Raw genomic sequence first — 63,280 nt, 5'->3', positions numbered from 1 at the left:
ATTTAAGAGGTGCTCGAGGCAACCTGGTATCCTAAGTTAATTTACTGTAATTTTTATATCATTACGATATAAGATCATGCTGTTTTTTTGGTATAAACTTTATAGTATTATAATATAAAATCAGACTATTTTGGAGTAATTTTTGTAATGTAAACAAAAAATAAATCACATGAAAGCACCGGAACCACATGCATTTTAGGTTGTTAAACGTATGGTGAATAATTCAAATATTTAATAACGTCTTTACAAGAGCTTTCACATTCTTGAAATGTATCAGATTGGTCACTGGTGCTGGATCCATAAAGTGAATGCTCTCTGTTGTTGGATTAATAGCGGCCAAGATCCAATGTTTTCTACATTTTTTTTTGTAGTTAGAAGCAAATAAATAAAAATTAATAATGTTATATCTATGTTTGTATAAATTTATATATATAACAAATGTAACTTACGAAACATTATAAGGCACAAAAAGTAGGCAGTCTTTGTGATCAACATGTTGCAGCAAACACTTAGTCAAGGATGAACTAGAGTTATCTACCGAGTGAAACACAATATGAGGCGATACAAAAGAGAACTTCACCCAAGTCCCTTCAAATAAGGGAAATCATATCTAGAACTTGGTTGTCAACTCAGGAAATTTGTTAAGTATTCATACTATACCTTATATAAAAGGTGAATGTGGAGGTGCTTAACCATTGGGCATCGAGAACCTCCATAACATTGTCCTTATAATTAAAATGTTTAATCCACGGATCCAGTAAAGTCTCATGTCAACTTGTATATTAGTAACACGAGCGAACTGAATTGCAAGACGAACAAACTCCAAAACTCCATCATGACCAATATCATCTTATGAGAGGATAACCAAGTTGTCTCGAAGATACGTAACCAATTAACTGGCTTGTTTTCTCATTCTCTTTAATTGCATGCTTGCTTTTTATCTTTATCCTCAAGTTTCTTTTGTCTCATAGCATGTTTAGCTTTTTCCAGGACATATAAAAAAATCATATAATTAAGGAACTAATAACTAACGTAGAAGTCAGATGAATATATAAGACATATAACAATCAATATAGATAATGTATTCAACCTGAGATTTCTTGGAAATTAGTTTACGTGGCCATGCAAGAAAATATCCAGGTGCTCTTCTCCAACAAGGTTGGCCTCGTCATAAAGTCTGGGTAGCTGTGTATTGTACTCGAACTTTTTTGCCACCTCGATCAAACTGAATCCTAACATATCCTTCTTCAAGTGGAATATCATGAAGGATTCTATTATTACTTAAGGTCATTGTGCAAGATTCATTATCCAACATATCTACGATCAGGATCCACAGACAAATAGCAAATATTTTTTTCCAATATTTTGAAAAATTACGACAACAATTAATTAAACTAAATTTTAAGTAATAATTTTCTCATGATTCACTTTCCCCTTATATGGAAAGACATACCAGGATGGCTAGAATAATTTACAAATAAATGTCTTAAAGATAAATGAATACCTGAGGAAGGTCTTCACCTAAAACAAGATTATCATCATCATCATGTTGACAAGCAACTTCATTATCCATGTGGCTAGAACCTTCTGGTTGCGCCACCGGATTACAACCCTTCCTTCTCATCTCATTAATTTCATTCAAGTAAGAAACATAATTTTTCAATTTTAATAGCTCACTCGCAGTTGATGTTATTTTTAGTAATGTTTTAGACACACCACATCCTAAACCTCTCACTCATCCCGCATATTCCAATGGTATTGCACGAGAAGGCAAGTCATCGGTTCCAATGTTATATATAGTAAGCTCATGTTCAGGCAAATTCTGTGATATGGCAACCGAATAAAAAATGACATGATTTTAAACATTGTTCTAATGTATATAGTACTGCAAGTCATTGATGAATTTATAAAACATTTAATTTCAAAAAAATATTAAATAAATGTAAATTTTTTAGAAAATAACTCTTTAAGCTAAAACATCCAAGTATTAGCGTTAGAATCACTAGAGTTAAATCTTGGGGAAATATAGTACTGCTGTTGTCTGTGAAAGATGGCCCCAGATCTCATAAAATCCGGAAGTAATGCCCAGAATATGAGGGTTGGAAAAAATGGCCCCAAATACCAGTCATTAACGCATGATAATCTAGTGTTTTCAGTTTGAGGAAGAAAACGTTTGACCGTGTAGTGTTTTGTTGTTTTAACCCCAGCAAAACGTTACACGATGTAGCATTCGATATGGTTAACCTAGACGCTAAGGTGAGGTTAACGCTAACAGAATGCTGGACAATGTAGCGTTTCTGGTAAATATCCAAAACTCTACATGATGTAACGTACTAACTGATATTTGAGGGCCATTTTTTCGATATATTTAGGATATTTGGGACATTAATGATGGAAATAGTGATAGTGAGGGCTAACATAGTGTTGGTAAAGTTGGTTAATTGCCTACTAAAATTTTGTTGAATTCCGACAAAATTTAGCAAGCTCCAGGAACAAACACCACGCACACTAGAGATTGTAGAATCCTAGAACGACGCACATGCATGGGAACACATGATTTGTTGTGAAATTATAAAACACAGATTTATATATTTGAAAGAAGACACGAGGGAGCACAATTGCATCAACCTACAAGAGAATCTATAGATAAATAAAGTGATGAAAAATTGAATATGATTCCAACTTAATCATGTTGCAATAAAATACGTAGTGAATATGGAACTGGAAGCTGAAAAATGGCTTCGAAACACCCAGATTGCTTTAAATTTTTGCCGTTGATTCTGTAAAATCGATATCAAACCAGAATATCTACAGTGATAAAGAAACTTAGACCGGAGGAACAAAGATCATCCTAACATATTTCAAACTAAAATTATCTTTGACGAATGAGGCATTAAACTTAATTTCTTTTAGTATGAATGCAAATAATGGGTTTTCTCCCATTAATTAGTAATTTAATTACTCAAATACTAGACAAACCACAAATTTTATAATATCTTAGAAGAAAAAGCTACAATTTCTGGCAATGAGAAAAAGATCTGGTAATTGCCAAACAGCTGAATACTATGGATTTCAAGAATTATAGCATAGACAATGCATTTTAGTTAATAACATGTTAAATTGCTGAGCCTGTCTGTACAGGTTCAAAGTTCTTGCCAAAAAATTGTCATTCTATTCAACCCAGAAAAGAATGAAAGTTTTCTACAATTAACAAGACCATGCACTTGAGAATGATGGTTTATTCGTTATGATCTTTGTGTTACTAGGAGGCCTATCATTTTATAAATGACATCATCAGCAGAAGTATGTAGTATTTGTCCCGGAGTTGTACTCTGTAAATTGCAGCTGGCTTGCCTTGATAATGTCATTGGACAATCATTCTTTTGAACTATGCAAAGGGAAGGCTACTTTTTATATGCAATAATTCATGGAAGTATCACCTTCGAGCATCCACAATACCTATTTGCACTAGAAGAAAAGCGGCTATTTTTTATCGTCAAATTCTGGTTGAAAATAGCTATTTTCGACCGGTCGAATTTAAAAACACGGTCGAAAATACTTATTTTGTTGTACACGTGTGATATACAAAAACAAGAAATGAAAAAATAATTTTATGCTACTTTTTGAGAGATAGGCTTCTATCATCTAGAAATCAACATTAAAGTGTTATCTGGGGTGGAATTAAGTTGTACAAAAGATGAATATAAAGATGGATAACCGGTTGCTAGTATTTGCAATCATGTGAATATTAATCAATAATTTCCAATAGATACACCTTTAGGCCTTGTCATAATAATTTCAGATTGTAATTAGAAATAATTGGATTTGTGTTTATAGAGAGAGGCCAGGAATAATTCACTTAGACAACCATTTCCTCATTATAGAGAGAGGCCAGGAATAATGCAGCTGTTTAATTCAGCTAATTTGACACAAAAACTATTGGAGATTATATGACCACAATAGTTTTTGTGTTCTCGCCAGTTATACAGATTTAGGAGCTGTATAGTCCTGCGTATTTACATGGGCTCTGAAGACATATCAAGTCAATAAATAGACTTGTCCGCCTGTCTCTGTCTGTAAACCAAGACGAAGCTAACCTCTTCCAATATCATGATAATAATGTTATACAATCTGTGCAAAAAACCAATATACGTGTTTGTGTGTGCGAACCAGAAGAAGAATGAAGGAGACAGATTAAACAGAAGATATGAAGAAAATCCGAGTCCAGTGCGAAACTGTCTCCTTAAAGCGTATTCGCCCTCTCACCGTATGTGCGGAACGAAAGCTTCCCAGGATAAAACGGATTGCGATGTCGTTAACAAGAACGGCACCTTCGGCGAGCTTGAATCGAGCAAAAGAACTATCACCGGAAAGATTTAGGTTGTGGTATTGAGAGAGAGAAGGAGGATGTGTTTGATGATTCGAAACCCTTCAACCTATATGGGTATTTATAGGTGAAGAAAGACTTGTGCACTACTCTTTTCCATAATTAATCGTCATTAATTACAGAATCGGTGTAAAACTTGCACGCCACACTATTCCATAAATAATATGAAACAGAATCAAATAAATATTTGCAAGTTATTATATCCCATATATAATCTGAAACTGAATCAGATTAAATATAACAAGATATACACCATATCAATTAATCTGAAACAAAATCAAATTAATTTATGCCATAATATTTGAGCCAAATTCCACTTGGAAAAAATAATTTCCATTATCAAAAAGATATCATCATATCTCACACATAATGCTCAAAATATTATTTACCAATATGGGACTTATACCCATATTTTCCAACAATCCCCCACATGGGTGAGATTGGTGATCTTAGTAGTAGCACACACCAGACAGATAGACAGATAGACAGACACAAGGTTTGACTTGGTGATAGTTTTCTTCGATCAGATATAGCATACGACAGGTAGAGAATGCTCTTTGAACCTTCGCTTGAGTAAGTATACCGACTTTACTGGTAGACAGTAGACGTGCTTGTCCTTGAACTGTTCGACCGTTTGTGTAAACGATGATATACTTATCACTATATCCTTTCTGACTCGTTCAGCTCTCATGAGTATGTCCATTTTGGCCATGGAACATCGTCCTGGTTCTGTGGGAGTTTCTAAAGAATTGTGCCTCGCAATTCTCCTTTGAAGCGGCCCCACTTCTCTCCTACATAGGTGATCTTTATCTTATAGAGTAACCCGCATTTACTCAACTGAATTCCATGCGTGTACCACTCCATGTATTCACCAAAGATCATTAAAAGCTCAAGGCTTAACCTCGTACCTTACGGGTCTCACTGTTTCTTCATCATAGGAACAGGCCTGGGGTTACCCCCACAGTGATTTGGTCATCATGATTTAGTTGTCCCATTGAACCAAGTTCTTGGGATCTCCAGTCAACAATGGTTGGGTGTCCACCATGATGCCGTTAAGCGATAGGCTTAAGACCCATTCCTCTCGATGATATCTCAACCACTTCTCTTGGTAACCCTTTGGTTAGCGGATCCGCAATATTATCCTTTGACGGTATATAGTCAATAGTGATAATTCCGGTTGAGATTAATTGTCTAATGGAACTATGTCGTCGTCGTATATGACGGGACTTCCCATTATACATTGTGCTCTGTGCTCTGCCAATAGCGGATTGACTATCACAGTGTATCCCTATTGCAGTCACAGGCCTCGGCCATCTTGGAATATCCTCCAGAAATTGGCGTAGATATTCAGCCTCTTCAGCGCATTTATCTAGAGCCACAAACTCAGCTTCCATTGTGGAATGAGTTATTACCGTTTGTTTGGAGGATTTCCATGATATTGCTGCTCCAGCTAGTGTAAACACGTAGCCACTCGTAGACTGTAGTGCCTTCTTGCTGAATATCCAGTTTGCGTCAGTATATCCTTCTAATACTGTTGGGTATCTGCCATAGTGCAGTCCATAGTCTCGAGTTCCCCTTAGGTACCTTAGTACCCTTATGATCGCTTTCCAGTGATCATCTCCAGGATTACTCGTGAACCTACTCAACTTGCTAATTGAGTACGCAATGTCTGGTCTTGTACAACTCATTAAGTACATCAGACTTCCAATTATCCTAGAGTACTCCAACTGAGAGACCCCCTCACATTTATTCTTGGATAGATGTAAAGTCATATCCACAGGTGTCCTAGCTTTCTCAGTATCATCCTTAAGAAATCTCTCAAGGATCTTGTCAATGTAATGAGGTTGACTTAGTGCGAGACCCTCTGATGTTCTAGAAATTTGGATTCCTAGAATTACATTTGCCAGTCCCATGCCTTAATGTCAAATCTTGATTTTAACATGTCCTTTGTGGATTTGATCACTTTATCATTGCTTCCGGCAATAAGTAGATCATCCACATACAATGTCATCATGACATAACCGTTCTCGTTATCCTAGGATTCATACAAAATCCATACCAGCATGATTCTAATCAAATTAGAAATCCATCAAGCGATCGTCTCAAGATTCAAGTCATTATCGTCTGACTTGTGTCCTCGAAGACTCAATAAAGTTTTTAAGATTTTAATCATAAAAATTAAACTCAAGTCTCATTAAAATTGCTCAAGATGATCCTTTCTTCATTACTTTTAGTAATAATCAGATCACTCGCGCGCAATTACATACGACTACCATTTCTTTCGTAAATGGTGTAAACTCATATGTCAATCTATTGATTATTTATCAATTTAACATCTCAACATTGGCATATTTCATATTTTGGTAATCATTTTACCAATTATCAGAGGCTTCAATTCGTTATATTGATATTACCAATTTTTAGCGTCCCAAAAATTAGCAATTTCAATTTGCCTTATTACCAAGTTTAAGCGTCCCCAAACTGGTAATACAAATCATCTATTTACCAAATTTGAGCGTCCTCAAAGTGGAAAATTAAGTCATTTAATTTGAAGCCATTGCTTATCATAGCAATATCAAATTCCGCATGCCACTATTTGGGTGTCTATTTTGATTTCACAAAATATTTCACCTGGTCATAGTCTTTCTACACTTGCCTTAGCAACAAACCCTCAGGTTGTCTCACGTAGATTTATTTTAAATATCTATTTAGAAAGACTATCTCAATGTTCATTTGATTTACTTCTCAAATTTCGCAAAGCGACAATTTTTAAGTATCATCTTAATGAACCTTATTCTCATAAATCAAGAATATTTCTTAAAAAATATCAGGTCTTCACTTTGACTGTAAACCAAATTATCAGTCTGACCTTGTATTTTCCTTTAACCCGCACGTCTATTTTTAATTTAAAAAATTTTGGGTCCTGATAGCATCTTCACAAGAAGATCCACATAATTTTAAATATGATTCTACAAAGTAGAATCACTCTCTCTATTCTTTAACACCCTTTTCCCCCATAGAGGATATAGAGAGTTTAAATTATCCGTATACCACCACAGTCTATTTTCTAGCATGCATGTCAGATTTTTTTTTTTGACTCATTGACTTCTTAACTTTAGTCAATTCTCCCCTTAATGTATTCTTTCATCAAAGAATTACTAGAGGAACACATAGCTTGCTACAAGCTTTGTGGTTCTCCGTTGAGCAAATTTTCAGACATTCGAGGCTACCATATGTATATCTCAAGTCTGTTACTCAATCTCATTTTTATCAGAGAGCTTACAAACTCACTTGGATTAATTATGGATCTACAAAATTGCAGAATTCTTGTCAAAGTATCCTCAGACTCCGAAATATCCACTTTCGTGAATCTCAAATTTAGATTCACATGCAGGATGTAATCAGACACAACCATTGTCTATATCAATCCAAAATATCTCAATTATTTTGGATCTTCTTTTACCTTTACAGGTAATGGTATCAAGACATCTTCTAGATACCCCCACATTTTAATAATATTTAAGAATGTTTTCCACATTCTAAAACTCGCAGAAAATTTTACAATTTTCTCGTCAAGATACCCCCACAACTTCATCATTCTTAAGAATGTTTCATACATTCTAGAACTTAATAGGAAATCTAGTTATTTCCTTTCAGGATATCTTGTTTAATATGATTAGTGTCCAAACAACTAATATCTTCATATTCAGTGACATTCTGAATTGATCAAAATCGCTTTCTTTCGCTAATTAAAGCACGATGCAAGCTTGCAACTACTTCACTAAAATAAAGCGAGTAATTTGCAGTTGCCGAATACACTCACAGTGTGAACAACAGTTCACCCAGTGATTATTCAACTCCATAATCATTCTTAACCATCTTAATAATTTAGAAAATGGCCACTAATCCACTTCTTGGCACCGGCATCTTCGGTTTTATACTTACGGTCAAGTGATTCCCATAAGTCCTTAGATGTTATCTTCGAGCTGTACATATCATACAGCGGGCCAGCCAAACCATTTAGCACATAGTTCCGACAGATATAGTCGGAGTGATTCCATGCATCAACAGCAAACACCGCCTGCGTATCGCTCTCAGCAGTGAGCATAGGTGTCTCTTCTCTCAGATAGCGAGACAAATTCAGTGTGGTCAGGTAGAACAACATCTTCTGCTGCCACTGTTTAAAGTTCGTTCCGTTGAACTTTTCCGGCCTTTCAGCGTGAGCAGTAGACACGTGAGGCATAACTGGCGCAAAGGGCGCAACTGGCACAACAGGCGCTGTATGCACAGCAGTCACAACTGGAGGAGTAACATGTCCTGCCGGATCGAGTGGAACACTGAACTGACCAAAGGTCATCTGTCCCGCAGAACCATAGCCCGCAGGCATAGGCCCATAGCCGTAGCCCGGAGGCGTAGGCCCAGAACCGTAGCCCGCAGGCGTAGGCCCAGAATCGTAGCCCGCAGGCGTAGGCCCAGAAACGTGTGGCACACCCCTATCTGGATTAACCAGTGCGTTGGGGTTAGCCTGCAACTGCTGTGTCTGACCCCCATCTGGATTAACCAGTGCGTTGGGATCAGCAGGCGTACTGCTCGTAGGTATTGCTCCATTACTATTCTCCATCAAATCGGTTTCGTAGAATCAAAACACAAACAGATCGGATTAGTCACATATGTAAAATAAACTACGCTTTAAGATTGTTATACAATCTGTGCAAAAAACCAATATATGTGTTTGTGTGTGCGAACCAGAAGAAGAATGAAGGAGACAGATTAAACAGAAGATATGAAGAAAATCCGAGTCCAGTGCGAAACTGTCTCCTTAAAGCGTATTCGCCCTCTCACCGTATGTGCGGAACGAAAGCTTCCCAGGATAAAACGGATTGCGATGTCGTTAACAAGAACGGCACCTTCGGCGAGCTTGAATCGAGCAAAAGAACTATCACCGGAAAGATTTAGGTTGTGGTATTGAGAGAGAGAAGGAGGATGTGTTTGATGATTCGAAACCCTTCAACCTATATGGGTATTTATAGGTGAAGAAAGACTTGTGCACTACTCTTTTCCATAATTAATCGTCATTAATTACAGAATCGGTGTAAAACTTGCACGCCACACTATTCCATAAATAATATGAAACAGAATCAAATAAATATTTGCAAGTTATTATATCCCATATATAATCTGAAACTGAATCAGATTAAATATAACAAGATATACACCATATCAATTAATCTGAAACAAAATCAAATTAATTTATGCCATAATATTTGAGCCAAATTCCACTTGGAAAAAATAATTTCCATTATCAAAAAGATATCATCATATCTCACACATAATGCTCAAAATATTATTTACCAATATGGGACTTATACCCATATTTTCCAACAAATAATTGATAACCAGCTAAAAGAGCCAAAAACAAAAACTAAAAATAGCTAAAAATACTTCAAGTCCAGCAATCTTCTCCTCATTGGTTATAGGACATACAAACAAATAAATATACACAAAGGCGAATCCGGTCTCTAAAATGAACAGCTTGTCCCAACGAGACCAAGTTTATTACATCAGCACAATTTTTTTTTGTGCTCACAAGTTCTCTTCAGCATTGAGACTATTCTGCATCTCGGCATCACTGTTCTGCCATAAGAGGCTGTATATCAACATTGAGACTGTGGAACACGGTGGAATTCATGGAAGATGAGGTAACATCAGACTCCCAAGGCCCATATAGTTCACTTTTTATATATTCAACCTCTTCATAGTTTTGTTGAGCAGAAGGTGATCCATTTGTATAGCTAAGGCTCTCTAGCTCAGCTACAACTTGTTTCATTGTTGGTCTTTTCCTCCCGTTCAGGTTCAAGCATCTATACGCGATGTTAGCAAATGCTATCTTCTCTTCCTTCTCATCCTCGTTGGTAATCCGTGAATCAAGAATGTCTAATACACGATTTTCTTCCATTGCCAATAGAAAAAGTGTTGCTAAGCTTCGTGCTTCATCGTCGAGTCTAGCTGCTGAGATTGGTTTTTGTCCTGTCAAAAGCTCTACAAGAACTACCCCAAAGCTATAAACATCGCTTTTTTCAGTAAATTGGCTTGACTGGAAGTATTCAGGATCCAAGTAACCGAATGTACCTTGGACTTTTGTAGTCAAGTGAGTTTGATCAATAGAAATTGATCTTGAAGTTCCAAAGTCTGCCACTTTTGCTGTGTATTTGTCGTCGAGAAGGATATTTGAGGACTTGATATCTCGATGATATATTGGAATCGATGCAGCAGAGTGTAAATAGTAGAGAGCTCTAGCAACTTCTGTGGCCACACGCTTGCGGACATCCCATGTAAGGGGAAAATATTCATTATGCTCATGGATATACTGCATCAGTGTTCCGTTAGGGATGAACTCGTAAACGAGTAGAGGGACCTGTGTTTCCAAGCAGCATCCATATAGCTTTACTATATTTCTGTGGTTTATTTGTGACAAAATTACGACCTCATTAATGAAGTCTTCAATTTTGCTTTCATCATCAATCTTGGATTTTTTCACTGCTACAATTCTTCCATCTGTCAACATCCCTTTATAGACAGTACCTTGTCCTCCTTGTCCGATTATTCGATCAACATTATACTGGTCAGTTGCCTTATCCAACTCCCTTGAGGTAAACAATTTTGTTGTCTCGACGTTACCTTCGCTTGAAGATACTTTTTGATGTAATAGCAGACCTCCATTTCTCCTGAAGAACTTCTCCTTGAGCTTACGTATTCTTCTTTGTCTAATTACTTTGTACAACCACAATATAGTAGCCACCAGCAGGCCTAGACCAGAACATGAGGCTGCAGTACCAGTCATGATTAAAGAAGTCAGATTATATTGGCAAGAGTATTGATCACACAATGATGTGCGAAACATTGTGTGACCAATACCATAATTTGTGTTATATATAGAATAAAAATACAGAATCAAAGATAAAGAGACTATAACTGTCCCTCCATCAAAAAGCGAAAAATGAGAGAAATAGAAAAAAGAAGGTACTTTAGGTGCTAAACATCTTCTCTGTTTTAACACAGTGACATGTTCTCTCTGTATCCAAAATATTCATCCCAATTGAGAAAACATTATCATTACATTCTCCCATCATGCCAATTCCAATTTTCATCAAAGTGAACACAATCTTAGGTTGTGTTCACTTGGATTGAATGGAACGGAGGGAGAATGGAATGGAGTGAGAATAAAATGAATTTTGTTCTCTGAAATGGTGTTGATCAAAGAAAATGTATACAGTTTTCATTCCTTCAATCATTGCATTCCTACTATTTCAAGTTGAAATTTTCAACTATAATTCTAACCCACATGTTTTGGAAAGAATGCTCATTCCATATATACATCATGTTTTCTTATCTTTCTCAAAAGAAATCTAAATACATTCACATTTAGTCACTATTATCTCAAACTTTCTTTTTTATCCTTATAATTTCTATATAATTTTTCATTCCATTTTCCCCTCATTCCATTACATCCAAGTGAACTCACAACCTTAGAGTTCGTTCTTATGCTTAATTAGATCTATAAGCCTGTCGTAGACAAACTCAGCTGCAAATGAACAAGCAACAGAATAGCTTAACATTCTTCTTCAAGCACTGTTAAAGTTATGCAATGTGTAATCACACCCGGTATTTCTACCACACAGTCATAACTCATAAACAATTCCGTCAAAATAATTAGAGGGTAAAGTACCTATTACTATGACTGCAACTTCCTTGCCACTGCGCTGAACCTCTATCTTTTCACAGGTAAAATTCCCAATTAGGACCCACCCATCTGCGCATGAGCAACTGTAGCTTCCTGGTATATTGAAACAAATTTGCGTGCACCAATTTGAAGTTGAATTTCTACACTCATTGATATCTGACATAAAAAAACTCTTATCAAACATAAACAATTAAATGTGTTGTTTTGGTCATGATCAACATTATAGCGTTGCCTGCATGATTGTAGTCCATCACTTGTATACGATTCGGAAAGTGATAAAATTTACTGCAAAATCGCTAACCTTGACATCCATCCTGCAAATAAGGATTTCCTTCGTATCCTTTTATACATGAACACAAGCTTTTGTTTGTACAGAAAGCATTTTTTCCGCACAAGGTGGCATTGGAGGCAGTGTAATAAGAATATGTTTCTAAACCAAAGTTTCTACAGTTGGCATCGTCTGATCCCCAATTTAGCACAACAGGAACCTTTTCCAATTTTTTCACACTGTTGATATCTTTCAACCCCCCGAACCACTGCTGATCAACAATGAAAGCATACCTGCATTAAGTGGCGCAGAGGAAAGATTTTAGCCACTAAAATATACTCCATCGGCTTGTTTTGGATTTATTTTTGTTCTTTATAAAAATGTAAATCATGTACTTTTATAAAAACAAAATTAAAAAATCTTACTTACAAAAGCTTTTGGTTTACCAATAATTTGCAATAACTGCTTCTCCAATTAGGGTTGTAAATCGATACGAATTATCCGGTGTCTCGGCTCATATCCGGCTCGAAAATATGATACATGCCTCATATTTGTTTTGAAAACGATTCAAATCTGACAGAAAAAATAAGCCCATATGATATATGATCCCGGATGGCGGAGCCACATTGGATCAGGACCTGCCTCCCCCCGAAATTTCTATAAATACATGTTATATCATTTAGAATCACATGTTTTATGTAGATCAAGTGGCATGTAGATCAAGTGGTAGAAGATGGGGTGCAGCACTCCAGAGGTGCTCAGATTCCGTCTCATATACATATTATATTTTATCACCATCATATTTGCAAGTAAATAGTCATCATTTTATAAATTTGTAATAACTTATTTAAGTTTATATCTTCATTAAATATGATTTATTTAATGTGATCATGCTTATTATCTTCATATATATTTAATAAATGATATATACCAACATATAACTATAAGTTTTAATTTAAAGTTATTATACTTTATAATATTACTAGCCTTTAACCCGTGCAAAGCACGGATATATAATTCATAATTTGTTAATTATAATTTAAATCTTAACACCATTTTATTAGTATTTTAGTATTAATGAATTGAATTTTAATTAAATTATATTAACCAGCTGATTATATCTACTAACGGAAATTTAGCTTTCACAATTTATTATCTATCTATAAATATTTTTCTGATATTAATATGTGACAGTTTATTATTCAATTAATAATCAAAATTTTCATATTTCACATATCTTCATATGTTACGTAATGGTTCGTCTTTGTAATGAAATAGAATACATTAGAGTTAAATTTCGAGTAAAATACGTTATAATTAAAAAATAGCATCTCCAATTATTTATATGTATTTTAGACAAAAGATATTCAAAATTGTATATTTATAATTAGTTATACATTTATCTATAACTATTTTTTAATATTAATATATGTTATTAACAGTAGTTTCCCTTTTTTCAACTAATTATAAATTATATTTATAAAGATATTAATATACATAAGGAGTGTTTTTAGTATATGAAACTCTTTAATAGATATCTACATGTACGACTTTTAGTTTTGGAGGAGACTACCAAGAGAGAATACCAAACTAAAATTTTGTATAACTACAAATTATACCCATGTTGGTTTTTTATAGTATAGTATAGATAGTATAGATGTTTACTTAAACTAAATGATAATTATTTGAACAATTGAAATAATAATGATATTTGATGTTAGTGTATCATATCCGCCTCATATTCGTTCGATCATAAACTACCCGATTAAAAAATAAAAAATACGATACCGGATCATATCCGGTTCATATTTGAATCTCAAATATCCGAGATCAGTTTATATCCGAATAAAATAATTTCAGAGCAAAGGGGTACCGAGGTGGATCACCCGGATCATCTTATAACCTTATCTCCAATGTTATACACCTGTTAAGTATAATATGTTATACCTGATATCTAAACAATAGAGCATCGGATGTTCCTGTTATTTATAATTTTATCTAGCTAAAAAATGGTACTCCTCCCGTCTTCATCTAAACCAATCCACCTATCTTCAACTTAAAATATCTCCTCCGTGATCTAACCCAAAACTTTTTTTAATTTTTATTTTTATTTAAAACATATAATATAATATCTTAAATCATTTTTTAAAAATTTAATTTAAAAAATTGAAGGCACTCTTTAAATGCATAATATTATAATATTATTAAGGATATAAATGTTAATTTATTGTTAAATAAATTTTTGAAAATTTTCAAATAGTAAAATATGTTTTAATCATGATCACTGTTTATTTCTAATTTAAAATATTAACATAAATATAAAATTGTTATAATATTATTATTAAATATTTTTTTATTAAATAGAATAATATTACTTTTACTAATATATAATAAATTTTGTCAAAAAATTTAATTGTATATTTAAAATTAATAACAAATATAACTATATTTTAAATATTTTAAATATAACTAATTGTTATAACTAATACCAACGGAGGATCAATAGTTATTTAATTTTAAGTTTCAAAAAAAATTATTTAAATTTAATTTGAAATATTTACTTAAAAATATTATCATAAATATAAAAATGTTATTATATTATTATCAAATATATCATTTTATTTTCACCAATATAGAACAAAATTAGTTAAATTTATAATTGAGTATATATTTAATTAAAATTAATTAAAAATAATATTTTAAATATAGATAATGATTATAGATTTTTAGCTAATTATGTTCTTGAATCCTTAGGAGGTTCAATAAATTTTTAGGTAACCATATTCTAGATAAGAGTTTTAGCTTCTACACTGGAGATGTTTTGAGTAAGTCAGTTGAAATTCCTCGGAAAAAATCAAGGACTACACTAATAACTTCGTTGGAAATTTTAAAACCAAGTTTGAATTAATTCATAATACAAATATTTATATACATTTGAAATAATATATGATACAGATAATTTATAAATAAAAAATATGACACAAAATATTAAGTAAGATTAAATTAAAATTAATAAATATATATGAATAATTATATACAATTTTTTTTATATATATTAGGGTTGGATTCTACGTAGAACCTCTTAGTCTTAGAACCTTAGAACTTTAATTAAATGACAACATTTTTTTTCATTAACTTGAATATAATACAGTCGGCACAAACCCTCAACTGTCAAAACAAATAATATACTAAAAACAATATTATTTAATAATTATACTGATATTGTTGCAGCACATTGGAAATACTGCTGCAGAACATTAGAAAGATAATAACAAGTAATATGATTTGAATGTAATATTAAATTTTAATACATATAATTAATGCATTCATTAATTACCTACAATTAGGTAAAAAAAAATATTAAATAACTAATATTAAATGCGGTATTTGATCATGACCATTGATTTAACAATAATCTAATGATTTTATATGAGTTCTAAGTTCTAACTTAATATGAATTCTAATTTGAACCTCGCTCTATTATAATAATATGAATATAGAAAGCGTGAAAATAAAAATTTAAATAAAAAGTATCAAAACCCTAACCCACTAAAAAGACATAGATTATGGTAATTCACCGTAAATTAGAATGCGTGGGAAGTGTAAGTTACATAATTTGAAATAAAAGTTATAAAATCAAATAGAAAGATAGAAAGTGTATCAATATTATAGTGTTGAATTACTTCCAGTTAAACAAGGTCAAAGTTACTAGGTGCAAAAAATCACAAGGGCAAGCCACGAGCGACCGCTAAGTGAAAAATTGATGAATGATTATATCTGAATGATCTGAGTGAATTATTTATCTCAAAGTTGAATGAATAATTTCATTTGAAAAAAAACATTTGAATGATATTAATTTTTATTTTTGATTTGTAATAAAATTGTTATTTAATATAATATTATTAAATAAAAAAACTGTTTTAACTAGCTATAATATATCTTTCAAAAAAAAAAAAAATAGCTATAATATAAATTAATCAATAAATATAACATTACATGAAAATCTATACGGGTGTAATAATAAAATCAAAACTAATTTAATATACTTAAAAGGTAAGAGTAAAAGAGATATAAGTACAAGCATATGTTCCAGAATTGTGTATGTTTCTACCGATAGTAAAACAAGATGAAAGTCCTAAAAACAGTGTAATTATAAAAATATGTTGTCTGAGCTCCGGCCTTCAAATCCTACGTTACCAAGTTAGCAACTATTCAGAATCATTCTCTCGTACCAGCTAATATTCAAGAAATATGACAAACAGTATCACTCCATTCATATTTATTCATCCCCATTAATATGTAAACAAATGATCCCTTGGTCGCTAAATTTGATCAACAATGACTGATTTCGGCGATGGCAGATAAGTGTGTCGCTAATACCCTATGTGGAGTATCAAAGCAAGTTGCAGGGACCACACTAAAGTAGCAGCATAGCAGCAACATGCATAGCCTCATATAAAATGTGACAGTCTGGCATATCATAATAGAATTCTGTTGTACATGATGCACTCTATATTCCTCTCAGTTTTATATAAGTCATAGCTACCTTCTATGTAAATACAAGTTTAGTTTTCATAATAGAATGATAGTCTTCTTTGTCATCTCTCTCTCTCTCAATCTCACTCTCTCTGCTAGTTTACAGCATTCAATCATAAAACTGTCATGGTATCAGAGCGAGGTAAGTATTGAATCTAGCTCACCACATCCAAATAATCATTATCTTCTTTGTTCATGTACTCATATGCAGCAGTACTAGCTAGCTCCGCTTCAAATACAGCTTCCATGGCGACTGCACCGGTTATTGATATTAATCATCCTCACTACTTAAGTTCTTCAAATCATCCTGGCATTTTTCTTGTAAATGAAGTGCTCACAGATCAAAACTACAGTACCTGGAGTCGATGTATTAAGATCGCTCCCTCCTCTAAACTCAAGTTAGGGTTTATTGATGGTTCTCAAGTGAAACCAGCAGCTAATGCTCAGATGATAGCTTTGTGGATTTTATCGAAGGATCATAAAAATGCCTAAAACTCCATACATAGTTCGAACTGTATAAGAACAATAATCTATTTTAGCTCGAATGGTTTGAAGGGGAACCCTGCCCTCTCTGATCCATTCGACACGCGTAATTTCTTTTCCGTCGATACGTCCTGAAATTGGTACTTGAATTCCTTTTGTATCTACTTGTTCAGTTAATTCAATAGCTTTTTTTTTGTTTTTTCTTAGTTTATCCAATTTATCATGAAAGGTAATAAAGCTCCCAAGCGGCGAATTTTTTTGAAACGAGTCCCCAGTAACGCGACATAAAGACTCCTTATTCTTATTTATATTGAATTCTTATTGATGAAATTTCATTTTACAAAATAAACCTAAACTAAAACTGAACTAAATAATAATGAAGCAAAGTTTACGGAAGTAGTGTACTTGTACCCTAAATACTGTAAAGAATAATTAGATGGTTCTAAAACCGCTTCATGGCTTCTCGACTCTATTTCTTCAGAAACTAGGAAAAGTGTGGTTTACATGACCACAGCCAAACAGATCTGGGATGATTTAGCAGCTCGCTACATACAGTCTAATGTTCCTCGTCTATTTCATCTTCGAAAAGAGCTAAAATCACTGTCTCAAGGTAACAGATTTATAACTGCCCATTTCAATACGTTCAGAGGTCTTATTGATGAACTTGATAATGTTTCTCGTATTCCTCGATGTAACTGTGATACTTTTGTGAAACCTGATCATTATGAACATATCACAAAACTGAGCCAATTCCTCATGAGATTAAATGATCAGTTCACCACTACAAGAGGCCAAATTCTCCTAATGAATCCTCTACCTGATCTTGCCAATGCTTATGCAATTTTGCTTCAAGAAGAAAATCAGCGAGACTGTGCTAACCAGGTGTCTCCACTAGTGCCTGAAAATGTTGCTATGAATGTTAAGTTGCAGCAATACAATTCTGGTAAAACAAAGACTTATAAGAAGGCTCCAGATGTCTCTATGACTTGTGAATATTGTAAGTTGTCTGGAAACTCTAAAGACAAGTGTTTCTGTCTCCATGGCTACCCTGAGTGGCACAGGCTTCATGGACAGCCAAAGCCTAAGCCACGCAATCTTAACAACAAGAAACCTTCAACTACCAATGTCCAGTCCACTACAGCCCACTACAGCAGGTGCTATGCCTAATTTCACTGATCAGCAGTGTGATCATCTCCTCAACATGCTTCAGGCACGTATGCAGGCCTCAAATACTGGTACTACCACAGAGCAATCTCAGGTCAATGCTCCTCGGATTCAGGCAAATACTGCAGCACAAATAAATGCCACTCCAGCAAACACACATATGGCAGGTATCAGTATGTCTCCTGCTTTTACTTCACATTCAGCTGTTATGATTAATTCTACAGAAACTACTCCTGTTAGCACCACTTGGATCATTGATTCAAGTGCCACACATCATATCACAACACATATGTCCATCATAAGCAATATTCAACCAATGTAGTCTCAGCTTCAATTACCTAATGGTAATGTCACTCATGTTAGTGACATTATCCTTCCTTGCAATCTAGTCTTGAAGCATGCTTTATATGTTCCTCATTTGAAGTGCAATCTAATCTCAGTTGCCAAATTCAATGTTGATAATAACTGCTTGCTTCAATTCACTGCTACTAAGTGCCTTATGCAGGACCATGTTACTCAGAAGAAGAGGCAGATTGGTGATCTAGAAGATGGCCTGTACAGACTGAATACTTTGAAGCTCCAGTCCTCTTACTCTCCCATTACTATTGTTGTTGCCTCCTACGATACAGAACACCATATCTGGCATTATAGATTAGTACATCCTTCTCATCATGTACTTAGTAGTATATCTAGTTTTCAGCATTTACCTAAGATGACTTATGAGTGTGATATTCATCAAGCTAAGCAGTATAAGCTACCATTTCCTAGAAGTGAGTCTTGTAGTGTGTCCGTGTTTGATCTCATTCACTATGATGTTTGGGGACCCTATAAGTACCCTACTCATGGTAAATGTCATCATTTTCTAACCATTGTAGAGGACCTTTCAAAATGTACTTGGTTGTTTCTTTTGAATGATAAGACTCAAGTTTCTCCCATACTCAAACACTTTCTGTCTTATGTTAATAACCAGTTCAAAACAACTGTTAAAGTCTTAAGATCTGACAATGGCACAAAAATTGTAAACAAAGATTTACAGAATCATCTTCTTGCCTTGGGTATAATCCACCAGAACAGTTGTCCTAGAACCCCACAGCAGAATGGTCTAGTTGAAAGAAAACACGTGCATCTTTTAAATGTTGCAAGAGCACTCAAGTTTCAATCTAAACTGTCTATTAGTTATTGGGGTAACTGTGTACTAACTGTTGCTCACATTATTAATCTCCTTCCCTATAAAACTCTTGGCTTCAAGTCTCCATATGAGCTTCTGTTTCAAAAGTCACCTAAATATCATCACCTCAAAGCTTTTGGATGTCTCTGTTATATATCCAATGACAGTGATATTCCTGATAAATTCAATACCAGAGCAATCAAGTGTGATTTTATTGGATACCCCTTCAATCAAAAAGGATATAGAGTTATTGATCTTCAGAGTAGGAAGTGCTTTGTCACAAGAAATGTTCAGTTTGTTGAAACTGTTTACCCCTTTCATGAGCACTCTAGCTATACCAACACCTCCACCAGTGCTGCACACACCAGCTTCTGATACTGCAAAAGAACCTATAATCCTACCTCAACCACCTCACAATACCCCCCCCCCCAGTACCACACCTCCCATTGCTGTATCTAAACATGTCAGAAAAAGAAGAGCTCCTGCCCACCTTAAGGATTATACAAGACTTTCATCTTCTATGATCACTCAATCTGCTCATATCTTCTCTCACATGGTCTCAGGTACTCAAACTTCTTGTCCTTTGTAGTCATACATGTCATATGACAATTTTTCTTCCGCATACAAATGTTTTTTGGTTGCTACTGTTTCCATTCCAATTCCCACTACTTACAAGCGGGCTTCTTTAGGCACTAACTAGTTAAATGCCATGAAACTTGAGATTAATGCTCTGGAAAACAATCATACCTGGGACATTGTTCCCAAACCACCTGATAAGCACATTGTGGATTGCAAATGGCTGTTTAAAGTCAATTACAATCCAAATAGAAGTGTTGAATGCTACAAAGCCCGATTGGTGGCCAAAGGATTCACACAGACATATGGCCTTGATTATTTTTACACCTTTGCTCCTGTAACAAAGATGACTACAGTTAGATTGTTCATTGTTGTGGCTGCTACATAAGACTGGTCCATCTCTCAACTTGACGTGACCCATGCGTTTTTGCACGGGGATATTAATGAAGAAATCTACATGAAACTGCCACCTGGCTACTTACAACTCAGCTCAGTCCTCTCTACTGCCTCTATTCATGATCCTAATCAATTTGTTTGTCGATTACGCAAATCTCTATATGGTCTTCGTCAAGCTCCGAGATGTTGGTTTGAGAAATTCTCTAAAGCTCTGTTAAAGTACGGGTTTGTTCAGTCTCACTCAGACAACAGCTTTTTAACATATCATAACAAGCACCAGTTTGTTGTTGTCCTAGTGTATGTAGATGACATACTTGTGACTGGTAACAGTTCATCTTTGATCAAAACATACTTGGCCACTCAATTTCAAATCAAGGATTTGGGCCCCTTGAAGTATTTCCTTGGTATTGAAGTAGCTCGTTCTGCTAAAGGAATATATTTGCATCAGAGAAAGTACACTCTGGACATCCTTACTAACACACTGACACTGGCCTTCTTCAGGCTAACCCCTCCAAAATTCCTATGGAACAGAATCACTCCTTGCAGGATAACAATAGTGCTTTCTTATCTGACTCTGATGCCTCATCCTATCGCAAGCTAGTGGGTCATCTTATCTACCTCACTATTACACGCCCTGATATATCCTATGTTGTTCAGGTGTTGTCTCAGTTCCTAGCCTCTCCCAAGCATGATCACTTGGTTGCAGCATACAAGGTTGTTAGATACCTAAGAGGCTTTCCAGGTTAGGGACTCTTAATGTCATTTGCACGCTCACTTCAACTTACTGCTTTCTGCGACTCTGATTAGGCAGGTGATAAAGAGTCTCGCCTCTCCTTAACTGGTTATAGTATTATGCTTGGCCCTCCCCTCATTCCTTGGAAATGTAAAAAGCAGCATACCATTTCAAGATCTTCAGCAGAAGCTGAATATCGTAGCTTGGCTGATATGCTGTGAAATAACTTGGCTTCTTGGTCTGTTCAAAGCTTTTGGCATCCACAAGCTCACACCTGTTTCCCTATACTGTGATAGCAAGTCAGCCTTGCATATTGCTCACAACTTTGTCTTTCATGAGCGCACCAAACACATTGAACTTTACTGTCACTTTGTTCGGGAAAAGCTTAAACTTGGCATGATTCAGCCTACATACATCCCTACAACAGCCCAACCTGCAGATATTTTCACTAAGGCGTTGTGCTCAGCATCTTTACAGCTTTTGTGTTACAAGTTGGGTGTCTGCAATCTATTTCAGCCTCCCAACTTGAGGGGGGATGTTACAGATACTAAGGGAGTATCAAAGCAAGTTGTAGGGGACCACACTAAACTAGTTGCACAACAACACGATGCATAGCCTCATGTAGAATGTGTCAGTCTGGCATTTCATGACAGAATTTTGTTGTACATGATGCAGTTTAGAACATTCCTCTCAGTTGTATATAAGTCATAGCTACCTTCTTTGTAAATACAAGTTCAGTTTTCATAATAGAATGATAGTCTTCTTTGTCCTCTCTCTCTCTTTCTCTCTCTGCTAGTTTACAACATTCAATCATAAAACTGTCACCCTATGAACGACCGACAACCGTCGAGAATTCGTCGCACTAAAATATTCCATCCCAAAAAGAATAGAGGGAAAATGGACACCAATTCTGTTAGAGACTACCTCTTTAATTTGGAATCTGTTAATCTTTTAACCCTTGATTATCAAAATAATTATTATTTGACACAAATATCCTTTTGGCCTGGAGAACAAATAATTTATGTGTAGCACATCTTTAACTAGATTATAAGCTTCAATCTTGTAGTTATCTACTCTTAATAAAACAAGAGATTCGTTTATGAGGAACATTTTGATTGTTGTTTGAGATCATACCTATGAGGTGAAAGGACAAATATTAGATAAAATTACATCTTGGTTTTGGTCCTGGATAATCTGAATCACAGAAATTTATTGATATCTAATACTTTTCTTCGCAGAGTTTGTCAAGTACAATTTTTAGGTCTCTTAAAATTTGTATATATTACTTAATTGTAATGTTAGATACTGTTAATATTTGCTCTGTCCCATTTAATTTTGTATGTTTTTTTCCAACTGCTCGACACGCATTTCAATATTCCTATAGAATATACTTTTGTAACTTAATTTTAAGATTTTTCCTGAATAAAAATATAACATCCATACTTTAATTTAGAAAAGGAAAATTTTTTAAAAATAAATTACACAGCTATACTTTACACGAGTATTAAAGTGCGTGTCGCTTACCGGTCCCCCAATGTATAGTATCCAGGGGGAGGAGGGAGTAATAATTTAGTTCAACCTGGTCATTATTTGACAGCTCTACTATATTATTTTGATTTAAACAATACCTTTTAAATAATGCATATGTATAGTATATATCAGATATACTTATACTTGTAATTTGTATCAATAAAAATTATTTATTTTTTTTTAAATTAAAAAGAAAAGAAAACTAAATTTAATTGTAGGAGTGGCACACGTGTGTTACCTTGGCCCTTCGCTGCAATTGGCTGATAAATTACTTCCCAGACCGGAAAAAGACGGCGAGAGATAATGCAAGTATGGCAGGAATTTTATTTGGCAACAATTTACCCCAAGACAACTGTTATTGTCTTCTTTCTGTGAACGTTGCTGGCACATTGATACACAGCCTCCACTATTTTTTATCAGTAGGGTGTCTAGTAAAGCAAGATTGTTGCAAGCCATGGCAGTGAATCGATTTTCAGTGTTCGAGTATGAAAAGGGATCATTTAAATAAATACCTGGACTGCGATTACTTGTACTAGAACACTCTCTGGTTATTGGATGTCTGACGCGAATAGTGCCTGCCTCGATTAATATTTCCAGTACCTCCAGCTGATCGAATGGACCCGGCTTCAAAATGCCCTTTACTAGTGTTCGAGTCTGGATGAAAGGTTTTGGTGGATAAAAAGAGGTATTGCAATGTATTCTCATTGCATCTGCAGCTGAACAGTTTGCTCCGATTCCGAATGGGTAAGGAACTACAAGGCTACCGCATCTATCTTGACATTCTGCAGGCTTTGCCACCGACGAATTTTGTGCCAACGCTGCTTTTAGGAACAATAACATGAGAAGCATCATCTGTATCCACAACTTTGCCCTCAGAATGTAGTGTATGCTCGAAAATATGGGGAAGTTTAAGTAGGCTCGAGTATATTTAGATTTCCATTATCTTGTAAAGTTTTGATTCCGCAGAGTTCATGACCAAGTGTTCTGTATGAGAATATTCAAAAGTCCTCCGGTCAACGGTAGGGACTTCACCCAGTCAATTTAAGAGATGATCACTACAAGTCTACAAGGCATCGTTGGATTAGAGAGGGGTATGTGATTGGACTTAAGAATCCTGTTACCATCATACGAGGTTGATGTATAATTTATGATATTATTTTGTTGAGTGGTGGAATAAATAGAATTGATTTAAAATATTTTATCATAATTAACTGTAATTAATTAAAAATATTCTTTATTTTATATTTTTTAAATATTTTTAATTAATTAATTTTATTATTAACAATTTAGATATAATTATATAAACAAGGAAAAAAATAAAAGGCGAAAAAAATGTTTTTTCAAACCCATGTTTCATACCACCTCCCTGAAGTTTGATTTTCTTAAGTTTTGGATGTCTAAAAATACTGTTGTAGAAGAGAAAAAGTTTGATTTGTAGAAGAGAAAAAGTTTGATTTGTGATAGTTGTTGGTTATTTAATTATGTGTATTATCATAGGTTTTGTTATTTATTAATATTTCATATGTTTGTGTATTATTAAAAGGGGGACTCATTTTTTCACAACCGAAATTCATTGTGGAGACCATTTTGATGAAGGCTCTGGTGGTTATGTTGGTGGCTAATTTAGTGTTATTTTATACTAGCTAGTCAAGATTGATCGTACGTAGAGGAGGTTGAATACAATACAAACATATTCGATCGTCTTGTATAATTAATCACAACAATTATTAAATGATAATGTAATATACAAGATATTTAAAATTTCAGGTAGATTATTCTTCCATTCGAGATAATTATATTCAAAAAGAAATAATTTGTGATATTTTCATAAATACACAACTATAGATTTTTCGGCACTTGAGTGTTTATGAATTTTGAACTTGCTAGTGTTTTCTCACACTCTACTTTGGACAAATGTTTAATATATATCTTCTTTGGTAACAATCCCTTACTATCTCGAGTGCTGGATATCGTGAAAGAAATTTACTATTTCAACTTTAGAGGAACCGCATTAAAATTATCTAAGAGATGTTGAAGAGCCTCATTCTGAGGCAAACCTGAATTTGGCATATGAATCCCAGTATCTATTTCTGATTGAAGACACTGGTAGGGAAAAACATATCTCGTAGCATATTATACAGCTTCTGTCATAGCGAATCGAGCCACCGAATGTTCGCTAAGGTATCGTACCCATCTTCTACAATTAGATTGTGTATAATTTGTTTTAGCGATAAATTAAATTTATAGCAATTTTCAATAAATTAAAAATGGTTAAAAGTTTCACTTCACAAAATTATGAGACAAAACTATATAATTATGGGATTTAAACACTAAAACACGATCCGAAAAAACTAATTTAAGAAATCTCGAAACAAAGTGAAATTACAGTATGTTGCCTTATTCTAAATTCTAAGAATTTTGGGACCAGAAATCACAATATTTTGATAAGAAAATCATATTCAAAACTATCCTAGAAGTTGAAAACCTTTCGAAAAACGACGACGGATGTAATGACCCGTACTTTTCAAACTTTGTTTATTATTATAAAAAGGATTTTCTTAAAAATAAAGGAAATATTTTATTCCATTTTAAAATGTTTTTCAAAATTTTATATTTAAATTCTTGGTTATTCTGTTATCGATATATGATTGTCTTTTCAAATCTGAAGTTCATATATTTGTTTCTGAAATCAAGATGATTGTTATATGAGTATAATTGTTACGTGGTTAAGTGTTACGTGTTAATTTTTTGTATAATTACTTATAGTAATTTATAAATATTATATGTATATATTAATTTGCTGTGAATTTATGTTTTAAATGATTTCACATAATTGATGTTTATGTGTATTAGAGTTGTGAGTTTTAATTTTTATATTCTCATAATAAGTCATTTATTGTTTGAATACTTTTCAAAGGATTTGATGATTTTTATATGATTTTATGAATATTTTTATTTGATAATTGTTAAATTAATTATTAATTATTTCGAGTGTTCGAAAATCCATCAACCGTAACAGTTTTAGCATTTCTGGTATCCGGAAGTTATAGGAAATGTGATTTCTAGCTTAATTTGAATATTTCGAACACTTTTGGTGTGATAAATTTTTTGATCCCGAGTACGAATTTATATATACGAGTTCCGGCTCAGTTTTACGACTATTAAAATATTATATGATGTCTCGATATATGAAACCTAGATTTTTTCGTTATCCAAGATATTTTAATTATAATATTAGTTTCTATTAGAGTACGTGTATCTGGGTCTCTGAACCCTCAATATTTATTAAAGTATCCAATTTTCATGTTTATCCGAAAACCGGGTCCGATTAGATTAGTTTAATTGATACTTACCGATTAAATATTGGATTTTTATAATCGACATGATCAAACGTGGTCTTAATTTCTCGTAAATATAAATAACTTTTTCTATAGCTTATCTAGTATATATAGTTACTCAATATACACAGTTAAAGTATGTAATTATCTAGAGAAACAAACGATATTCTTTGTGTTCTTCATAATCAAGCGAAGATTCGAAGGCGTTAACGGAGTCAGATATTGACGTTCAAGTAGCCAAATTAAAGCACTCGAGACGTACAAGACCGTCATACCACTGTCAAGCTAAAGAAGAAGAAAGGTGGGGAGACAGAGATGGAAATGAAAGGAGAAGGTGCAAACATTGCTCCTGGACAGCCTTCTAGACCGATTTGCACAGGTAAAATTACGAGCTTAAGATCCGATTTAGCTTCTCGTTTATACATTAAAGTTGTTTATTTTAGTTTGAAGAAATTCGTTGCAAAGGTTTATGATTTATGTCCATATATATTGGAAGTTATGAATTTATTAGTAAACGGGTGCAGAGATACGCGAATTGCAGTATTATCTCGACTTTGTGAATTTTTTTTTGTATGATAACAAGCGAATTAAGCTCTGAATTTTTACGAGAGATGTATACGTCAATTTCTAAAATGTTGTTGTCCAGTTTTTTATGTCAACAAATATATTTTTTCTTTAAAGAATGTTTTTTATTATTTGAATCAAATACTTAAAAATGGCAATTGAATTAATATAATAAGTGTATAAATCATCTGTCGTGATCTTCAACTGTCTGTCTTTTGTATTACTACTGTCAACCACCTGACAGTAACATTCCTTTATTCTTGTTGTCATTCTAATGTGCGACTTTAGACATGCTTTGGATGTGATAGTATGTTATACTTAGAATAATCTAAGTAAATACAATGTTAATTTGACTGCTACCTATCACCTATAAATCCTTACAATCTCCCCCGATTTATTTTTACGGACAATACAACAAATTTTTAATACAATCATGCGGTCAACTTAATTAACATAGATCAGAATAGTTATAACTTTGTTTTTGAAAAATGTTAAAGAAACTGAATCAATTGTACCCCAGATATGGCAATTGTATGAACAAATGACATGCTTTGGTAGACTTAGCAGATAAAAGAACTTAGTACTTAGCTCATTTTTGAGCTCTCCTCTCCTCCCTTGCTTTCTGTTCTCTTTTCTTTAGTCCTGTGACTAACTGATTCAGATCAACAACCAAAACAGCTTCATTAGCAGACTCAACGAAGTCTTCAACTACCTCAATTCTTTGCATAAGAGGAAATAAAGTGAATTTCCTTGCGCCATCAACTGTAAACCACAATATGTGTCCACTAGAACAACATTTGAAGTGCATTTCATCATTTTTCTTCTTAAATTTCTTTCTAAGAACAACATATAAGGTTGATCTTTTTTCTTCATCAAGCTTGGGATCTTCATTCAATATGCTAATCAAGATAAGCTCATATTTCTGAGCAAACAAAGCTTCCAAATTGTTCAGGGAGCCCACCACATTAAGGTACATATTCTTCACAACTTCAGTCTTCAGTTTTGACAAACTTTAAATTGAATTTCTTGATCCTTGTCCTTGAATCTTAATGGATCATCAAGAACTTAAGGAGCATAATGTAGACTACTTGAATAATCTTTGTTCAGGATCCTGAAGAAATTCATCATTTCATCTTTCCATGCTTGATGAGTAGTCTTGAAATCACGGGGATATTGAGATTGTCGAGGTTATTCTTCTTCATCATCAACATCTCCTAAATGGGATTGTTGAAATAAAACATCGACATATCCTAAATGTCGCTCGAGCTCTATCATTTCAGTCAAATGTACCAATTTCATATTGGGGTTAATGTGTTCTCACAGCAGCATACTTAATTAATAAAATGCCAACACCGGTATTACAAAATAAGACTCCCCATGAATTAAGTATGGGGTCAAAGCCAAGTTACAAACATCTCGGTTGCCTTTGTTAAGCAACCAACCCTTCTCCGAAAGGAAAATTTGATTCAAGAGCTCGCGTCGGGGTGTTTTTAGGATATCCTTTCAATCACAAAGGATATATAATTCTTGATTTAGAGTCCAAATCAATTTTTGTCTCTTGAGCCGTGATTTTTCATGAAGACAAATTTTCATTTCATAAAGACTCTCGTAAGATGGATGATTGTTTTTCTTCCCCTGATCCTCCAACATATTTTCATGACAAAAATGAAATAGATGATATCAATCCTTTTTCTCGACACGCCAATTCTAACAACGTGCCTATAATACATGATCAAACTCATCATGTTTTGAAAAATGAACATGATACATCTCATTCATCTTTACCAATAAGACATGATAATTTTCCTACTATGTCTCCTTCTAATCAAATTACATTCATGGATGATGAAGGTCGCAATCATCCACATCAGTCAACTCGTCCAGTGAGAATGTTCGGTCGTCTAAAATATGTGGAAGACTATGATTGCTCTGGTAAGACATGCCTCGCACCTTATCCTCATCCTCTTGCTTCATCATTTTCATTTATATAAATTCACTCCTTCTCATAAAGCCTTTCTCACATTAGTTATTACTAATGATGAACCTCGTACTTTCACCGAGGCTATGAAACATTCTCATTGGCGTGAAGCCATGGCTAAGGAAATTCAAGCTTTAGAATCAAAGAATACTTGGGACATTGTGCCTTTACTGAAAGGCAAATCAGTTGTCAGTTGTAAGTGGATTTAAAAAAATAAATTTAATCTAGATGGCTCAATTGAACGACTAAAAGCTCGTCTTGTCGTTAAAGGGTATACCCAACAGGAGGGCATTGATTATCATGATACTTTTGCCCCCGTTGCAAAGTTAGTCACTGTCTGGACTCTACTATTTATTGCTTCCGTCCGGGGTTGGTGCTTGCACCAACTAGATGTTAATAATGCATTCCTTCACAGTGATCTTGAGGAAGAAATTTGGATGCGTATTCCACCAGGTTTTTCAAAGAATGATGAACAAAAAGTATGTAAAATAAAGGAAACAATATATGGCTTACGACAAGCATCACGTCAATGGTTTTCCAAATTTTCTTCTGTCCTTATTGAATAAGGGTTCACACAATCACAAGCAGACTACTCATTATTTACTTTTCATGCTAATACACTTTCTATCTTTGTATTAGTGTATGTTGATGACATCATTATCACTAGTAATGATGAAAATTTTATTTCTTCACTGATAACGAGATTGGAAGCTCGTTATTTCACTCAAAAATTTGGGAAAGCTTACATACTTATTGGAATTGAAGTTTCCACGTCCTCTTCAGGTATATTTTTATGCCAAAGAAAATATATCCTCGACATTTTGAAAGACTCCGGTTTGATAAGAGCAACAACGTCACCTTTTCCAATTGACCAACATCGCAAGATCCTTTTTCTGATGGTAATATATTACCAGATCCTGGTATTTTTTGTCGACTCATTTGTAGATTACTATATCTTACTGTCACTCGTCCTCACATAACATATTCTATTAACTGTCTAAGCCAGTTTATGCAACATCCAAGAACAACTTGATGCTAATTTTCGTATCCTTAGATATCTAAAGGGTCCACTTAATTATGGAATTTTTTTGTCTTCCGCAAGTTCTTTAACCTTACAAGGTTATGCAGACTCTGATTGAGCAGGCTGTCCTACCAGAAGACTTTCTACCACTGGCCATTTTACAATGATAGGTTCAAGCCCTATTTTTTTGGATTTCGAAGAAACAACCTAGAGTTGTTAATTTGTTCATCGGCAGAGGCTGAATACAGAGCCCTTGCAAAATGCACTGCTGAAATCCAATGGCTCCATTACCTGCTTCGTGATCTAAATTGTCCACAACAAGGTCCTATTAAGATTTATTGTGATAATAAAGCAGCTATTCATATTGCCGAAAATCCAGTTTTTCATGAACTTACAAAACACATTGAGCTAGATTGTTATTTTGTTCGTGAAAAGTTATTATATGGCCTCATCCGTCCCACACAAATTCCATCATCTGATCAACTAGCCGATATTTTTACAAAGTCATTGGGAGCTGATCAATTTCGTCGTTTGATTTCCCAGTTGGGAGTTCGCTCTGAAGTTCCTCCCTCTCCAACTTGGAGGGTATTAAATAACATAAGCTGGTCCTAATTAATTTACAGGACACCAAAACACTTAGATAGATATACATTATGTTGTAGATACTTATCATATAGTTGTAATTTCTACTTATCATAATTCATTCTTATCATGTAATTTCTATCTTTCTCTAAATAGTGAAAATCATAGACATCTCAGCAAGTTGGAGATACAAACAGATTCTATTACCCAATTAAGGCTCTTTACTAATAATCAAAACCAATTAGCAGAATATATATATATATATATATATATATATATATATATATATATATATATATATATATATATATATCAAATATGAGAATTATCAGAATATCAAAATTTGATCATTATTAATTATTTTATTAAAAATAATTTTATTTATTTGATATTAATTATCATATTATAATGAAATACTCTTATATTGGCGAGAATTTCGGAATGTAATCACTGTTCAGTCAACAAAATTACATCACGAGCAAACTATTCATTTTACTTTTTAGAACACAAATAATTTAATTTATAAAATATTTTTGAAAAACTCCTTTTATATTTAAGAATTTATATAAATAAGGAGTTGAATTGATAATATTAGTCAAATTTATATTACTAAAGAATTTAATTTAACAGTTCATAATATTGCATTAAAGAAGAAAAAGGTCGTGATAACATAATCATGACAAAGGCAAACTCCGCCTATTGACAACACACATTGTTTACATAAAAAAAACACATTGTAGAAAAAATTTAGTAACAGATTAATTTTGAATTAAGATTACCATAAAAGTTTTATTGGACTTTTATATTAATCTGTAAAATATTTATTGAAACAACTATTATTATTAGAAACACAAGAACTCCAACTAGCATCACACATATAACATTTATCCATTAAACGTCTAAAATAATTATGAATTCAGAATTTTAAATTTTCATGAGTTCAAAGACCCTACAAACAAACTTATATGTGCTGCTACTAGATATTTTTTCTTTTTCATTATAAATTATATAATAGCATAACAATTTTATTAAAATAAAACATATCATTCTGAATGTATTTGAGAATAATATTTTAGAAAAAATTAAATTACTATAATCACTATATATTTTTGTAATCCATATGGCTCACACGTATTCGGTTAAGTTTTCTGGTTTAATATGTTTCAAAATTTAAAATAGTGATATATATATCATGATTCTATTGGCTAAAATAGAGATATTTAAAATAGAGATCAAGTAGTAACATAATAGTATTTGGCATAGTGATAACTTTGATATAAAATCCATCACGGATACCGTATGAAATTGCCAAGCAGTGAATGAGCTCAAAAGGGCTCAATTCAGATTGCCAAGCAGAAAGGATCGCGAGGAACTGGCATCTCCAGCACCTTGGAAGTACTACTTTAACTAGAAATTGGTAGTAAATTAGTAGAAATTGGTGCTACTTAAGAAGATGACTACTAGTCTAGCTCACTCTCAATCAATTTTGTTAGGTACTGTTTGGGGTTGCTGTTGCAGACAGCAACAACAGCTTTTTGCTGAAAAGCAGGTGAAAAACTGTTTGGTAAATCTAAAAGCAGTTTTTCCGAACAGCAGCTTTTAGCTGAAAAGCTGCTGTTAGAAAAAGCAGGTTTTATAGATTTCATTATAAAACCTCACCAAAAACATTATTTTTTTATGTTATAACTCAAAATAAGTAAATATCAAAAAATTACCAAACAGTTATCTGATTTCTACAACAGCACTTATTTTATCAGCACTTTTTCTAACATCACAGCAATTTTTAACAACACTCCCAAACAGACCCTTAGTCTGCCGATGTCTAGCAGACTAGCACCCTGCTGTTATATTAACTCTATCTTTTCTAAGCACTGCTCCACCCTGCAGAAGGCTCGATTTCAGTTTCCTTCAGAACTATGGTGTTATTCATTACCAGATCAGCAGGTAGAGCGAATAATTGTAGTTTCATTTGATTTATTTTATGCTTTTGGAGATCAGCAACGTTTGATCAAGTATGAGAGTACCGCCACAGAGGAAGCAGCTTTTAGAATCTATAGGTTAGTCTTTTTTTTATCTTTGAGTTTTAGGTCTCCTTTTTTTTATTAGTTACAATTTTCATACTGTAAGATTTTATGCAACCCTCAAAAAACAAGTTGCGTGAGGATAACCAAGTGTAGTCTCTAAAATAACCAAGTGTAGTTAATTACCTTCATTCTCATAATCAGTTCATATATCAATACTTGATTTACATTATTCGAATGTTCAAATAGAACATGATGTCGCTATAAATGCTTTCGATTCAGCATCTTGGTATCACTGGTTTGTCATCAGAGGCTCTGTATCTACAGAGAGACTCTTATATACAGTGGAACGAGAAGAAGTTGAAGTCAAGTCCGACACCCAGGACCCATTTAGTTCATTTATTTTATATTCAAACTCTTTAGAGTGTTGTCGAACAGTAGCTGATCCATGTGTATTTTTGATACTCTCAAGCTCAGCGACAACTTCTTTCATTGTTGGCCTTCTCCTCCCGTTCAAGTTTAAGCATCTATATGCAATGTTAGCAAATCCAATCATCTCTTCCTTCGCTCCCTCATCGGTAATCCGCGAATCAAGAATTTTTTCTAGGCGATTTTCTTCCATTGCTATTGAAAAAATTGTTGCTAGACTTCGTGCTTCATTGTCATGTCTAGCTACCAAAATTGGTCTTTTTCCTGTCAAAAGCTCCGCAAGAACTACCCCAAAACTATAAACGTCACTCTTCTCTGTAAATTGGCTTGACTGGAAATATTCGGGATCTAAGTAACCGAATGTACCTTGTACTCTGGTAGTCAAGTGAGTTTGATCAATAGAAATTGATCTCGAAGTGACTGGAAATATTCGGGATCTAAGTATATTTGTTGACTTAATATCTAGATGATATATTGGAATTGATGCCACCAGGGCGGTGCCTGAGATTTCAGGTGCCCTGTGCAAAATCAAAAATATGTGCCCAACAACAAAAAAATAATAGTAATTACGTAAAATAATAATAAAAAATTATTTTTTATTATTTTGATATAATTATAAAAAATTAAAAAACTAGAAAAACAAATACAAAAATAATAAGATATAATAATTATAAAAAATATAATCATAAATATAATCATACAAAAACTAATTTAAATGTAAAATTTATTAAATTTTGATATAAAACTTTAACTAACTGATTAATTAATTCTAATTTAAATTTTTCATTGAATATATAAACATTCAATAGAAATCTAATTTAAAATAAATTAGATATCCAAAAATTGAATTATTAAAAATAATATAATTTACAAGTTGTCTAAACGAAAACTAGTGTTGACCGTTGTATTTAATTATTAAAATTAGTAGTCTAAATTACTAATCAAATAGATTAATATTCTTATAACATATTTTTAAGCAATATATACATATTTCATTGAATATATAAACATTTAATAGAAACCTATTTTAAAATAAATTACATATCCAAAAATTGAATTATTAAAAATAATATAATGTACAAGTTGTCTAAACGAAAACTAGTGTTGACCGTTGTATTTAATTATTAAAATTAGTAGTCTAAATTACTAATTAAATAGATTAATATTCTTATTACATATTTTTTTAATTAATTTTATTTTAAAAAAATTATAAATTATTTTTTCACTAAGACTAATATAACATTTTTTAATTTTGCTTAAATAATAATTTTTTTTAAACAATACATACCTATACATATATAATACATGTGCCCGTCAAAAATTTGGGCCATGTTCCGTCGAACACCTCGCACACCCTCAGGCACGGCCCTGGATGCCACGGAGTGTAAATAGTATAAAGTTCCTGCAACTTCTGTGGCTACACGTACGCGGGCATCCCATGTAAGAGGAAAGTACTCATTTTGGTCATGGATATACTGCATCAGTGTTCCGTTGGGGATGAACTCATAAACGAGTAAAGGGACCTCTGTCTCCAAGCAGCATCCATATAGCTTTACAATATTTCCGTGATTTATTTGTGATAAAATAACAACCTCATTAATGAAATGTTCAAGTTTGCTTTCATCTTCTATCTTGGATTTTTTCACGGCAACAATTCTTCCATCTGTCAACATTCCTTTATAGACAGTACCCAGTCCTCCTTGTCCAACGATTCGATCTACATTATAGTGGTCAGTTGCCTTCTCTAACTCCTTTGAAGTAAATAATTTGTTTGTCTCCATGTTACCTTCACTAGAAGATACTTGTTGACGCAATAGCAGACCACCAGTTCTCTCAAAGAACTTTTTCTTAAGCTGTTTACGTAGTTTTCTTCGTCTTATTACTTTGTACAACCACCATGTAGTACCTGTTAACGGAGAAAACTGGTAGGTTAACAAAGATGAGGTTCGCGGCGTGGATCAAGACTCTTGTTGGCGAGAATGTAGGAAGTGGTTGGTTGTTTGTTATGGAGGCGGCTGCAATTGTAAGCAAAGGGTTCGAGATCGCTAACTGGAATAGCTCTCTAGAATGATCGATGCCTACAATCTGCCTACGTACCCCTTTTATAGGGGATCAAGCCGGCACATAGTTCTTTCTCCTAAGAGACCCATGTGGGCTGGGCCTCCCCTTCTAGAATCTCCCTCCTAAAAGGGGCCCAATACGATGAGGCCTAGCCCTGGGCTTACCCCAAATGTACGGACACTACCCTACTCCCCGACAGGGACAACCCGCCAGACTACAGAGATATGGCCTCCCAGGGTGTGTCTTCTCTTTATCCTCTACCTCCCAAGGAGGACAACCCCTCAGACTACAAGATAAGGCCTTCATCCTTTCAACAATGGGATCTACTCATGCTTAAGGGCGTCCCCCTAAACAAGAAGTATCCCCTACTGCCCTTCGGTATCATAGCTAAATGAACTTTCCTCGGCAAGTGGGCGCGCCCTGTCTTTTCACAGGGTCACCTTGGACTTTTATCAATCTTGTTTCTTGTGGCCCAAATCCATCTTCTTCTTATGGACCCGGCCCATTGAGTGACTCCATAATTTTGCATATAACAACTACCCCCCAGATCTTGGTGATGTTGAAAATGTTGGCGAGATGTTTAAATCTTTACTTCTTTGACTTCTTCTTCCTATCGACTGTCCGCGACCTAATTAGGCGCGCCTTATGATACTGACCGTTAAAACCCTTATCATGAACAGCTGTACTCCACTTTCTTTGTATTTTTAATTTATTTTAATTCTGCTTTCTTTTACCCGAGTATAAATACGGGTTTCATCTTTTTCACTTCTTCATTTTCATCTCTTTTTACTTCAAAAAACCTCTCGCCGCCGTTTCTTTGTTCGAGCTCTCTAGGCCGCGTTGCTGCTCCGTTTTCAATTCCAAGGCCAGCCCACAACTCTCCTCAGCTTAAGGTACACATTCCTACCTTTTCTTTGCTATTCACCGAGTATCTTGTTAGATCCATGCATGTGACTTTTCATTTTCTTCGTTGTTCTTCATGTGCTTTGCTGTATATATATGTGTATGTATGTGTATTTGATCTTGTTTTTGATGCTCCTTGATCTTGAACATGTGTTTGCGGTACCCGTAATGTTGAACATAGAGACTAAACGCGTCTATTAGCAATAGCATTCGATCCCTCGTCTTTTTCCACATAGGTGCGCGTCGTAGGGTTATAGCTACTTCTCTTTGCTTTATTCTGTTAAGCCCTTTCTTTATTATTGTGGTGCACCTTATCTTGGGGCGCGCCTATTTCCTTTCACTATCATCTGTTTCCTATTATTTGTTCATATCATCGTGACTGTAGCTTGGAGTTCTCCTGTGTCTTTTAATCTTCTCCTCTTTCTTTCTCTCTTACATGACCTTTTTTATGATGTTCTATTTACTCTATAAATTCTTCTTCGTCTATTTCATTTTCATCTTGGCGCGCCCAGTTGTTACAACTTGCTTCCCATTTCTTTCTCTTTTGCAGCTGGCTAATCTGGGCGCGCCAGATCTTCTTTCACCCATCCCATTACGATCCTTTCCTCCTCGACCAGTTGTGGTTATGGCTGAAATTGGGGTCTCTTCTCCTAAGTTACTAGAGACCAATCAAGTCGACATAGACGAACTTCTAGACCAAGATGAGCAGGATCTTCGTAATTCTTCTAAGAAGGATCAAACTGTTGAATCTGGCGACAATCAACCGGGCAATACTGGTGAGGAGGAGTCAGAAAATGATAATGATAATACTGATGAGGATTCTGAAGAGGCTGCGGCTGAGGAAGAAGCCAGGAATTTCTATCATGCTATGACTGAAGACGATCCGTCAGATGAGGCGCGCCCTCCTTCTCCACTTCCCTCTCGTAATCCTTATGCTCATCCCCAGATACTAGATAGTGAATTGGATTTTGACTGGGATGAGGAAGAAGAAGTTCGCGAGGCATTGAAGGCGAAAAGGCGTAAGAAGGCAGGCAAGTTAGCTTGTGTTGGTTTGTCCTCCACTGCATCTAAGGCAGAGATCGAGTGGTGTCTCAGGTATTATGACAAAGGTTGCATCTGGGCGCGCCCTCACCCCTGGATGAGGCCTCATATCTTTGATTATAATCCTAGACTTCGCATTCCGAGGATGGTCCTTACACCAAAGCTGGTGAAGCTTGGCATTGGTCCCCCCACTTCATCCGTACTTCAGATCAATAATCGAGTGGTTTGATATTGCTCCAATTCAACTGTCCCCTAATGGCTGGAAACTCTCTATTGCCCTGTACATGCTGTATCGAGATCACAACCAACGCACGCCTACAATGGAGGACTTGAGTTATTTCTTCAGACTGGGCGCGTCCAGTCTCGGTACTACTATCTTGTGGTGTGGAAGACTCATAATTCCACTGGATGGTCTGAGGGCAAAACTAGTAATGAGAAGAAATGGAAGGAGCCATTCTTCTATACTTGGCCGGATGAGAGAGTTAGAACTCAGTTCAACACACAACCCAGTAAGCTTTTCCTTCCTTATCTAGGCGCGCCTTATTTCCTATATCTTTCCTCTTAATTATTCATGTACTTAAGTATTCTTCTCTCCTTTATATTTAGTTGAAAGAAAACAATATGTTTTGTCTGGGCGCGCCAAAAGGTGTGCTGAAAATATTATCAATCTTCCCTATGAGGCCAAGGTCATCAACCATTTGGTCACCACCGAGCGTCTAATAGAGTATGGGTTTTTAAGTGAAGCGGTGGGAAACATATGCCCATACCAAGATTTTTACGGGGGTCGTCCTATAAAGAGGAAAGCTAGAGTTGTTGAAGAACCCGAGGCTGAGGAAGAAGAAGAAGAATCTGATGAGGCCATGGATCAGGGCGCGCCTGATTATGGTTACCCTTCTTTCCTTTATATGTTTACATATTCTTTGCTGTTTATATTCCCATTATTGTCGTGCTTGCTAAACATGCTCATATCTATATTTCAACTTACACTGTTGCTTGTAACATTTCTTTTGTTTTACATATTTTCAGATATTTCGCTCCACGCTGGATTTGGCGTAAAGGGTGTGGGCGCCACAAATGTTGGCGCGTCCAGTTCTAAGCAGGCACCCAAGGTGTCTGTTAGCCAACAGGTTACCAAGCCTCCTTCCCCTAAGAAGAGGGGTCATGAAAAGAGGAAGAGTCAAGAGCTAGATGTGCACACCCCAAAGAGGTCAAAGCTGCAGGAGTCATCATCTGAATTCCCCTATGAGGCGCCAGTGACAGCTGCAGGTGACTGCTTTGCCAAGGTAGCAGATGGCTACATCGAACCGTCCAAATTCATGAACTGGCAACAGAGAAATGGCGAGCAAGCGGCTGATGCATGTAGGCGCGCCGCAGCTGAGCTTTTCTTCCACTTGACTTGTAACCCATCTGATACTGAGAAGCTCAGGGTGAGCCTTGACACTGCTAATGAGGAAACTGCTAAGCTAAAGAAAAAGTTATCTGAAGCTGAGAAAGATAAGGCAGAGCTGGAAAAGTTTAAGAACAGGGCTGTAAAAGATATCTACAGGCTGAAGACAGATGCAGACAATCTCAGGGTTGAATTGAACAAGACATCGCAAGATCTGTCCACAGCAAGTGAGACAGTTGTCTCTTTGGAGAAAAAGGTGGAGGAGTTGGAGGGGCAACAAGCTGAAACCAGTCGTATTGCTTTTGCAGATGGGTTCAGGAGCTATGTTACTGGCTTCCTTGCTGTGGACCCCGATTACGACTGAAGTAAGTTCGTCCCTGCCACCAGGTCATGGATCGAGGAATTTAAAGTAGAACAAACCAAGGCTATTGAGGATAAGAGATTGGAGATTGAGCTGGAGGCTGCTTCTGATTATGCCAGAGTTTCTGGAACAACCATCCCCACATGAGGCGCGCCAAGATGGTTAGGAATCTCAGGAGAATCAAATCCCCAGAATCCAGTCTGGTGGTGATATTCCTCAAGAACCTCTGGCTGTTGAAACTGCTGATATGACTGGGTCGCAACCCAACCTTAATGACTCTTCCCAAGACCAAGTCTGAGTTTTTTTTATGCTTTTTATTTATCTGGATTCTTATTTGGGCGCGGGTCCCTGTAACCCTGCAACTTGTAAAAGAGATTATCTGGTACTTTGATTTTGGTATAAGGGCGCGCCCTTATGTTGCTGACTTATATTTTAACTGCTTATCGCCATTGCTGTTAGTTTAATATGCAAGTGTCTTGTTTCTTTGCATTTCCCTTTTTAAGCTGTATGTAATTGATTGGACGCGTCACATATAGGAGGCGCGTTTTGTTGGTGTATAAGTACCCTGTGAAGTATTATCTGTAAAATGTTGCCAATCTTTCTTCCAACACCTTGTGTTAACATCCGCGTTATTTGACAAAGCGGCGCGCCTTATCGCTTGGCGCGCCCTTTCTAAGACCAGGTATGCTACCAAATCAGACTACTTTTGTTGGATTACTCCCTTGTTTGATTTTGTTCTAGAGATCCTTCACATTATCAAAAACTAAGATGCTAAGGCAGTATCAAGACTATTAAAGTCGTATCAAGAAGATAGAAATAACGTGGCGCGCCTTAAGGTTGGGCGCGCCCTGTCTCTATAAGGAGCAGAATCAGTTGAAATGTATAAAGACTAGTACTTAACAGGTGATTACAAAGGGAGTTCTGCCATAGTTTGGTGAATACATGCTGCTTCTATTGGCAGATTTCGTGTTACTCCTATTGATAGTACTTCTTCAAATGCTCAGCATTCCATGCCTTGGAAATGGGCTCCCCCTGCATGTCCTCCAAGTAGTATGCTCCTCCAAAGATCTCTGCTCGAATGCGGTAGGGTCCTTCCCAATTTGCACCAAACACTCCATGACCTGGCACTTTCATTCCTGGCATCATCTTACGTAGCACTAAGTCTCCTATCTTGAACGGTCTAGGCTTGACTCGACTGTTATAGAACCGGGCTGTCCTTTGTTGATATGCTGCCAGCCTAACTTGCGACTCCCTTCTGACTTCTTCCAGCATATCTAGATGCAGCCTCTGATTAACCTCATTGGCCTCTTCCTGGAAGTGGTCTCTCCTGAAGGAACCTGCTCTGACCTCCACTGGAACCATTGCCTCACAACCATAAGTCAACATGAACCGCGACTCCCCAGTGGTTGTTCTTGGCGTAGTGTTATATGACCATAGCACCATTGGAAGCTCCTCCGGCCAATCTCCTTTCTTCTCTTCCAACTTGGCTTTTAGCATGTGTTTGATGATTTTGTTGATTGCCTCAGTCTGTCCATTACTTTGTGGATGGTACACAGCTGCAAAGTTTCTCCTAATATTCAGGTCATCACATAGCTTCTTCAACTCCCTGCTGTCAAATTGTTTCCCATTATCAGATATTAGCTTGAACGGGATACCAAATCTACACACAATTGAATTGAATACAAAACTTGTTATCTTCTTAGCAGTAATGGTTGCTAGAGGCGCGGCCTCAGCCCATTTTGTAAAGTAATCAACCGCCACTACTGCATACCTGACTCCTCCTTTGGCCTTTGGAAGCTCTCCAATGAGATCTATCCCCCATAAAGCGAATGGCCATGGGCTGAGTAACGAAGTCAGACTTGCTGCAGGACGAGATGAATATGTGGCAAATCGCTGGCACTTGTCACATGCTTGCACAAACTTGCTTGCTTCACTCCTCATAGTCGGCCAGTAGTATCCTTGCCTAAGGATCTTTAAAGCAAGTGAACTACCCCCCGAGTGATTGCCACATATTCCTTCATGTACTTCCCTTAAGATGTAATTGTAATCTTCCCCTGCAATGCACTTCAGTAGCGGCTGGTTGAACCCTCTCTTGTATAAGACACCATCATATATCACAAATCTTGCTGCTCTGTATCTGAGACTTCTGGCTTCCTTTACACTTTCTGGGAGCTGACCATCCTGGATGAACTTAAGTATTGGTGTCATCCACGTGTCAACAATATCATTCTCGACTTCCATCAAATCCTCTCTGAATCGGGTTGTCTTCTGTACCTCTGATACACTTGTCTTCTCTTGGACACAGAACTGGATGGTCCCTAGGAGCTTGGTGTCCCTTCTCGAACTTGCTTTGGCCAATGCATCAGCACCCTCATTTTTCTCACGAGGAACCTTTTTCAAATGCACCTCCTTGAACTTCTTCATCAATTCTTGGGTGTGGGTCATGTATAAGTTCGTCCTCCAACCTCGAGCCAAGAACCCCCCATTTACCTGGTGAACTACCGACATGGAGTCACTGTACACAATAAGGTTCCTAGCCTTCATTTCTATGGCTAGGGATAAGCCATTAATCAAAGCCTCATACTCTACATCATTGTTGGTGGCGGGGAACCCCAAGTGGATGGCGCTCAACAATCGACACCCCCCGGGACTAACCAAAACTATCCCAACTCCAGCACCATCTGAGTTGACAGCTCCATCGACGTGCAAATTCCACCATGCGTCATCCTCGACCAAAAGACCATCAATGGGTTCAACAACCGCACTATATGGCACTATTGCCCACTCCTGGGTATCATCTTCAAACTCTAACAAGAAATCAGCCAGGGCTTGACCTTTGATAGTAACTCTAGGCTTATAATCCAAGTCAAACTGTCCTAGCTCAACAGCCCACTTCATGAGTCTTCCTGTTGCTTCGGGCTTACGCATAATCTGACGTAGAGGATAGGAGGTTCTTACCTCTATCTTGTGTGCCTGAAAGTATGGACGAAGTTTCCTTGCTGCTAAGATCAAAGAATATACCAACTTCTCCATGCTGGTGTATCTTGTCTCAGCATCCTGTAGCCTCTTGCTAACATTGTACACCGGGAATTGGGCATCCTTTTCCACCTTTACAAGGACAGCACTGACGGAGTATCTCGAAATAGCTAGGTATAAGATCAATGTTTCTCCTTCTACTGGCTTGGCCAAGAGAGGTGGCTTTCCCAACTGTTCCTTTATCTTTTGGAAGGCCTCTTCACATTCATCTGTCCATATGAACGTTTTTCATGCATCCTTGATAGCCTTAAAGAACTCCTTGCATCTATCTGAGGACTTGAACACAAATCTATTTAATGCCGCTATCCTTCCTGTCAGGCTCTGAACCTGCCTAACATTCTGAGGAGGCTTCATATCGAGTAGCGCCTTGATCTTTGCAGGGTTAGCCTCGATCCCCCGATGGTTTACCATGAATCCCAAGAATTTACCGGACTCCACTCCAAACACACACTTCTGAGGGTTCAGCTTCATTCGATATCTCCTGAGTATGTCAAACATTTCAGCTAAATGTTGAATATGATCTTGCGCCTCCTTGGATTTGACCAGCATGTCATCCACATAAACCTCCATAGTCTTGCCGATCTGTTCCTTAAATATCATATTCACAAGGCGTTGGTACGTCGCTCCAGCATTGATCAGTCCAAACGGCATCCCTATATAGAAGTATAACCCTCTGTCTGTTATAAATGAAGTATGTTCCTAATCTTCCGTTATCAACAAGCACCCGATGAACATTCATCGGACCAATTTGAAGGGCGATCACTAAGGCGTCATTGTTCGGGTGATGAACCCATCTGGCATCCTCCTCTGAAAAAGTAATGTAAATAGCTTCTCCTCTAAAGATCTTAGGAGGTCTAGATGACAAATTATGTACATTGCTAAGGGGCCTACCTTTAGCCTCCTTTGCATATCTCTCTATAGCCTTGGTTCCATCACCAGCCAAGTGTGGCCCTCCAAAAATGACATGGATGCTCCCTTCCTTAACGAACTGCACGTCTTCTTGCTTCCCCCTTTCTTGATCACCAGTATAGCCAAGTCCCCTCTTGTCTTTGGCTCGAATATCCCCCCAGGATCGGGCTTCACGAACTATCCATTCATTAAGGTGATCTTCTTTGATTAGCGATTCGATCTCTTCTTTCAGTTGTCTGCACTCATGAGTTTCATGCCCGGTTGACTCATGGTATTCACAGTATTTGTCCTTATTCTTGGCTTGCCAAGAATTTAGAGGTGCTGGTCTGCGGAAGAGTCCCTTGTCACGATTGACTTCGAAGATGTGGTCAATTGGTGCAGCGAGCGATGTCCAACGATCTCCACTTTCTTCATGATCCCGAGGAGGCGTGTAGTTCCTTCTGTAAGTGGTATTGACCCGATTGGGACTTCGTCGCCTCCCCCTTTGTTCTGGGCTCGGGGACCGGTCTCTCCTCTTTTGTCGAGCCTTAACGGGGCTTCTCTCATTCTTCCTACTCTCAGCCAATGATTGTTCGACATTCTTGTATGCCTCAGCCCTTGCATAAAGATCTGCCAAGGATTTGGGATCATTACCTTGTAAGTGCTTCCAAAAGTCGGTTCCTACTCGAAGCCCTGCCACCAAGAAACTTTTCAATGTCTCATCTGTCGCCCCCCGAACATTGGATGATCCTGCATTAAAACGCTTGAAGTAAGCATGGAGAGTCTCTCCCTCCTTCTGCTTGATGTTTGCCAAAGTGGTGACTAGTGGAGCATACTTGACGGTTGCCTGGAACTGAGTCAAGAACATAGTCTGCATGCTTATCCAAGAAGTGATGAATGCTGGTTCTAATTTCCGGAACCATTGATAGGCGCTATCTCTAAAAGTGGCCGTGACGAGTCTACATCTAACAAGATCCGGTATCTGGTAGATGCCCATTTCAACGTTAAATCTTCCAAGAAACTCAACAGCATCTGAATTGCCATGAAATTTTAGGTCAGACGTGGTGTTTCTGTAACTGGCTGGTAGCAGGGCTTCTATCACTTCGGCAGAGAATGGTGATAGGGCTTGGCTTGAGAGAGATGTCTGGCCTCCATCAAAGTGTGCCAGAAGCTTCCTAAGGCTGTTGACATCAATAGCTCCAATGCCTGGAATGGTCTGGACATTTGACTGTGGTGGAGTCATTGATGGTAGTGTTCCGGTAGCCATGAGATCACTTGTCGTGGCAAGAGGATTGGATTGATTAGCGTGAGTCTGAGCGGATGGGGGCGCATTGGCCTGAGATGAGGCTTGAATATGAGGATCGGCAGTGGTCTGATCAAGATTTGTCTAACCATACGTTATTACCTGTACTACCACTAGAATGCAATATAATACAACTATTGTAATTTAGAAGAGGAGATGAGAAAAGAACCTGTTGATGAGTCGTTCCCTTGCCCGGAGGCGTCGCATGCTCGCGCGTTCCTCCATGACTCTACCATCCTTCAAGCACAATTGGGTCTCGCTCTGTTCTTCCACCCAAACCCCAGGGTTCTTGTTCTGTTGATCTGTCATAGCTTCTTGAGTCTGGTCCGTGTGGAACTTCCTTCCTATGTCCATCTCGGCCCGTGCCCGTTGTTCTTGATCCGGTACTTGCGTACTCGGGTCTACCTTCAAGATCCTTGATTAGGGCTAGCAGGTCTGCCCTACTAACTCTTCCTCTGTATCTTTCCGCCAGAGAGTTGATATCCCGACTGGCCTCTTCCAGATGCGCAGCCGCTCGTCTATCTTGCGGGGGTCTCCCTCCATCTCTGGCACCCTCTCCTCCGACGGTAGTCTGGCCACCTGATGCAAACAAATTCTGTGGAACAATCACATGCCTCTTATCATCGTGGTGGCCTGACTGACTTTCCTCTTCAAAGGGCTGCTTCCCGGAACGATTTGTTCCGGGCACAAGAGATTCAAGTTGAACGATTCGCTCTCTGAGCGCTTGTTGCTCTCTCGCCTTGTTTCTCAGATAGTGCAATTCTTTAAGCAACTCCTCGTTACTTATGAAGACCGGCGGCGAGTTGGAGATGGGGCGTCGCATATCGACAGATTCCCCATCTGTTATGATGATCGCTCTGTCTTGAGGAGTGTTCCCCGCCGGTGTATTGTCGACGGGGGTATTATTGCCTCCTCCTGATCTGGGATCGGGCGGTTGGTTCCCATCGGGCGTTGTCTCGCTGTGATTCGACATCTTTCTCCTTGATGGAAAATCTTGAACTAGCCCCTCCTTCTAGCGCCAATTTGTTAACGGAGAAAACTGGTAGGTCAACAAAGATGAGGTTCGCGGCGTGGATCAAGACTCTTGTTGGCGAGAATGTAGGAAGTGGTTGGTTGTTTGTTATGGAGGCGGCTGCAATTGTAAGCAAAGGGTTCGAGATCGTTAACTGGAATAGCTCTCTAGAATGATCGATGCCTACAATCTGCCTACGTACCCCTATTTATAGGGGATCAAGCCGGCATATAGTTCTTTCTTCTAAGAGACCCATGTGGGCTGGGCCTCCCCTTCTAGAATCTCCCTCCTGAAAGGGGCCCAATACGATGAGGCCTAGCCCTGGGGCTTACCCCAAATGTACGGAAACTACCCTACTCTCCGACAGGGACAACCCGCTAGACTACAGAGATAGGGCCTCCCAGGGTGTGTCTTCTCTTTATCCTCTACCTCCCAAGGAGGACAACCGCTCAGACTACAAGATAAGGCCTTCATCCTTTCAACAATGGGATCTACTCATGCTTAAGGGCGTCCCCCTAAACAAGAAGTATCTCCTACTGCCCTTCGGTGTCATAGCTAAATGAACTTTCCTCGGCAAGTGGGCGCGCCCTCTATTTTCACAGGGTCACCTTGGACTTTTATCAATCTTGTTTCTTGTGGCCCAAATCCATCTCCTTCTTATGGACCTGGCCCATCGAGTGACTCCATAATTTTGCATATAACAATATAACAATAACCTTAAGAAATGACTTTGTCATGTGGAACCCTTTTAACAGCTAAATCGCTATTGCAGCTACAAACATACATCTGCAACTCATACTCATGAATTTGCAGTTTTAAAAATTAAATTTAAATTAATTAAATAATATTATATACTCTTTCTTGGGTTATTTTTATTCTATTTTCTAAATCCACTATTCAATCCCTCAATTAACTTAAATAACATTAAAACAATAAAAAACCGTTTAATAACTTGAAGACATAATTCTTTCATGTAAAACCCTTTCACCACCTAAATTGCTACTACAACTCGCATACACCCAATTGTATCTCATACTCATCAATTTACGATTTTTAATAATTAAAATAAAATTGATTAAATTTTATTCTAATTTTCTTTAAAGAAATATAAAAACTCTCGGTGCCTTACACGGGTTATAAGCTAGTTAGAATAATGCACGAAGTCGTATAACTTTAAGATTACTGTTGTTTAGCTTTTTAGTGAAAAACAGGTAGAATTTTTTTTGTTAAAATTTAGATTCGTTTTTTTAGAAAAATGCTTGTGCCTTGTGGATTTTACATAATACAGACTTTTTATAATTTTATATTTACGGAAAAAAAATCTGTTTTTTACTTTAGGGAAAGTATTTGCATGTTTTTACATTATACCTAATACCTAATACATGTGTACATAATTATTTGTTATAAATATTTATTATAACAATAATTTTAAACAACAATCTCAGACCGAATTAATCTATTCTGTGGAAGCTACTAGGCAGTTGTCTCCAACGCAAACAAATTGATTGGTTTGATTTTGCTTGGGAAAAATATTCTAGGTTGTTATTATATATTTATATCTATTCGTGGCCTACCGGTCTTTTTAGTTTATTGAGTTTCTGTTGAATTATTACCTCAACTTCTCCAACAAATAAAAAGATATTCAAAAGGAAGAGAAGTCCATTCAGGTCACCATTCGAGTTTCATGGTTACTGATTAGAAGAATCAAGTTGTAGTCACTTTCGGTTGGTTTCTGTTATGGTATTAAATGGCTGTTTATATATTACGTGTATTGTTTTTCAAGTAATATAGTATCTAATTATTTATTCCTCATACAGAACAGATTAACCACTATAATTTTGTACCTTAAAGGCTTAAACTAACTTTTTGATTATACGTGCTTATGGTCTGTGATTATTTTGATTTTTGTTTTTTAGTTTTAAAATAATATGTAGATGATGTAATTTTAGTCTTATTTATATATTTTCTTCTAAATATAATAATTGTTATTTGTAATATAATTTGAACTAGATTTCTTTATAGAATAAAGTGTACTGTTCAACTTACTATCCATTGCCTTCAAAAGGCTCGACTGCACGATCAATCAGAGGGGACAGATATAAGATTTTACACTGATAAGGACAAAAAATATTGTTTTTATTAATTTATATATACTAGCTTAATTTCCGTGCAAATGACAGGTTACTTTAAGTATTGTATTATAATAATCTTAAATATTTATAGATAATAATATAAGATCTCATTTGTTTACGAGTGAACGGGACAGAAATGAATGAAATCATTCATATATGCGCGTTCAGAGCGTTTGATTAACTTTTTTTAATCTGGATGATACCTTTTTTTCTGGACGACATTGTGATTTCTTCTTATATACCTTTATTCATACTAGCTTATAGCCCGTGCAAGGCACGGGAGCTTTTTAATTATTTATAAACTTTTTAAATATATTGTAAATGGTGTGAAAGAATTTAATTTATAAATAATAAATTAAAATTTTCAAATAAATAAAATTTGAAATTATTATTTGTTTTTAAGTCAGAATTATTGTAAAAATATATACGTTCTACTTTTCAGACTTGTTTCTGTAAAAAAAACTGGTCACACATGTTGGATCATCCGACAGTGGCGATGCAGTATAAAATATACTGTCACAACCATTAATGGCTTCAAATAAACTATTGTAATCAATCCTTTCGTTTTCTCCTATGTATCATGCCAAAGTATTAAATTTTTTCTATCAAATTTTAATATATATTGAGTAGAATATGTGACATCAATTTCTATTAGATTATATATATAAAAGTATTTTATATTAGAATTATTATAATTTGATTTAAATTTGGCTTACCAATTTTAAAATATATTAGATAAAAATAAATTTGTGACGGAGCGATTTATATGATTCTACAATTAAAACTGGTAGGAAATATTTATTTTGGATTAAAATATCCGACTTATTATTTTAAAATATATTAGATAAAAATAATTTTGTGACGTGCGATTTATATGATTATACAATTAAAACCGGTAGGAAATATTTATTTTGAATTAAAAAAATCATAAACATGTGAAAGACAGAATTTGTTTTGGATTCTGAAAAGAAATTATAAACATGCAGGTAGATATCAGTTGCCTTATAGAATTAGAAGTTAATATTGTTCAAATCTAACGGTGCTTATTTGTTCAATATACGATCCAACGGATGATAAAGTTTTGGACCATGTGACCATGCGACCAAATTATCTCCCTTACGCTTATTATATATAAGTATATAATATACCTTTTTTTTCTGGACCAGTACCCCCTCAAAATTACATCCAGGACTGGTCCTGGGGACAAGCAGTACAAGCCACCACATGGGGCATCCATCCTTAGGGGGCAAAATTTTTAAAAAAAAAATTAGAGAAGAGTTGTAATTTTTTTTTTTTTTAAGATAGTAGTTTCAAAAAAAAAAGAGAATAATCTAAAAAACTTTAAAAACAAAACTTTTTTTTGTCAAGTGTTAAAAAGATATTAAGAAGGGAAAATAGATTTTTTTGACACTCAACTTATTGTGTTTTTAAAAACTTACCACCGAACTAATTTTTTTTCTTTTTTACTCACTAATGTTAGGTTTGGTTTTATTTTTAGCCACCAACTTAGGTTTGGATTTGATTACTAGCATTATGATAATTTTTTGTAGCATCATTTATACATGGTGATAGTATGTAATATTTTGATGATGTGTCGTATGTTTATATCTTTATATATAGCAATAATAATATAAAATGAGCCGATGAAAAATTAAAATCAGGAAAAAATGTAATTAGAATTCTAAAAATTCAATAAATCATGAATATGAAATCAATGACTTCAAACAATTCACCCTCTCTAATAGAATAAAGTGTATTTGAGTGATTTGATGCATCATCTTTCATTATTGTTATTAAAGTTTCAATCGACTAACTCAGTTAAAAATCTCTCTAAAATTTATCTTCAAAAATTTTAATAACTTTATCTTATTACAATTTTCAAGATAAATAAATAGATAAGAAAACTTAATTCTCGATAATTGTTCTCACTTCTCTATAATGCATCATTTTATGTTATTATTACTCCCTTCTTCTCACTCATTAGTTCACAGTTTTTTATGCTTAGTACTTATTTAAGACTCTTATGAAACATAGTTTCATAACTTATTTTTGTGTGTAAAAATTTAAACGATGAATTTTCATTTGGAAAAAAAAATATTTATAAAATTACATCTTTTAAAAGCCATAAAATACGTATAAAATTCTTATCACCCAAGGTAAACGACCTTGAAGACATAAAAAGTACTATATATAAATATACAAACATATATCAAATCATCAGAACATTACAGACTACCACTATATTTTATTTTATTTTTGACAAATGCAACTACCACTATATTTAATAATGCTACACAGAAAAATGTAGTGCTAATAATCAAATACGAAGCTAACTTCACTGACAAAAAAAAGCTGAACCTGACATTAGTGAGTAAAATAAAAAAAATTATGGTTGAGTAGTTAGTTTCTAAAGACGCGATAAGTTTAGTGACAAAAAAAAATATCATAATGTTAATAATCAAAGCCGAACCTAAGTTGGTGATTAAAAATAAATCCAAACCTAACATTAATGATTAAAAGGAAAAAAAATTTAGTTAAGTGTTAAGTTTATAAAAGCACAATAAGTTGACTGGCAAAAAAATCTATTTTCCCTATTAAGAAACATAAATTAATAACTAAAAAAGGGAAAATAGATATATTGGGTTTGAGCATGTTATAATGTTATTTACTAAAATCTCTAATTAGTGTATACACACAAAACACGCTAGTGACTAGACATCACAAACAGGGGAGCACCAGGGGCCCGTGATATAAAATATTTTGACCTTCTGGCTTCTGGTTATTAGAGCAACTCCAGCAGCTTCCCTATTTCATGTCCCAAGTCCAATTATAAAGAATGTGACATAAATTAGTGCTCCAGCAGTGTCTTAGAGGTGCCTTAGAGCAACTCCAGCAGCTTCCCTATTTGAACTCTTAAACCAAAATATAAGGAATATGGGAAAATTATCCACTCCAACAGTATCTTAGTGATTCCCTAAATCACTAAGATCCACTAGCCATGCCTTATTTTTAGGTAACCTCTCTCCTCTCCTAAATCTTATTTTATAATAAATTTTGAATACAAACATGTTCTCTCTCTTCACCTATTGCAATAATGGTAACTTTTATTTAATAATAAAATAGTATATAAGGAATGAATATAATGAATATTGTTGGAGGTGAGAATAACTATTATTATCTTAAGTCACTAGGATCCAATATTTTATATTATATTTAAGGAATGGGCTAAGATGCTGCTGGAGATGCTCTTAAATCACTAGGATCCTTCTTCCATGCCTTGTTAATAAGGCACCACTAGCCATGCCTTATTTGATTTCTTTAATAAAAAAATCATTTCTCTCTCTTATTGTAACTTATTTTCTCTTTCTTCCTTCCATCTTTTATCAATTTCTTTCCAAATTTATTATTATAATAATAATAAGGAATGAATTATAAGGATCATTGTTGGAGTTGAAATACAAAATCTTGTCCTAAATCACTAGGATTCAATATTTTATAATATTTATAAGGAAGACACTAAGACACTGCTGAAGATGCTCTTACACAATTAAAAGGGCTGATATCTTATTTTCAAAAGTGCAGGGAGCATGGTTTTGAAAGAGGTATGAATAAAGCTAAGAAAATTGCAGCTGAGTTGGGGATTGAACCTAATTTCCGTGAAAAACGTGCCGAAAAGAGGAGAAAACAGTTCGATGAATGTGGTGAAGAAGATGTTGTTTTATCAAATTTTTTAGAGTGAATTATTTCTTGTGCCTGCTGGATCATGTTGATACATCATTTCAATCCAGGTTTGAACAATTTCAAATATATAAGCAGATTTTTGGGTTTCTATTTAATTTGACAAAGTTGAAGTGTTTAAGTGACGATAGTCTAAAGGCTTCCTGCATGAATCTTGAAGAATTTTAAAACATGATTTTGTTTCTGATATTGATGGAAATATCTTGTTCCTCGAGTTAAGAATTTTGAAGAAAGCTTGCCTACAGAGGTAAAAAAAGTGATTGATATGTTGAATTTTTTGAAAAGCATGGAAGGTTGCTATCCGACTGCAACAATAGCTTATAGAATATTGTTAACCATTCCGGTTACAGTCGCTTCTGCAGAGCGAAGTTTTTCAAAGTTAAAATTGATTAAGTCGTATTTCCGCTCTAGGACGTCACAAGAACGGTTGAATGGGTTGGCTATGCTATCGATCGAGAAGGATATTCTTGCAAGTTCTTATTTCGAAGGGTTGATTGATGATTTTGCTAGCAAAAATGCGAGAAGGAAAATTTTTAAGTCATGACTTTTAGATTTGTTCTTACAAGATACTAAAATAAGTTGCCTGGTTCTATTAGAGGGGCAAAAAAAATTTAGCCCGCATGGGGCATCTTGTAACTCAGGGTCGGCCCGGATTACATCCGGGCTGGTCGTCATCATCTGCTGTTGCCTGATCCTTCTTTTCAGACGTTATAATCCTGTATAATTATTCCATTTTATATTTTATTATATATTATAAATATAACTAATCTATATTTAACTTTTTGTTATTTATTTAAGAATAAGCATTTTAAAATTAATTTTATAATGATATTTATTTATATAATTAATTCTATTAGAATGATTTTATAAAATAAATAGATCTTACAATTTTATCTTTATTATAATATTAAGCTTAGTAGTTTCATTAAAATATATTTATATTTTTATTATAAAATTTTACTATTACATTCATTCAGAAATTTTGTAACTTTAATTTAACAAATGATATCGCTCATCCAGCATTCAGATTATCATCGGTCCAGAAATATCAATCCTTCAGAATTTTTTGTTCAGATTTAACAAATGACCCCTGAATGTTTATTGTTGACGTGATTCAACAACTTATTTAATTAAATAATATATATTTTTCGTGAGATTCGAACCTATTATTTATTTTTATATTCATGTATTATAATATAAATATATGTTGTTAGCGGGATTCGAACCTAGAATTTATTTGTAGGTTTATAAATAATAATATAAATGTTTGTTGTTGATTGGAATTGAACCTGTGAACTTTTATACTATGCTTTTATAATATTTAGATATAACGGTATAGATCATTTAATTAATAAGACCAACGGCTATAATTAAAGTGACTATGATTAAAGTGATAACCAAAAATTGAACGACCAAATTATAGACCGTCCTTGCGATCAGAGTCTATTTTCATTCTGTAAAAATATGTAATCATAATTTAGTTTTTGACATTTGTTTGAAAAAAAATACTCTATAGAAAAGGATATTCGACTGTGAGGCGCGAGCAATGTCATTACCGTGTTTAAAAAGTAAAAGTACAAAACCGCTCCGACTTGTCATACAGGGTGTTTGCCTGGGCTCTGGCTTTAAGCTCAAAAATGTCCGTTTGTGTAATAAGTTAGAAGTCAGCTTAAAGTCAGAAATAAGCCAAAAACTGACTTAAAGCCAGAAGTTGGTTTGAGGTACTTTTATCAGTGGTGATTTTTTTTTGATTTTTTTTATGATAAAAATTATTCCTAAATCATAAGTTACTCATAAATCATTTTTATTTTTATTATTATATTTTTAATAACTCATAAGTCACTCATAAGCCTAAATTACCCAAACAGATATTTTAAACTGTCAGCTTATCAGATAAGTCACATTAAGTAATAAGTCATAAGCTCAGCCAAACATGCTCAGAGTAGGTTCTAGCAAAAAAAAAGGGAAATATCTTGTATATAAGCTTCTAGAACATGTTATACAGAGATAAATAATTTTCTTAGCTAGCTTTCAAATAAAAATACAAGAGATAGCAAAAATCTTACAAAGATAATTTAAATACTTTTAGTATATGCTGTTATGTGTCAAACAAATTTTAATTATTTAAAGTTTAAAAATATGTAAATTTCTCTCATGTGACCCGCTCTCTGAAGCATAATTTTTGTGTGTGCCAATCAATGTTCTAAAAATCGCCGAGTCGACCGAATACTCATTCCGAGTACTCGTTTTTAACCCCTCTTCCGATCCGAGTTCTGAGTAATCGGGTTCAAAACCGATTTATTAAAAAATCGGTCAAAACTCAGTTTGACTCCGAGTACTCGAGGTCAAATCCGAGTTTGACTTATCAATTTTTTATTGTTTTGTTTGAAACTATTTCAAAAGAGACTAAACGTAAATTTTTATATGTTTTGGTCTTTTTTTTTTTTTTGCAAAGTATTAACATTAATTAGAAAGTTTATGTGTTTTATCATTAAAACTTGTGAATGATTATTATGTCAAAAACTATCAAACAAGTAACTTTTATTTGAACTTCATTATTTCAATTGTGTTATTAAAATATTAATATTATTAAATAGTTTTATTATTAATCAGTATATAACTATATATGAGAGAAAAAAATAATTAAAAAATAATCCGATTAGTAATCCGATAACTCATTCCGAGTACTTTCCCGAGTTCCGAGTACTCATTTTCCCGGAACCAAACCGAGTTGGACCGATTTCCGACAACCTTGGTGCCAATAATATTAGTTTAGAGCGGTTCTTATATATCAGACCTCATTCAGGGTCATGGAGATGCTCGAATATTCAGCCTTAGCTGATGGGAATGGGACTCCAACAGAGTGAGACAAATAATTGAAGACATAATCGGTAAAATAAATTGTTGGTAAATAGTAGGGGTGGTAATCGTTTCGTTTCGTATATTTTCGTTTCGTGTATTTTCGTGTACTCGAAGGTACTTTGAAACCAGTATCCGTTTCGTGTATATTTCGTGTACTTTTCGTGTATATTATATATAATAATATTAATATATTTTTTAATCAAAATCCGTATCCATTTTTTTCGTGTCGTTTCGTTTCGTGTTAACGTGTTACGTGTCAAATTGCCAGGCCTAGTAAATAGTCGCAATTACTATGTCCATCTGCTTTCAGGATAGCCGTAATGTCACAAACACAAATGATAACTAGGGTACTAAGAAATGATAACCAGGGTATTACGTTTGATTGTACTGTGTGGAAAGTGAAGAATGATTTAGCAGAAAAAAAGGGGTGAAGATTGAAGAATGAAATATGAATGTCGCAGCTTGAATCCTGGTGGGCTGGGTTTGCCCCCAATTTCTATCAATTGCCAATTCTATGTTTAGCCCAAGTTAAATATATAGTTTTAATTAGTACATTTCTCCGTCACTTTTATTCCATTTTTTTCCCACTTCTTAAGTATATATAAAGTATATTTTTGTAACTTTGAAAAAAAAATATATTTTTATAACTTATTTTTATTTATTTTTCTAAATAAAATTTTAAGCATTTAATTTTCTTTAGTAAAAAGTTTAAAATAGTTTATGAAGAGTATAGTTTAGTTGAAACTCTCTCTTTTATTAGTGTTAGTAGCAACTTATAAGAATCATGTTTAATGACTAAATATAGAAGCAAATTTCAGGAACACACATTGTCGTATCATCCTCTACAGAAGAAAAGAAGTCTTATGGGCAAAATTTACCACCCTTTTTATCAGTACTATCCAGAATTTTGGCACATATTACAAAGTACCTCCCGCCAAAATCTGGACTAAATTTAATTTTTTTACTTTAAATCATTTATTTATAACTTATTACACAGACCAATGTTTTATAATTTAAAGTCAGAAGTGACCTCAAATGGGTTCGAAATAAACGAGTAGATGGTGGGAAAAAAAAACTAGAAATCATCCGGTTAAAATATTTGAAATCTATCACATGCTTATTGAAACATGAACACTAAATTGAAATTGTTTATTTTTAAAAAATAAACATTTTTAAAAAATAAACAGAGGTATTAATTAAATATGAGAATGGATGTTACATAGGGGCATGACCATTAGTAATTTAGTAGCAAATGTTCATGGCTAAGCAGAAACCTGAAAGAGGATCACTATAGATTCACATGGGACTGCTGCCTCCTTTTTTTTTTTTACTAATTGATTACACACGCACACGTGGAGAGTCGAACTCCCGATCTCCCACAAAGCGGTACAAGAGCTCCACCACCACACCAATACATCGTTGGCTACTGCTGCCTCCTTCATCACCGTGATTTGTGAGTGAGGACAACTACACACAAATACATATACTCTATGCGTGGACAGGATAATTAATCAGTTCAACTACTAGCTAGGTAGGGGAATAAATTGATTATATATGAAAAATGCACTGTATCTGTATTTGTATTTGTATGAAAAGGGGAACAAGCAGAGAGAGTTGTCGTATAAAGTTGAAGCTCTAAAAAACGGCTCCCTTACATTTCTAACCAGCTTGAACGTAAATCAAAACTAACCAGCCTACGTTCAACTTTTCAAAACTAACCAGTCTAATTCATTTATAATCGGGCGACCCAAACTAAATGTTAACCAAAGTATAGGTCGCCCCTGGCAGGGGCGACCCCTGTGCGCGTCCAAACTCGGGCGACCCTGAGTAAATCAAACAAACTAGAGCGATCAAATGTCTGCCCTTATGTTTTTTTGATTACTCCCTCCATCCCAAATTAGATGACCCTGTTGACTTTGGGCACGCAATTTAAACTTCATTGACCGCATAGCTACATGACTTGTTTTTAAAATTTTATTTTTGCAAATAAAAATTAAAATATGAAAGTTTCATTTACAAAAGAAAAATTAAAAAAATAAATTTCAGAAGTAGACGGTCAATGCACCTAAAGTTGCGTGCCCAAAGTCAACAGGGTCATCTAATTTGGGATGGAGGTAGTAATTTTTTTTGTGTAATTTTTGAATGAGTTTAAGAATACCCACGTATTTATAAAATAATATTTATAATATTATAATAATATTATTTATAAATATTATAATAATAACATTTGTAAATTCCGATTATAATCATAATATTTGTAAATTCCGATTATAAAAATATCATTCTACGAATATTTTTTTAAAAAAATATTTTTTTTCGATTTTGTTTATTATGTTAACCGTATTTGTAAATATAATTCGAATAGTTAACATTCTTTAAAAATTAAATAATAATATTTGTAAAAAAAGAATTCAAATATTTGAAAATTCCTATTATAACAATAATATTTGAAAATTCCGATTATAACAATAATATTTGTACATTTTGATTATAATAATATTATATTACAAATATTTTTTTTTACAAATGTTTTCCTTTTTTTTGATTTTATTTGTTATGTTTTCCCTATTTATAAATATAATTCGAATAGTTAATATTTGTAAATATTAAACAATAATATTTGTAAAAAAAAGAATTCAAATATTTGTAAATTCCGATTATAACAATAATATTTGAAAATTCCGATTATACAAATAATATTTATAAATTCTGATTATATGAAACAACCCGGGTCAAATCCCGAGTCTTTTTCGAAAATCGGGTCAAGTCCCAAAATCCGAAATAAGCCGAAATAAACTGGCCCAATTGCAACAACTTGAGTAATCCACAAGCCCACCACAGGCCCCCAAAAGATCATAATTTGTTGGTGCAATTGGTAGTAGTACTTATGCTTATAAACTGAACTAAAGTCTTCACACGACTCGATGTGGGACTGGGGTGTTACAAACTCCCCCACTTAAATTCCTGACGTCCTCGTCAGGCCGAAACGGATAGCCCATAGGCCCAGATCGAACCTCTCTAGTCATTGTGGGATAATACCGGCTGGCTTCGTGTCCCCGCCTCCGGATCTCTGTCCATTGCGGGATAATACCACCAGCCTTCGTGTCCCCACCTCCGGCAACTTGACGAATCAAGTTTTCGAGAGCCTGCTCTGAATACCATATGAAACAACCTGGGTCAAATCCCGAGTCTTTTTCGCAAATCGGGTCAAGTCCCGAAATCCGAATCCGAAATAAGCCGAAATAAACTGGTCCAATTGCAACAACTTGGGTAATCCACAAGCCCACCACAGGCCCCCAAAAGATCATAATTTGTTGGTGCAATTGGTAGTAGTACTTATGCTTATAAACTGAACTAAAGTCTTCACACGACTCGATGTGGGACTGGGGTGTTACATTATAACAATATTATTTTACAAATATTATTCTCATTTTTTAACAAATATTATTGTTTAATATTTAAAAATATTAACTATTCGAATTATATTTACAAATAGGGTTAACATAATAAACGAAATCGAAAAGAAAAGAAGAAAATATTCTTTGAAAAAAAATATTCGTAAGATGATATTATTATAATCGGAATTTAAAAATATAACGGTTATAATCAGAATTTACAAATATTATTATTATTATAATATATATAAATAATATAACTATAGTATTATTATTTTTATTTTACAAATATGTGCTTATTCACAAATCCATTCAAAAATTACATGAAAAAAAAATCAAAAAACATAACATGTTAGTTGTACCATTCCATGTGCTTCCCCGTTTTTAGTTTTTAACAAACCAGCGGTGAGGGTCGCCCTATACACAGGCGACCCATGCTGCAAAATAATCACAGGGGTCGCCGACCTATACTTTGGTTAACATTTAGTTTGGGGTTAGTTTTGAAAACTTTACGTTCAAGCTGATTAGAAATGTAAAGGAGCCCTGAACAACCATCTTACTGTATTCCGTATATTTATTTATATATAGCCCAAACTTCTTCTGGGGTTTTGTTTTGTTCTCTTCTTTCCCTTTCTTCTTAATTACCCTCCACCTACACGGCTGCAGACATTATTATTATTATTCCCCGCACCTCTGCACATTCTATATGTCACCCTCTACTTACTACACTTTAGCTAATTTATATAGTACGTACTGTTTTGTAAGAGGTATTAATTATCCCATGGAAATCGAGTTTTTGTTTATGACAACGATTGTTTGCAATATTCAATCAATGCTTATTAGGAACAGATATGTGAAAATCTTCAAATTGTTTATATAAAGTGCATATATATATATATGTGTTGCAAGCAACATAATAGTTTCTAAGAGTCGACATGAACCCAACCTATTAACTTATAGTCGGTAGTATACAAAACAAACATGTACTCTATATAAGAGATATAATGCCTAGCACTCTATATATTTTTAATCTCAACTTGTATTACCTCCGTCCCACCTGGTCCATAATATATATATATATTTTTTAAAAATCCTGAAAAAAAGTTAGACGTTTAAACTTATATTCACAAAAAAAATATATTAAAAAAACGTTATCGAACTATACTTTATAAGAGCCTCAAAATACGTGCAAACAGTGAACGTAAACAACCTGTTGGAACGGAGGGAGTAACTTTTTATGCATTGAGACTACTTAGGGATTAGGATAATACTGGTCGGGGGAATAGTGCACTTCTGTTTCAAGTTTGAACACTAGCTGCAAAGAAATACAGTATTAAGCATATTTTAGATATTTAGTAAATGAAAATACAATGCAGCAGTACTATAGGGACCACTACTGGAGTACTGGATTCTCCTTGCAGTCAAAATATGCATGTAATCTTCATCCTCCAGTATTTTTGTCTTTTATATTTTTTTCAATGCAGAAAATGATGAAATTTGTAGTGCATTCTTTTGTATTTTTGCCTACTTCATCTCTCGTGATCTTCTCTGTTTCTTTTGTTTTTTCTATTAAACAATACGTTCGAAATTACTGTCTTGACCGTTGATCCTAATGAAATCCTGCATAATTACCATTACTTGTGTAAATATAAGCTCCATGTACTTGACTATTATGACTCATCTCTCTCCCAAGAAAAATGAAATATGAGGGGAAACTTGCACGGCTATGTAGTCGTCTTTATATCACCCTCTATCAAAATATGGCACTAATACTCTATAAGAAACCTTCCTCAGGCTCAACCCTAGAAGTAGAAAACATTCTTTCTAAAGCATGGCTAGTCGTGGCTCTTGGGGTTGAACCAAAGTTTCTCCTCATGCAACCACAGAGAATGTGATTCATTCCTCGGCTATATCTCTCCTGAGCTTGTTCTTCTTACATCTCTTCCTTTTTGTTTTCAACTACACCGTTTATGTTTGTGTTTTCTTGACCTTGCAAGTCCTTGTGGATTTCCCATGGCAAGTGGGAGATTGTTAGTATCCTTGATTTCTCGATCGATTGTAACTCACTGCAATTAATTTATAATCTCAAACAAACTCGAATACACATAATTATAACAGAGCACACAAGAATGAACATTCACTTACAATGCCGTTGTACACGCGGTCCTCGAAATGATCTGGGTTGCCCTAGCATTTTTAATTGTTCACGATCATCTTGAGGAAAGCTGTAGAGTGTAGAACACATGGCCATTAGCATAGGAGCTGCGAAAAATCCTAGGAACTCTACTGATGTCGACATCCTCTGGGTAGATTTGATACTGCAGGAGATAGAAAAGTAAGTAGGCAATGGGTATATACTAAACGAAAATAAAAATTGAAACCAACTTGCATTTACCTTCTCCCCATTCTTGATACCGTCAGTGATCAACTTTTTGTCGACAAGAATCATCTTTTCAAATTTTAAACCCTAATCAAGCTTATAGTTAAACAAAAAAACATAAACATAATAATATAAACATAAAATAGTTGATTTATAAAATCCGGGCTATTGTTTTAGATAATTACTTTTCAGTATTTAATACATTTTTAGTTTTTTTTTTTTACTTTTCATTATCTAATCCTTAATATAAAATAATTTAATAGAAGGTTTCAAACTAATATAATACTCCCTCCATTTCAAATTAATTGTCCTTCTTGACTTTTACGCGTAATTTAATGTGTATTGACCAAATAGCCTGGTTCAATATTTTTCAAAAAAAAAATTGAATAAAAGTTTTAAATTTAAATTTTTATTCACAAAAAAGAATTTAAAAAATATTAAACTGAAATATGCGGTCAGTGCACCTTAAACTATGTGTAAAAGTCAATCAATTTGAAACGGAAGGAGTATTTACCTAAGAAAAATCAAAGGCATAAAAAAGTGCGACTTGTGAGCGTTGTGACAACTAGCATAACAAGTTTGGTAATTTTTAAAAAAAGTCAAGATTGGTTATTTGGCGTTTAGTGGGTTATAATTTTCACTTGATCTTCTTATAATTATTGGCATTATACCTGCTAGGGGAGCGCGAACGCTCCTTTTTTTGATAAAATCCGAATCATAACTCTTTAATTTTAAAAATCAAAAATTACATGCGGTTCGGTTTTTAAAACCTCGGTTCAGTTTTTCGGTTGTAATTAAAACCTCGGTCGGTTTTCCGGTTTTACAACCGGAAAAAGCTAAAAACAAAAAAAAACATCACAATATATTTAAATAAATATAGCTTACTTACAATCAAAAAAAAAACTCCAACCTTATCATTAAAGTTTACACAAACTGAATAAAAGTAATGACAAACTTCAAACAAACATTGTCCAGAGACTTAAACAACGCCATTAAATTCATCATCCAAAAAGTTCTAAATGCCAAAAAAAAAGTATGGTAGTAAATCATGCATTCTAGGGCCTTCACCGACTATCCGTCTTCATTCCTTTATTCCTGTAAAACAAGATGTACAATTCAATAATTACTAGCTCCGCATTTTGTACCTATTTTTGATACCTAAAAAACCATTTTGAATTGCCTAAATTGACAACTAAAAATCCAACACAAGTAGAGGCACAAACTGTAATATTTTGAGGTGTACAAAATTGAAAACGAAAAAGCAATATGGGGGTTATATTTACAGTAGGGATGGCAGAAAAGACCGATCCGAACGGATACCCGACCGTTTCGACCCGAATGGATTTTACCGAAACCGATATTTTGGATTTGGATTTTATTTTTAGACCCGAACGAGTTTGGATTTGGATTTGGATATTAGGTATTCCGTATCGAAACCCGACCCGAAATCCAAATCCGATCAGAACCTGATCCAAACTCGAAACCCGAAAAAAAATCCGAATAATATATATTATATTATATATATTATACAGAGTTAAGTTCTATGGAGTACAAAAAAAATTGGAGTATTGGAGTACAAAATTTGATAAAATGTAATCTAGTCATCTAAATTTCAATTTTTTTTGTCCAATAATATTTGTAAATATTTGACAACCTGCACATCATGTTTTGGAACATAAACATCGTGATCAAATGGTAGAATAATTACTTTTATAAATCATAGGATTCTATGTTCTGCAATATAACTAATAAGCAGAACAATAATCTTAATACTTGTTAAAGTTGAAAGATATTAATGATTAATTGACAATTATGTGCAAGACAACTTATAAATGATAGATTATATCAAAATTTGGATAATCAAAGATATTATATAGGATCAAACTAAAAAATTATGATTTGTACTCCAATACTCCAATGTTTTTATGTACTCCATAGAACTTAACTCATATTATACATATTATATATATTATTTATAATTTTTGACCATAAATATTATTCAATATATTATATATTATATTACTCAATATTATTAAGTAGTTTAGGTGTCATTCATTAGTCACGTGCAATCGTGCAAATTGCTATTGAATTGTTCAAAGCGTTAAAGCTAAGCGAGCCTCACTAGTCACTGCCTTAGCCTCACAGTCATGAATCCCTAATTGCCGCCTCGCCGCTTCTCCGTTTCATCTTTCAAATCGCCTGGAACCCCACTGCTGCTGCTTCTCCGAGTCCGAGTCTGAGATCCGCCTCCAACTACAGAACCCTAGATCTGGTGGTTCAACTTTATTCGCCGCTTCATCTTTCAAATCGTCGCTCTGGATTTGGTAATTCATTCGGGTTTGGATAAAACCCGAACCCGGTCCGAAATCCGTTGGATCGGGTTCGGTTATGGTTTTTCAAATCCGTTCAGGTTCGGGTTTGATGAAAATTTTCGGGTTCGGGTTCGGATATCACACATAATACAGGACTGACTGCAAACAGGGAACACAGGCACAAAAGTCTGAAAATTGAACGCAGAACCAAACTAAAATAGGACTGACAAAATCTACTGCACCTAAAACCTTGCTAAACATTATACTACTCTGTAATCATCACTAATAACACAGATACCTTGAACTCCACTAACTTTAAAACCCTCAACACTAACAGCACTATGCTGTCAAGAGACAAAATTCCATCGGCAATCTATCAGGAAATCAAAAAATAGAACTCGCTGAAACAGAGATATGCCAATTAAGAAACCAAAAAAATAGAAATTCTTTATTCACAATTTAATGACTGAAGTAGTTCAATCATTAATCGCAAACCTAGTTGGCATTTATGTTTACAATCTGTAAAGTAGTTTTTGACAAAATTTGACAGCAGTTACCAAAGGAGGTAGAAAACTACTGTATATTTCAGCAACCTAATTGCACATATAAAATTTAAGGAAATAGAATTACTTTACTGTTGCCAAATTAAGTTTAACTCTTTTCTATCACACTAAGAAATGTATGGTAATTGGTAAGAGCTGAGGAAGCCTCATTGTTGGGCTGGGAAACATAGAAACAGGTCTGCAGTCTGCACACAACACAGAATCGCAACCAAGGTCTTGACATTATACATAGAACACAAAACTGCAGAAAAGTTGGAGAACACAGAATTGATTAGACACGGTAAACACTAAACCAAAACCCAAACACTTAAACAGTCTGCACAGAACAGGTCATGAAATACGAAGTCTGAAAACAATCAGGGAACAGACATAAAAATTCTGAAAACAGAATAGAGAACACAGACACAAACATAAAAAGTTTGTATAGGATCATTACCATCAGTCATCGATGTCCAACTTTTCTAACAGATTATCAACCTTTCTGAGCTCCTCTGTGAATTAACAGGATATTAATACATAATATCTGATGCTGGAACTCAAACATAAATAATAATATAATAAGCTACTAGTGTTTTACCCCTTCCAGGCTATAGAGCATAGACTATGTTTCATGTCACAACTATAAGTATTCAACCATGCCGTTGCTTGCTTTACCTATGTTAATATGCCTAAGGCCCTCCAAAAACTGGTGGAAGCTGTTTGAATGAGTACCATGGCAAATATATAGGTTGCATCTTCGATTCAGTTCTAATGAAAGTAATTTAGCCTTAATATTGGATGCATCTTTAAGAAAATATTAAACTATTGTTTTTCAAGCCCCTAAAACATTGCAAATCAATAAACACAAGTAGAAAAAAGGTTTCTGACTAATACTAAAGAGTCCAATTACATAATACATAAGAATATATATAATGCTCAGTATCTTCATTCCTCGTCGTCCACCCAACCTTCGTCCATCTCATTTTCATCATCGTCCATCTTATACCAAACT

General features: G+C 34.8%; 4 protein-coding genes across 4 annotated transcripts; all 4 read right to left on the bottom strand.

The window, feature by feature from the left end:
• Positions 1–9,794: 9,794 nt before the first annotated feature.
• Positions 9,795–24,017, bottom strand: LOC108200035 (wall-associated receptor kinase-like 8). The gene is made up of 4 exons (XM_017368094.2): positions 23,221–24,017; positions 12,430–12,689; positions 12,114–12,284; positions 9,795–11,212 (listed from the first exon to the last, which is right to left on the bottom strand). Exons 1-4 carry the CDS (start codon positions 23,832–23,834, stop codon positions 10,014–10,016), a joined length of 2,244 nt encoding a protein of 747 aa, XP_017223583.1. The 5' UTR covers positions 23,835–24,017; the 3' UTR covers positions 9,795–10,013.
• Positions 24,018–32,680: 8,663 nt separating this feature from the next.
• LOC108198047 (wall-associated receptor kinase-like 22) lies at positions 32,681–34,711 on the bottom strand. The gene is made up of 2 exons (XM_017365829.2): positions 34,296–34,711; positions 32,681–33,406 (listed from the first exon to the last, which is right to left on the bottom strand). The coding sequence occupies exons 1-2, from the start codon at positions 34,694–34,696 to the stop codon at positions 32,779–32,781; spliced, it is 1,029 nt and encodes a 342-aa protein (XP_017221318.2). The 5' UTR covers positions 34,697–34,711; the 3' UTR covers positions 32,681–32,778.
• A 4,932-nt stretch (positions 34,712–39,643) lies between these two features.
• Positions 39,644–42,274, bottom strand: LOC108198046 (uncharacterized). The gene is made up of 2 exons (XM_017365828.1): positions 42,133–42,274; positions 39,644–41,913 (listed from the first exon to the last, which is right to left on the bottom strand). Exons 1-2 carry the CDS (start codon positions 42,272–42,274, stop codon positions 39,644–39,646), a joined length of 2,412 nt encoding a protein of 803 aa, XP_017221317.1.
• Positions 42,275–42,293: 19 nt separating this feature from the next.
• On the bottom strand, positions 42,294–43,859 carry LOC108198045 (uncharacterized). Its single transcript, XM_017365827.1, has one exon. The coding sequence runs from the start codon at positions 43,857–43,859 to the stop codon at positions 42,294–42,296; it is 1,566 nt and encodes a 521-aa protein (XP_017221316.1).
• Between the last annotated feature and the right edge of the window lie 19,421 nt (positions 43,860–63,280).

This window comes from Daucus carota, chromosome 8 (assembly GCF_001625215.2).
Source record: "Daucus carota subsp. sativus chromosome 8, DH1 v3.0, whole genome shotgun sequence".
Classification (NCBI taxonomy): domain Eukaryota; kingdom Viridiplantae; phylum Streptophyta; class Magnoliopsida; order Apiales; family Apiaceae; genus Daucus; species Daucus carota.
The sequence above is the reverse complement of the archived record's forward strand: the minus strand, read 5'-3'. Positions and strand labels throughout refer to the sequence as shown.

Bases quoted from the DNA above. Each gene is read 5' to 3' on its own strand.
- LOC108200035 (XM_017368094.2), bottom strand. From the start codon at position 23,834: ATGATGCTTCTCATGTTATTGTTCCTAAAAGCAGCGTTGGCACAAAAT. The intron at 12,285-12,429 runs GTTAGCGATTTT...TTTTTATGTCAG, and splicing joins TTTGCAGGATGGATGTCAAG to ATATCAATGAGTGTAGAAAT. The intron at 11,213-12,113 runs GTACTTTACCCT...CTGGTACTGCAG, and splicing joins AGTTGCAGTCATAGTAATAG to CCTCATGTTCTGGTCTAGGC.
- LOC108198047 (XM_017365829.2), bottom strand. From the start codon at position 34,696: ATGGAGACAAACAAATTATTTACTTCAAAGGAGTTAGAGAAGGCAACT. The intron at 33,407-34,295 runs CGTGGCATCCAG...AGGCACCGCCCT, and splicing joins ACTTTATACTATTTACACTC to GGTGGCATCAATTCCAATAT.
- LOC108198046 (XM_017365828.1), bottom strand. From the start codon at position 42,274: ATGGAGGTTTATGTGGATGACATGCTGGTCAAATCCAAGGAGGCGCAA. The intron at 41,914-42,132 runs GTAAATTCTTGG...TCATATGGACAG, and splicing joins TGTGTTTGGAGTGGAGTCCG to ATGAATGTGAAGAGGCCTTC.
- LOC108198045 (XM_017365827.1), bottom strand. From the start codon at position 43,859: ATGGCTACCGGAACACTACCATCAATGACTCCACCACAGTCAAATGTC.